Genomic DNA, 68,199 nt, shown 5'->3' with positions numbered 1-68,199 from the left:
ATGCTGAAAACAAAATTTTATCTTTTTGTTAAGGATGCCACTGCCTAAGAATTTTCTTTATATCAATTGGTCTCACGGTATTAACTTGTCTTGATTTAGGAAGAAGAAAAGGAACGTGAAGAGTGGTCTAATAAACTGGCTCTTGTCCTTCTATGCAATGGAAAACAACCATTCCTGGGGGCCTTGTTCAGGTGTTTATCTTCCAAGGTTTCTGAAATAGTAAAGGCTTGCCTGATAACAGTTGCTTGGCTTAGCAATTCACTTCCATCATTGTCTACTGCTGGATTCCAGCTCTCTAACTTCACAACTCTAATTCCTATTCTCAAAGAAATCATGATCAAAGATAACCGGATTGAGAACCAGGTCCTTGCATCTTTATCGCTTCTTAATTTGAGCACAATTTATGGTGAGTACTTTGTCCCATTTCAATATATTCCTCCATCCTTTTCTCCTTAATTTTTAATAATAAAAAATTTCAAATTTTTTTTTTCTTGGGTGTAGAATGCAGAGACCTACTGAAGACATTTGCAAAAGAGCTGTTTGTTCCTCTACAAAACCTTGGAGAGGTAACTTGGACTGCAAAACAACTTCATACTGCTATTTACAGTGATTATTAGCATTGTTTGAACTTTCTTAGGTTGATAACATGTTGAATGGTAATGTTGCCATTCTTAATTAGACCACACTCCAAATTTCAAGACTGATTTGGTGAACCATATATATATATATATATATATATATATATATATGCTTGACAAAGTCTACCTTCTTATGAGTACACAAACACTGAGTCACAGTATATAAAACCAAAAAGGCAAAAACTAGATATGATCACCACTAATACAAAGTAAGCTGGTATAGAAGTTCTTGCATTCCATAATCTTGAAGTAATAGCATAAGATCAAGGCTGCATTTTCAGACAAGAGTTGCAAACAAATAATTAAAATTCTAATTTTAGAGCATGAAATCAAAAAACTTGTTAGGCATTCAAATGAATCCAAAATCATATATCAATAGTGACAAAAAATATAAAACCATAAGATCTGATAACAATAAGAAGAAGAAGACCTGGAGGAGGTTGTGAGGGCGAGAAGGGGTAGTGTTACTTAGAGGACATGCCCTTATTTGGAGGGTGTTTAGGGACGTAGAGGGCGTTGGAAAGCATGGACGCCGGGTAGACGACGAACGTCGCCAACGCCGACAACTTAGACAGGAGGACCTCCACGCTCTTCACCGACGCCGCCATCTCTCTCTCGCTCTTTCTACCGGCTTCTATTGGCTAAACTAGATACCTATTTATTCTTAATTTTGCAAGATTTTAAAAGAGGAATATGTTGGAAAAAATAGTAAAAAATTATAAAAATTCTAAATTTCGAGGGTGGCGACTCCACCGGTTCCGGCAAGCGAGCCAGTCGATACTCTAGTTAATGGAACCCTAGTAATTTGATTTTGTGCTGTCCTTGCATCTTCTCTTTTTTATCTTATTTTGGTCATTTTTTTATCTTATTTTGATCATTTTTTCGTTGATGAATTTATGATTTATCTAGTTTTTTTTTTTTTAAAAAAAAATCGAGTTGATTTCGAAAGATTTGTTTAATGTCATTTATTTATTTATTTTTTTTTTGAAAAAGTGGAATGTCATTTTATTTTAATTTTATGTAAAATTTATTAAATTTTTTAGTGAGTCACTAAAACTGCTTTCATTTTCACTTTCAGATTATTGACTCAGATGTCGATTTAATCACTCAACTTTAATTTGATTTCAACGGTAATAAATCAAAGATTTCAACCCCCAATCGATTATACTACTGTCTAAAAATCTAAATCGCCCTCCCATCGACACATTATTTACCTATTGTAGACGTCCACGCTCATCGAAAAACATCCACATCATTCATTCGGAGCTGAAATATCTCGATTCTACTACGAGTGAAATGAAATTAAAATCGAGTCGACCAAATCTGATACAAATCAAGTCATGATCAAAAGTGAAAATGAGCCAAAGTTTAGTGACTTACTAAAAAATTTACCCTTACATTACACTCTTTGGCTTTGTATTAGGAGAGAGAATTGTATTTGTATCTTTTTAAAAATATAATATTGCGGGTTTTTTGTGTTGACGAACAAAATTACAAACATAATATATATTTTATGTTTTCAAAAAACATGCTTGACAAAATACCAGAGATCCGATGCAAGCAAGGCAGAGATGTTGAAAATAAAAAAGTATTCTTAATTTTTTTTTTCAAAATATTATTTTGAATTTCGATATAGCTGTATACTTGCAAAACTTGGTTTCTTTTTTATAACACAAACATGCAAAAATCATGTTATTTGCATAAATTAATTTTTCATAATGAGTATGCATGCATTTATGATTTTCTTGGAGTATATATATATATATATATATATATATATATGAAGTTCATAGTTGTCCCAGTGTGATGCACATGCAAACGCCCCATATGATTATCATCAACTTGCTATTGTTTTCTAATTCATACAATAAAATGCTTTTACTTTGTCATTGTAACTCTAGTGCTCAACAAAGTTACTTTAGACTATCATGACTTGAGTGATTACTCTAGTGCAAAATAGCACCAGCATCAGAACAGCACAGGTGTCTGAGTGTCTCTACTAAAAATCACACTAATCAATGGTTGCCCACGTTCATGCCTTGAGATTGATCGGTTAGACCATAGCTTTTCAAACAAGGAGTGAAACTTAGATAAAAACCCCAAAATAGTAATAAATGCACAACAAAGATATAACATCGTGTGTTTACAACTTCATGCTTGATTGTGATGCATTATCCAACAGTCAAGCAATGGAGTTATTTACATTTTATAATATTTGTGAAATAGTTAATAATGAAACTAAAAAAAAGAAAAAAAAAACTATAATTCCTTTTGGGAGTGATTGATATTTAGGGTATATGGTATATCATATATGATCATGCCATGTCAACTAAAATGGCAATGGAGGCTTACACAAATAATGATCATGTCTTTGATGACACCGCAACTTCCTGTGATAATGCTATCTCCTGCAAATACATCATAAGAAGGTGAGGTTAATCCATACATACATATATATATATATATATATATGTAACTTTAAACATAGATTGCAGTTATGAAGAATAACCCAATAACACAACCCTAGGATTCACTTATTCATTAACTGAACAGTAAGAGATAAGAAACTGAAACAACTTTACCTAAGTCAACTAAATATCTATCCATTGGTGTAAGTAAAATGTTTCTAGGAGCTCATCAAATGTCAATAGGCACAGTTTTGCTTAAGTAGTATTAAGTGTTCCCATAAACTCCATAAATCTAAGTAGAACTTCAGCATATCATCACATATGATACAGGTCTGCTTGTGATCATCATTCACACAGTCCAAATACAAAAGAGAAGCACTGGAAGATATATACTTGCCTTTAGTCTTCCATCCTGAAGGAAAACACATCTTGATGTCAGGGCATGGCCATGGTCAAACAGCCATCCAACTTCTGCTGATACCTCACCAACATTCTTTTCATTCAGTAAACACCACAACTGCTTTGGTAATGCTACAAGATCTACCTCATCTCTGATGGATTTTTGTGGCCTGTCCTCAATAAGTTCACGAAATACATCCTGGAAAACATAATAGGTAACACATGAGTTAAGGAAATCAAAGGAAAAAAAAAAAAATTGGCCGCAAGGACATAGCTGCCACAAATATTGAATAATGCACAAATAAGAGTGAAATCAAAACTTTTGGAGTAAATCTATTCATATAACTTATATCATATCACATACCAATTAATGTCATCTGTCAGTGTGTACATACATCAGGGGCCCAATTCAGAGGACCAGAATAAAGGGAACAACATGATTTATTAAAAGCATAGAGATGATGAGGTAGGTTATTTTTAGAAAACTTAATAGTATCAATGATACTTCAACTGAGCATTTCATATAAAACACATCACAATCAAGAATTGAGAAGTTACTCAATGAGTCCAATATCAAAACAGTGAACTGGAAGTGCTATATCACTAGCTATAAACAAAAGAATAACCAAAATTATGGCATTCACAGAGTACTGAATCTTCAATATGTCAACCAATTGACATCCCTGACAAAAAACAAACAGGAGACTAAAATTAGAGAAAAAATGAGTCCCAAATTAGCAAAACGCAATTCATTTAAGGATCAATGAATCCTAAGCTTGCTAACCGTATGAATACCAAAAAAAACTTGGAAAGCTAAAAAGCATTAGTGCATTAGCAAATGAACGAGAGATATCATGCAAACAAGGTAGGTTTCAAGATACAAACTTTTTCTCCAGCCTGAAACCTCAAAGCGGCCGAAGTAGTACTCTGCCACTCGCCGACGACCTCGGAGACCTCCACCTTCTTTGTAGCTGCAAACCCTGACTCCCTTATCGCACACCCTCCCAACTGCTCCCCATTCCGGAAAGGCCCATACCATTGCTCAGAGAAAACCTTAATCCCGGCCAATCTCATCTCCTTTCCTTCCAACTTCACCACCTGCACAACCCTCACTCTCTCCTCCCGATTCCGGGGATCAACCAAACAATGCTCCAGCTCCAAAACTCCAGCAGCGCGCGGCCAAACAGCGACGTAACAACCACTAGAATCGTAGCCGAACGCCAGAGCCCCATTCTCGAGGTCTCCAACGACGCGCTCCTCGACGCTGTGTCTCGTCGCGGCATCAGCCTCGCAGCCGACGGTGGGAAGCAGCCTGATGAGCTTATAGAAGAAACTCCGATCACCGGATTCCGAAGCGAGGGTAGGGCACTGGGTTTGCCAATCAAAAACCTCAACTCCCCACTCACGGTAAGCCTCAGGGACGACGTTCTCCGGGAGCTCGATCGGCCAGCCAGCGGAGGTGAAATCAGCTCCGAATCCGTCCCATTCGCCGGAAACACGGGCGGAGAACTCAGTCCAAACTGGAATCAAAGGTTGCGTGGGTTGGAGAACTGTGGTCGAAGCTGAGGACGAGGACGAGGAGGAGGCGGCGGCGGAGAGCTTGGCAAGCTTCTTGCAAGGCAGCGATGGAAGTCGGAGGGGAGAAGAGGTGACTAGGGTTTTGATCGGAGTTGAAGGTTTGGTTGGGTAGGAGAGAAGGTTGCCGGAGAGAAGCATTCTCTCCGATTTCTCTCTCTCTCTCTCTCTCTCTCTCTCTTTGCCTGTGCTCTTCTTCTTGTGTGTTTGTAACTTTGTATGTGTGATGCGTTGAAGGAGAAGAGATAAGGAGGCCCATGGGCTTATAATTTAGGCCCATAACTATCCATCTGGGCCCTAGTTGAGCTTTTATGTTTTTTGGGCTTTGTTTGGATGCCCATAGGAAATGGGACCTAAAGCCCATAGCTAATTTGTGTGTGTATATATATACATATATTACTTTTTGTGAATAAATTGTGGTTTATTCATTTTATTTATTTATTTTTAATTATAAAATACCTAAGAGGTCTTTAAATGATTTTTTCATTAAAAGAAGAGGAAACGGATGTTATATTTACAAAATAAAATTCTTGAACTATTTGTCTCATGGTACATGTCCTATTGTTTGTTGGGCTCCTGGATCATATGTAAAATGCCATTTGAAAGAGCTAGTCAAGAACTCTGTTGTGTAAATTTTATATAGTCATTCAAAACTATTGTATTTTAAATATGACATTAAGATTTTAAAATAAGTAAACCAGGATTTATATATATTTTAATTTTTTATAAAAAATTATTGACTTTTCAACATCTACTTCATGATCTAATCTAATATAATCATGTAAACTTGTTATCAATTATATGTATATATCATGTAAATTAATAAATCAATGAATATATATAATATATTTTTAATATAAATGTGAACAAAGCCATGAACTCTCAACCATTAAACAAGAGTTGAACCCTTGACTTTTTACTTAAAATGAACTGCCACTCTTTTTATTGTGGATTGTGATAAATGAAAATGAATCAACTAGTCTTATTATTCATTTTTGTTTTTATAAGAGAAAAAAAATTAATATGAATCAAAATTGTCTCTTTTTTGACAAAAGTTTCCTTCACTAACAATTATTGAAACATAAATAACACATTTCTAACAAAAATTAAAAACCATCATCATAAAATACATCAGACTCAAACAATCACAAAGACAATCATATACACAATTATTAAAACCATTTTTTTTTTTTTTGCTGATTATTAATTGAGAAAAAATAAAAGCACTCTTAAAATTAAAATAAAAAGAACATATAATTGGAAGTTGGACCCCCTAATAATTTTTCCATCTAAATTTATTGTGCAAATAACTCTGCCATAAATGAAACAAACAATCCACAAAACATAGAGATTCTTCATCATTGTCCTCTGATACCGAGGCTGCAAACCATGTGGCCTCCTTCCAAACAAACAATTCATGCGGTTCTGTTTCTTCCACAAAACTTGCATCTAAATGACCTTACAATCAAACAATTAAAAAATTAAACAGGGCCTTGTGTTTGTTTCTCAGGACAAGTAATCTTTCAAACCATTAATTGCATCCAATTCAAATCAATATTTTCATTCAATCAGTGATTCCTCATGTTCCTCTTTGTACACGCAACCATTATAATTCAAATATGTGGAGAAAATTCAACACCAAGAGCAATCAATTAAATTGAGAAATAATTTCAGTACTTTAAACAGAAAAAGAAAAGAACTAACACACTTCATCTATGTTCTAGATATATGGCTTTAAAATTCAGATACACTTAATTTTCAGAATGATTCAATTATGAAGAATGTAGAAGTTAAAGAAGATAATGCATGATATTACTTACAGTATGCTGTAGAAGACTCTTTTTTCACATTTCTGTTTTCCAAATGACAGTTGGGGAAAGGACAAAGTAAACCAATCTTCTTCACCAACTACCTTTGGCGCCAAAAGTAACAAACCCATTGGTCCTTTATTGCCAGCATTTCCTCCAGGACTGAACAATTGAAGATGACATGAAGACAATGAATGCTATGCTTTTCCAATGTCTTCCATATTATTCACCCATCCATTCATTTCCTAACACCATTTCATGGCACTTTGTGGGCCTTGAATCCTGCCTACCCTCCAAAAACCAATAACTTCTTCTCCTTTTACACCAACCATAGTTGTGGTCTTTCAAGCTCAGGCTATTCCAATGGCGGAGCGCAATCGTCGTGCTGCCTCTTTCGTGCTTCCTCGTTCTCTAAGCCCCACACCAGCTACAGTTACCATGGGGAGTAAATCAGACAGGCATTCCCGATCTCGCCGGATGTCATTGTCTCCATGGCGGTCCCGTCCGAAAACAACTGAAGACACCACTGATCACCACCATTTCCGGCGGGCTTCTTCTCCGGCTGAACCTGTTGTTACAGAGAAGAAAAGCTTATGGAGTTGGAAGGTGATGCGTGCTCTGTCGCGCATTGGAATGCGCCGAGTTTGCTGCCTTTTCTCCATAGAAGTCATCACCATCCAGAACCTCCCTGTATCTATGAATGGACTCAGGCTTGCCATTGCTGTCCGCAAGAAGGAGAGCAAGGATGGATGTGTGAGAACAATGCCAGTTCGGGTCCTACAGAGGTCCGTTGACTTTGAGGAAACCTTGTTTATCCGGTGCCACATCTACTGCACTGGTGGCATAGGCACAGGGAAGCCACTCAAGCTTGAGCCACGGCAGTTTGTCATCTCCGCGGAGGCCGTTGATGCACCTGAGCTTGATCTTGGAAAGAGTAATGTTGATTTGAGTGATTTGGTGAAGGAGTCCATTGAAAGGAGCTTGGAAGGTGATCCAGTCCGGCAGTGGGATGCTGTTCTGAAGTTGTCAGGGAAAGCAAAGGGAGCAGATTTAGTGCTGAAGTTGGGGTTTCAGATCATGGAGGATGGAGGGATTACCATTTACAGCAAGCCTGAGGAGACTAAACTTGTCGATAAAGGGAGTATTTCTTCTTCTTCTTCCTACTCATGGAGGCAATCCAAGTCATCTTTTAGCATAGCAAGCATACAAAGCATGAGACTGGAATCATCTCACACACCTTCCAGTGAGGTTCTAGAAATCGATATTGATGACTTCTACAGCACTCCATTTACTCAGAAATCTGAAACAGAGTTGAAGGTAGATGATTTGGACTGCCCTGAGTTTGAAGTGGTTGAGAAGGGAATCGAAATTCAGACAGCCGAACCGAAGAAGGCATTGACATTTTGCAAGAACGAGGCTGTTGAGATAATGATGACCAGAGAAGCAACTGAATCTGCATTGGATGTTCAGGAAGAGTTAGTGACAAAAGAGTTCCTTCAAAGGTTCAATTTAGACAGTAGTGAACAAAAAACAGAGAAAGCCAGTGATCTTGCTACTCCATTGAAATCAGATGCTGCAACAAATCAAGTTAAAGAAAGTGAATCAATGGTTTTTCTTTCAGAACTTGGACAGGGTTTGGGAAGTGTGATTCAAACACGAGATGGAGGCTACTTGGCTTCTTTAAATCCCTTTGGTGTGGAAGTATCAAGAAAAGAGGTACCTAAACTAGCCATTCAAATCTCAAGACCATTTATACTCTATGACCATGGACTCAAAAGTGGACTTGAGCTGTTCCGGAGAATGGCAGCCATGGGTTCGGAGAAGCTAATATCAGAATTACTCTCATTGGCCGCTTTGGATGAGCTGATGGGCAAAACTGCAGAGCAAATTGCATTTGAGGGCATTGCGTCGGCTATAATGAACGGGAGGAGCAAGGAGGGAGCAAGTTCTAGTGCAGCAAGATCAATTGCAATCACTAAAGAAATGGCAAAGGCGATGAATGAGGGAAAACGAGAAAGAATTTTGACAGGGGTTTGGAGTGTGGACACGAAACCCATCAAAATTGAGGATCTACTGACATTTTCATTGCAGAAGATTGAGACCATGGCAGTGGAAGCTCTAAAAATCCAGGCAGAGATGGCTGATGAAGAAGCTCCATTTGATGTTTCTCCACTAACAAGTGAAGAAAGTACACGGAATCCCCTAAGCCTTTTTGCTCCACTTGAGGAAGCAGAAAAGACCGGCAAGATAGTTACTAATGTTATGTTACTAGTAGTGGCTCAGCTGAGGGATCCAGTGAGGCAATATGAGGCAGTTGGGGCTCCTGTCACTGCAGTGGTGCAGGCAACACAAGTAGAAAGTAGAGAGGAAAATGAGGATGTGGGGTTTAAGGTCACCGGTTTGCATATTGGAGGGTTGACAATGTTATCAAGTGGACTGAAGGGTACTTGGGACAGTGAGAAACAGAGATTGACTGCTACACAATGGCTAAGCACTTACGGATTAGGAAAGGCAGGGAAGAAGCAGAACAAGCCAGCACAATTGAAAGGTGGACAAGATCTGCTATGGAGTGTATCATCACGAGTGATGGCAGATTTATGGCTCAAGCACATCCGGAACCCGGATGTGAAGATCGCCTACAAGTAGTTGGTCAGGTGATGCAATCTGCCATATGTGGCTGATCTGTGCATAAATAAGGGTGTTTCAAGCATTTCTTAGTGCATTCCTTGTCTTTTTGGCATTCAAATGAATTAATAAAGAGTTTGTTGTCTAATCATGTCCATGAAACTCCAAAAAGGAATAAAAAGTTTTTTAATGAACATACAAGCAACAACAAGCAACAATTAAAGGGATAAAACTGGTTTAGTTTATTGACAATTCTACAGTTCGTCATTAATCAGCAAAAGTTGTCACATGTAAACAAAATGTCTTAGTTGAGTAATATTATCAGAGAAATGATGCACGAGAACAGGTTTATCATTCGGGGGTAGATCATTACTTAACAACTTAGACCCACAGGAAGATAAAAAACAAAGGGTAATAAATCAAATTGAATCTATGAATGGTCATGCATCGCAACCAGTAGAATCGAGAAAAATACTATAAGTACACCAAACCCTTTTCAAAGTATTATTTTAGCAAAATACAGGTGTGACTTTTAATACCAGCCAATTAAAATAGAACCATAGATATACAAGAGCTAACAAATGGCTCTCTTTCATTGCAAGAGATTTATTTTAGGAAGGAAACAAGATGGGATAGATACTTCTTGTTAATGCGACAGGTATCTTTGTACTTCAGTTACAATGTGTAGCAAAATGAATGGAGTTTCACATTTTCCACAATTTTCTAAAGGAAAGTGATGGAATGGTGTCAACTTCATTTGATATTAGTAAAAGTAAAGAATTCATTGTGTAGCATCAGATTCTTACATACCCTTGTGCTGGGAATCAGCTCAATTTGATGTGGAAATCATATCAACGATCTCTTTTGCAGCTCCAATAATGTGTTCTTTGGATGGACGAACAGTGATTCATAGAGGAGTGTCTGCACTTGCCAGGCAAAGTAACCACAGATAGTCAACAAAAATAACTTACAAGAGATCTTATTTTACCAGTAATCTCCACAAGAGCAACACCCTTGTTTAAAATGATGAAACCGGTTGGCGTCCCTAACCACAAAATCCTTAGCAGTGACTTGTGATATTAGTTTTATTGCTACATGACAGTTGCTGCATATGCGAAGATTCTTCATAACATACACAGGCATCCATTCAGGCAAGTTCATCAGTCCAAAAGCTACTGCTAACATTTCACTATGGTGGCCTTTCTGAGATCCTAAAGTATCATTCCTTTTATATCCCACAACTTCAATCTTCTTGATGAGCTCATCCAGCAGTTGCTGAATTTCATTAATTTGTGGGTGTTTTGCATCATCAGCGGTGAATACATGAATCCTATCCTTAACCTCAATCCAGCTACAACCAGGGTTTTTTCTTATCCTTCTTTCTTTCATGAATCTCCTCACTTCTGCAGTATCCTCTAACTTACCTGAATCTGAGTATAATTTTGCTAGCTGTACATAGCTTCCAGAATCTTTCAAATCCAACTCCAATAGATGCTTGATAGAAATTTCTGCTAGTGTTGTATTGCCATGAATTTTGCAAGCTCCAAGTAAAGCCCCCCAAACCTCGGCACTGGGTTTAATAGGCATGTTGTCTATCATCTCCTTGGCCTGTTCTAAATAACCTGCACGCGCAAGAAGATCAACCATGCAAGCATAATGCTCCAATCCTGGAGATATCTTGTGGATTCTGGTCATGGAATCAAAATAGTGTTTGCCTTCTGCCACCAGACCTGCATGACTACAACCTGACAGAACAGCAACATAGCTTATAAAATCAGGATGAATGGCATTATACAACATACTCTCAAAGATTGCAATTGCTTCCTTTCCAAGACCATTCTGAGCGTATGCAGTAATCATGGCATTCCAAGAAACCAAATCTTTGTCGAGAATTGCATCAAAGACATGTCTTGCTTCAGAGATCCTTCCACATTTTGAGTGCATTGTGATGATCCCATTTGCCACTGAAATGTCAGAATTCAACCCTACCTTTATGGTATGAGCAATGACTTGGTTCCCGAGCCTCCAAATTGCAGAATTTGCACAAGCACTGAGCAGTGTTGCAAATGTCACCCAGTCAGGTCTTACAGTGCTTTCTCTTAACATCACAATGTACAATTTTAGGCCTTTCTCAAAGTGATCATGCTGTATATATGCAGCAAGCATTGCATTCCAAGTGACCACATTCCTTGTAACCATCGAATCAAAAAATTCACGCGCCTTGCTAACATCACCCATGTGAGCATATGCAGTAACCATGCTGGTCCATGATATTATGTCTTTAATGGGCATCAACTGAAAGACAGACTCAGCACAATTAACACTTCCACACTTTGCATACATGCTAAGAAGAGCATTGGACACAGGAATGGACCAACCATATCCAATCCTGATGGAAAGAGAATGTATTTGCATTCCAAGATACATATCTTTCTTAGAACAACAAGCAGCAAGGGCAGTTACAATACTGAACTGATCTAAAGGCACATGCATTTTCCTCATTTTATTAAATAACCTAAAGGTTTCCTCCACATATCCTGATTGAGCATAGCCTCCAATAAGAGCGGTCCAAGAAGCAGCATTACAGTCAGTTAAGGATTCAAATACTCTCTTTGCAGTTTCCAGGTGGCCAAATTTTGCATACATATCCACCAAAGCACTGCCAACAAAGACATCAGTGCTCAGTTGAGTCCTAATAATCCGAGCATGCAGATGCCTTCCCCATCCCACATCAGGAATACTTGTGCATGCACTAAGTACACTAGCATAAGTTGTAGAATCAGGGGGACAACCTTTGGCTTGCATCTCAATAATCATCAAAAGTGTTTCTTTTGGACGCCCATGTTTTGCCAACACCGATATCATAGTGTTCCATGAGACAACATCTCGTTCGGGCATTTCATTGAATAACTCAAGAGCACGAACTACACCATAGGATTTTGAGCAACCCAAGATCATGCTATTCCAACAGAAAACATTTGGGTTTGCCAACCGCTCAAACACTCGATCAGCTTCATCCGTTGCCCCGCATTTAATATACATGTCAAGAAGAGACGCCTCAATTTGCTGCTCTTTACCAAAATCAAATTTTTGAACAAAAGAATGCAACTGAAGTCCCAATTCTCTGCACTGAAGAACGCCACAAGCCTTCATCACAGACGCCAAAGTAAACGAATTTGGCTCACTATTAAGATCTCTAAGCATAGCAACAAAGACGTCAATACTTTCTCTATACTTCCCGCTCCAGAAGTAACCCGAGATGAGCGTGTTCCAAGAGGTAGAGTCTCTCTGAGGCATTTCATCGAACACTTCTCGTGCTTCACGAATACGTCCGAGTTTCGACAACCCAGTGATCATCATATTCCAAGATATCACATTTGGAGTTTGAATCCGTGCGAACACACAGGAAGCTTCTTCCATGGATCCAGCATTGAAGTACATATTGAGAAGGTTGTTCTGGAGAAAGCGGTTGGATTCCAAACCCAATACAAAGAGACGAGCATGGATTTTCCGGGACTGGAACACTGAATGAAGATTTCCAGGGGCTCTCATGGTGTTCCATAGGTGCTGGATGAGGTCCTCGTTGGAGAAATCGTGGAGAGAGAGGAAAGATGCTGCTCTTGATGGGGGTTTCCGAAGGCGCGGAGCCGGGATGACGAGAAGACGGCGACGCCATGCTCGCTTGATCATCCCACTCGAGAAGCTTGGTCTCTGTGTTGCTTTTTTTTTTTTACATAAATGCCCTTGCAACAGCGTTGAATCAATGAGATTGTATCATAAATTTATAATTTAATAAAATTAGATATATAATAAAATTGGAATTACAGATAAATTTTTTTCCCCTTTTATTTATAAAAAATGATGGTATCTAATTGAAATCCAAGGGCCACAGTTGAATTAGCTCAACTTGTCTGATTTAAGAATCATGTAAATCTTTGATTCTCGCATATCATATGATGTCAGTTATCCACATAAAAAATTAATTATAATAATAAAAAAATAAATGAACGTATAATAGTTTTTGATAGATCAGAACTATGGATTTATCTGGTTCTCAAATCAAATAAATTAAACTCCGATTGAACTCTCATAGTTGTATGGCTCTTTATTTTTTTTTTAGTGACAAGATTCTCACATCACGATTTTTGCTTTCTTTTGATATCACCTCCTTTAATGATAGCTTTTGGGAATTTTATGGTCTTATATCCACTTTTGTTACCAAACGTGATGGGATAAAAATGAAATTTTCTTAGTCAAGTCATCTTACAGTTTTTTAAACGATAGTCAAATGAGGTGTTTTATAAGCAAATCCTTATGGAAAGGAGTCTGCCTTCTCACACTTGAAGTCCACCTCCTTCAATAATAGTTTTTGAAAACTTCATGGTCATATGTGGAATATTTTATATGCTAATTTTTATGAAAAAGAGTTTGTTTTTTCAAACTTAAAGGCTTCCTTCCCTTGGCTAGCCATGGATAACAAAATTCTCACGATAAAAAATCAAAGTAGTCAGATCCGAATATAAAAAACCCGGTGTTAACTTGGTAAGTCAAGCGGTTCAACCGGAAACCAGTTGACCCGGCCAGGTCAACTGAGTCATAATATTAGAAATTTTTTTACAATATTTAATATTTTATTATTATTTTTTCATTAAAAACCACAAAATCATATATATATATATATATATTGTAAACATAACAACATAACAACAAAAACTAACATTTTAAAATAAAATCCATTAATATGTTATGGTAAATACTTTCTAGAAATTTATTTTATTCAATAAAATAAAATAATAAATGAGTGTAATTTTATTATAAAATATAAAAAATAAAATATTCTAATTAAATAAAAATTATAATAAAATTTAAAACCAAATAAAAACTCAATTGAAATCGGGTAAGTTATATAATTTATTGATAAAATGTATCATTAATATAAAAGGATAAGAATTAGTGAATTAAATTTCTTATCTATTCTAACAAATAAATAAATAAATAACACCGGGAGAAGTTCGATAATTATATATTAATATATTAAATTTGTAATTATTTTAAAAACATAAAAATAAATGACATAATTAGAAAACACTAGTCTATATAAGGTGATTTATCAATATAAATATCAAATTTGAGTAGTTTTTTATATTATAATTATGGTTTTAATATTATATTTGCTCATTATTAATTATTATAATATATTTTTTATGTTTTTTATTGACCCCGGTTCGACTCAGTTGAACCCATTGACCCCTGACCCCTAGGTTTAGTCGGGTCAATGCTAGGGCCAAGTCTGACAACGTTGTAGAAAACTTGTCAAAACATGGTTGCGATAGAATATCTACAACATGTGTTTTATGCCACGCAACTGCAGAATCTGTGGACCATTTGCTTCTGAAATGAACGTCCACTTTGAGAATCTAGGCACATTTTTCGGCGTTATTCAACATCACGAATACCTCGACTACCCTCAAGGAGGTTTGGACTTCCAGGGGATCTAGAAAGATTTTTAGAATTCATGGTTTGGGAAACCTCATTGTTTGAGCAATTTGCTGGACCATTTGGATTGAATTAAACAATTGCATTTTCTCTTGCATAGCACTTCCATTTCTTACATCTACATGTAAGATTCATTACATGTTTATTACGTGGATAAATGCAGTGCCAGCAAGGTCAAACTCAAGGAAGATATCCCAACGATTAAACCTTGTCTAATTAGGGATTTCTGCCACATAAGGTTCTAGATTATCACTAGATAAGTCAAACGATTATGTTATTTAACGTTCATACCTACCTCATTTGGTTTGTTGTTTTTTTCGTCCTTTTTTATTCCAACACCTGGGCAACTTGCTTTTCTTCTTTGGTTCTAGTTTGTAGTTCGTTGTTTGTTTTATTCTGTTTTAGTTCTATTTTGTCGTTCATTGTAGTATTTTTTGAAGTAAATTTTGTATCTTTTCCATTTTAATCAAATTTTAGTTTATCATTTTTCATAAAAAAAAAAGCTCAAATTCATAAAAAAAAACTTTTTCTCTATGTCGGGGTGATATTATATTTTTATATTTACTCTATTGTTTCTATAATTCATGACAAATTATCCTCCATATTTAACCATTATTTTAAGTTTGGATTTATAAATTTATATTTAACATATATGGAATGTGCTATATTAGAATTCATGGTATGGGAAACCTCATTGTTTAGGCAATTTGTTGGACCATCTGGATTGAATGAAACAATCACATCTCTTGTTGCATAGCATTGCATTTCTTCCATCTACACACAAAGCACATGTTTTTTGCGTGGATAAATGAAGTGGCAACAAGGTCAAACTCGAGGAAGCTATCCCAACGATTAAACCTCGTCTTACCAAGGGTTTCTGCCACATAAGGAAGCTATTCCAATGATTAAATCTCGTCAAACTAGGGGTTTCTGCCACATAAGGTTCTAGATTATCACTAGGCGAGTCAAGAGATTTTGTTCTCTGACATTCATACTTACCTCATTTGTTTTGTTAGTTTTATTTGTCTTCTTTTATTCCAACACTCGGGTTACTTGCTTTTTCTTCTTTGGTTTGAGTTTGTAGTTCGTTGTTTGTTTCGTTCTGGTTTAGTTTTATTTTGTTGTTCGTCGTAGTATTTTCTCATGTCAGTTATGTTTTTAAGTTTTTAATCAATCGTGGTTTATCCATTTTCATAAAGAAAAAAAAACTCAAATTCATAAAAAAAAAAAAAACTTTTTCTCGGTGATACTATATTTTTTATATTTACTCTATTGTTTCTATAATTCAGGATAAATTATCATCCATATTTAACCATTATTTTAAGTTTGGATTTATAAATTTATATTTAACATATATGGAATGTGCTATATTAGAATTCATGGTATATGAAACCTCATTGTTTGAGCAATTTGTTGGAGCATCTGAATAGAATGAAACAATCACAATTTCTTTGGCATAGCACTTCCATTTCTTCTATCTACATGCAAGATTCATTACATGCTTATTGTGTGGATAAATGCAAAATGGCAGCAAGGTCAAACTCGAGAAAGCTATCCCAGCGATTAAACCTCATCTAACTAGGGGTTTCTGTCACATAAGGTTCGAGATTATCACTAGGCAAGTCAAGCAAATCTGTTATCTGACGTTCATACTTACCTCATTTGTTTTGTTTTGTTTTGTTTTAAATCCAACTCCGCAGGGCTTGCTTGCTTTCTTTAGTTCTAGTTTGTCGTTCGTTGTTTGTTTTATTCCGTTTTAGTTTTATGTTGTTGTTCGTTGTAATATTTTCTGAAGTCAATTTTATATCTTTTCCATTTTAATCAAATTGTGGTTTATCCATTTTCATAAAAAAAAAAAAGTTAGAATTCATTTTAAAAAAACTTTTTCCTATTTCAGGTGTTATTATATTTTTGTATTTACTCTATTATTTTTATAATTTAGAACAAACTGTCTTCCATATTTAACACACACACACACACACACACACACACACACACTGACACACACACATATATATATATATATATATGAGGAATTGCTCATTTCCTCCTGCATCTTTATCACTTGAACAAAACACCCCTTGACTTTTAGACATCTCTATAACATCCCTCATTTTTGAATTAGTAATTTTTAAATCTAATAGATGGACAGCGGTGTGAAGTTTTTTATGAAGTTACCTTTATGCCCCTTTTTTTGTACAATAAAATTTTTAGTTTTCCAAAGCCCATAACTGTTAAATAGTTTTTAGTTTTGTCAAAAGGATATAAAGCTATGTTGAAAAGTGACAGGGACTAATAAATGAATTTCTCTAAAATTGTTTGTTTTCCAAAGCATATAATTATCAAACCATCAAATCATTTTGTTTTTCAAGATAAAAATCCTTGAAAAGAGCTCCTTCTTTTCTAGTTTTTGATAGATGTCTTTCGAGAAAAACAATTTTATTGGAGTTCTCATTTCCCGAACCGAAGAAAATTTTGGAGTGATAACCGTGTTTGTGTATTCTGTCACTGTGTTTGCACTTGGGTTTTGTCAAACTAAGAGAATCAATCTTTAAGAGAAAAGTATGAAACCAAAGGTCAAAAGTAAGAAGCAAGAGGCCTAATCAAAGAAAAGTAAAACAAATGCAACAATAGTTGTGAAACATTACGATCATGACCTCAAGCTTGAGAAGTATGAAGATTTAATAATACCCAAAGCCGGCACCACTTTTTTGCTAAAAAATTATGTAATGTTGGAAAATTTTGCCAATATGTAAAGATAACGACTATGTAATTGTTTGCCACATTTTGAGAGCATTACTTAAGTGACCAGAATTTGCTTGATCAATTGTGCACATATCACCTTGCATTATTGTGAGAATAGCTTTAAAAAAAACTAATGATAGGAAGGAAGTAAGCATCGTTATTATTTATTGCAAAATAGAGTATTATATAATATCGTTATCCCTTTATTATAGCACATAAATCATTAACAATACTTTATTAGTGGCCAATATTTTTCATTTATGTTTAGTTTATCACTTTTTACCTTAGTATTAGGTTTTATTGTTCACATTTTGCTATAAATATGTAATATTGTACAATATTGTTCAAAATCTTATGTAACAAATTATTATATATAGGTATGTTTATTATGACTTCTATCTATTTAATTTGTAAAGAAACTGTTTATTATTGTACTATACATGTTTAGTTTCTTACACAATATAGTTACTGCCATGTTTATCTGTTTAATGCTAGGAAAGAATATTTACATTCCATATTATGCATTTTGTGCTAATGTTTGCTATTTTTCACCAATTTTTTGAACTAAATCCAACAAACCAGTTTGAGATTGATCTCATTAGTTTAGCACAAAAGAATACATGATGGGCTATTATAGAGCCATCAAGATTCATGAAAATAAAATGAACCTGAAAAAGAAAAAGGAACCCACTAAGAATAATCCCAAGTGTCACAAACAATCTCTGATACTAATGAATTTTATCTCTTAGAAGAAGCAACTTGTAGGTTTTGCACAGTTGGATAGTATGCAACAGATGACCTTGCCTATCTTTTTTAACTCTTATATTGACAAGTAATTAGTGTATTACTTAATTTCAGATTAATTCATTTAATATGAGTGCTTTTTATTTTATGTAATTTGATTTCATTTATTATAGTGTGTAAACATTATAGTATGTAAACATTTAGGTAATTTTTAAAAACATCACTGCTTAATGTAACGACAGAGACATAAAAAGATGAAGTTTGAAAATGAGGGACTGAATAGTATATAATTTTGTTTGAAAGAGTTAAAGATAAGTTTGAAAAGTGACAAGCAGTAATAAATAGTTTTTTCCTATATATATATATATAAATATATAGAAGGCGCTATAATATTTGTGTGCATATATAATCTGGATTCCAAGATGTCAATCGATTGGCATGTCATTGTTGCTAGTATGTCAATGTCAAATTTATAAGTCAATTTTATGCATGACTGTTTTTATTTTTAAAATTACCTAAAATCAGCTTCAATTGTTTAGCAAAAGAAGAGCTTAAATTGATTTAATTAATGATTTGACAAAATAAATCTCTTTAACAAAAAAAAAAAGTCATTTTTATCTAAGAGTTATTTTTTATTTTTTTATTTTTACAAAAATAGCAAACTCCATCTCATTAAAAAAAATTAATGAACTGACAAGTATAATAATGAACCAGTTACAATGAGTTATCAAAAACTTAAATTAACTTAGTAAAATATTATATTAGAGGATGAAAATTTTTAAAAACTAAATTAAACAAATAAATTTTTTTTATAGTGCTTCCTAGAGTAACGTAGAGGTATACAATGCCTCCTTTATAATTTATTTAAACTGTATTACAAACAGTATATGTTACAATAAACAATATTATTGCAGTACTAACTATAATATTTTTATTCAGGGATTTGACACTGCATTTTGTCTATCACCAGATAGATAACAATGCCACCAGATCACATATGGTTTTTATTTTTTATTTATTTTTTAATAAATTTTTATCCAAGATGTTGGAAATTAAAATGTTTTCTATATTTTAAACTAATCAAATTTTGATGTGAAAGATGCATTCCCAAATTCAACACTTTTGTGATATTGTTTTATGAGAGATTGAGATTCCCAATGAGCAAAGCAGAGAATATATGATGAGAGTGCCATGCGTGCAAGCTTTCATTGCTGGGATTCCTCTTCCCAATGGCGCAAACGACCCATAAAAATGCTTCCTTTTTAGCTCATCAGCACTGATCCTTAATAAGCTGAAAAAAAATATATGATTTTTCGCTTGTTTTTGCTGCTTCTCTGCCTTTGCTGACGAGCGTTGAACATGCGCATGAGAGAGAGAGATGGAAAGAGGGAAGTACAGGTGTCGGATGGTGAGGAAAAGATGACGACTTGGGTTGTTACTGTGCTTGCTTTACCATTTTGGGTTGCCTGGCGTTTTCTCTTGTGAACTTTGTTTGTATGTGAAGATGCCCATCTTGGGAAGCGGCGTCATTTAAGGCGGTTTATGGTTTTAGCTACCAGTTTCAAACTGTGATCTCTTTGGTTTCTTGAAGGGTAAGCAGTGTGATTCTTCTGAGTTTCTTTCCGGCTTGAGTTGTTGATCATGACTTTTGATTCTTGTTTGATATTATTCTTAAACTAAAAAAGCTTGCGGCTTTAGTGGATTCCTGCTTTGCCCGGCAAGTGTTTGATTAGTGTCTCTGAAGATTGTATACTTGGCCACCATAGGGTTTGTTTGATTGAAAAATAAGTAACTTTTTCCCCCACTGTCTCTCTACCTCTCTTTCCTCTTTATATCTAATCGGTACTTTGCCCGGCAAGTGTTTTATGTGAATTGAGTTTTTATTTTTATATTTGTACTTGGTCTCTTTGTTTGTTTTATAATTTTCATAGATGAAAGGGAAACAATTGTCTTGCAGGTCTTTTTTGTTTCTTGATTTGGTGCTCTAGGCCTTTGTTGGAGAGATGAGTGGAGTGGTGCAAGTTGCTGCAGTTGCTTCTATTTGCAGCTTGCTGCAGGGATGGGACAACGCAGCGATTGCTGGTAACTTGATACTATGTTTCATGTTTGTGCTGTGTTTTGGTTAAGAACATCTTGGTTTCCTTCTTGGTGTTACATGGTTGTGATTATCTTCTTCACTGTTGGTTCTTATATTTAATCATTGTATATCAAGTCAAGTTACTCCTCAAAGTTTAACAATAGACATGGTTCTTGCATCAGGAGCTGCTATATACATCAAAAGGGATTATGAATTGGAGAAGAATCCCAACATAGAGGGACTTACTGTCGCTATGTCATTCATCGGAGCCATAATCATTACGACTTTAGGTGGAGCAATTTCAGATTGGATTGGCAGACGGCCTTTGATAATACTCTCATCAGTTCTGTACTTCATTGGTGGCCTTCTAATCTTTTGGGCACCTAATATCCATGTCCTACTTGTGGCAAGGCTTATAGATGGGTTTGGAGTTGGTCTAGCTGTTATGCTTGTTCCTGTGTATATCTCAGAGATTTCCCCATCAGATGAAAGGGGATTTTTAAATACTCTCCCACAATTCTGTGGTTGTGGAGGGATGTTCTTGTCATACAGTGTGATTTTTGCAATGTCTTTGATGGCAGAACCTGAGTGGAGATTCATACTTGGAGCTCTTGCCATCCCCTCTGTCATTTCTTTAGCATTAACGATATTTTATCTTCCCGAGTCCCCACGTTGGCTTGTGAGCAAGGGGAGAATGATGGAGGCTAAGTTGGTTTTGCAGAGATTACGTGGAAAGGAAGATGTCTCAGGTTTGTTATTCATTGTAATATGATTTTCTCTTTTGCTTTTCCTCAGAATGAATAGCTCTTGTTGCGTTATGATTTATCATCAGAAAGCTAAGCCTGGAGTATAATGGAGCAATGGAGATATTCTAGATTTTGATTTAGAAATTGGGGAGCATGGAAGCATGTATAAATAACAATGTCAGTATTCTGATTTCTTAATGTGACATTATCATTGAAAATTCTAGAGCCTTGCTAAGCATATCATCGTGTGGAATATGCAATTATCATGCTGATCCATGAAATTGTTCTTTCAAGGAATTTTCTTTCGTTTTACTTTGATTTCTTTCATTTGATCAGCACAGTGGCAATTGTCTTGGTTCTCGACTACATTGATGCTTTAGCTCTACAACTCATATTAATTCTTTACCTAGCTTCACAAGGCATCTAGCTGTGTGACGTCCTTGTTATTATGAACTATATTGATTATGCACTCAATTTCTTGAATGAGCAGGTGAAATGGCTCTTCTTGTTGAAGGTTTAGGCACCAAAGGGGAGACATCCATTGAGGAATATATTATTGGATCTGCTAATGAGCTCACTGATGATCAGGGAGGTCCAACTGATGAAAAAGAAAGGAGCATATTATTTGGTTTTGAAGATGGACGCTGTTGGGTTGCACGACCCATAGCTGGACAAACTGTCATCGTTAGCCCCCTGGTCCAAGCTTACTGCCATGGAAATATAGATGATGAGATATATCTTATTAAGGACAATGTAGTCACTCTCTTTGGCTGTGTTCACAGGAATATACCTGAGATGGGAAGCTTACGAAGCTCAATGTTCCCCAATTTTCGTAGCATGTTTACTATCTCAGAGCAGAACCTTGGAACCGAGCAGTTTTATGAAGAGATTGGTCAAGTGGAAGGCGAGGAATACACAACTGAAGCTGTACCTTCAAATTCAGAAGAAGCCTTGCAGAGTCCATTGCTATCTCGCCAAACAAGTGGGGAAGGTGATGACATTGTCCCACTACGTGCTAACAACGACACTCTGATTAATATTCCAAGGAGTTTTCAAGGATGTGAGGTGATAATTGGCGGCACGGGAGTTGGTGGAGGATGGCAGCTTGCATGGAAATGGTCGGAAAGAGAAGGTGCCAATGGAAAGACTGAAGTAGCATTCAAGAGAATTTATTTGCACCAAGAGGCTATCCTTGGGTCAGGGACTGGTTCTAATGTCGGCGCTGTGGGAGCTGACCTCCCAGAAGTACCTGAGTACATCAAGGCTTCTGCTTTGGTGAGCCTGCCAGCTCTTTGTCCTAAGGAACTCATTGATCATGATCCATCGGGGCCAATTATGTTCCACCCCTTGAAAAAAGCTACTAAAGGGCCGAGGTGGAGTGATATTTTTGAAGCTGGAGTTCGCCATGCACTGTTTCTGGGGATCAGTATTCAACTTTTACAGCAGGTTTGAATGCTTATATATGGTTAAAGAAAGAATAAAACTGATCAATTTGCATGCACCTGTTACATATTTGATTGAATATTTATCTTGTTATGAATCTCCTTTTTAATAATTATAGTATCAGTGTGACACTCAAGTTGTTATCCTTCAATTTTACTATTTGACAATTGCAGGTGTTTACCACTTCTTGTGCCAATCTTTGGCATTATAAATACATGAACACTAGCATGGATATTAATATCTGTCTTTAATGATCTTAGAATTTATTATTTCCTGGCTTGAAATTTCGTTTTGCTGCAGTTTGCCGGTATAAATGGAGTTCTGTACTATGCCCCTCAGATTCTCAATCAAGCAGGAGCTGAAGTTCTTCTTCAAAACATGGGCATTGGTTCTGATTCTGCAGTTTTCCTTCTCAGTGCTCTGGTTACCATGTTGATGCTTCCCTGTATAGCTATTACCATGAGGCTTGTCGATATCATCGGGAGGAGGTCTTCTCTCTTTTTTTCATTCACATTGTTCAAAAACTCTTTCATGCTTCAAATTCCTTTGATCATTTAACTATTATTCTTTCAGGTCAATGCTACTTGCTACCATTCCAGTATTGATTGTATCATCACTAATACTAATTGCGGCAAACCTTGTACCAATGAGCACCATGGTCCATGCAGCACTCTCCACCATTAGCATCATCATCTATGTCTGTTGCTTTTTCTTGGGCTTTGGTCCAATCCCCAGCATTTTATGCTCAGAGATCTTCCCGACATGCATCCGTGGTGTCTGCATCAGTGTCTGCCTTCTTGCTTTTTTCATTGGGGCCATTACTATGACATACTCAGTTCCTGTTTTGCTCAATTCCATCGGTCTCGCTCGGCTGTTCGGAGTATATGGTGTTGCATGCATCATGGGATTGATGTTTGTCTACTTTAAGGTGCCTGAAACTAAGGGTATACCCCTGGAGATTATCACTGAACTCTTTGCTGTTGGTGCTAAGAAAGTTGCCAGAAATTCAAATAAATAACAGGACCGAGAAGTGCAGAGTGATCAATCTGAAGCTTAAATGTTTGTATAGTTCTTCAGAATGTTAATGGGCAGGGGTTGTAATTGAAGAGTGACTTTGTCATGATAGAATTGTTGTAGATTTTGATGAGGATGTTTTTAGATTCAGTGTATGTGTTAACAGGAGTCTTGTAAAGATTTTTGCAGTTTTTTGTCCTTGCCAAGTTTTACTGATTTGTGTGTGTGTGTGTGTGTGTTTTTTTGGTTTTTTTTCTTAGATGTGTGGGCAACAAAAGTAGTTTGGTAAAAAAATATATATAAAAATATAAACCAGGATAAGTGATATTATGGACAAGTAATTTTCGTAGCTGGTTTTTAAGGTTAGTTGTTACTCGGCCGTTTCTAAAATGGGGTGTCATTGTAGTTTACTCGTATTTTACCTCATATAAAAACACGATTGTGATATTTAAAAATCTTAAATTGAAAACTCGTTAATAACAATAATAGTAATATGTCACTAGTTGTAGGTGCAGGTTTACAATCTAAACCCTTCATCTGTTTGAAAGCACATGGATTTAACGATTAATTCTTAGTATGTGCGTACACCCTTAATATTAATAACATTTGTCGCTTTCATAAATATATATATATTTTTTGAGAGTTTAACTGTTTTATGTTTTTTTTGCAAGCTATCAAATGCTATAAATAATTTCATTAAAATATAATTAATAAATTAAAAAGAAAATAGATTTTTGAGAGGGAGCCAATCAATCTTTATTCTATTACTAAGGCATAAGAAATAAATAAATAGCTCTTCATATCGGATTTTTAAGGATCCGCATCCGCATCCGCATCCGCATCCAATAATTTATTGGAGGATCCGGATTCGGGTTTCGGGCCTTAATCCATTCCCAATCCACCAACTGGGCCATACGTCGAGGAGGGAGCGACCTTGGATCTCGATCGAAGATGGGGCGAGATGCCGCCGCCGAGGTCGCCGCCGCCGCCGTGCCACTGGAGAGCCGGCCAGGGATCATCCTCATCGGCCCCCCTAACGCCGGCAAGCGCACTCTTCTCTCCAGTAAGTCCCATCTCCTCTCTCTCTCTGTCTCTGTCTCTGAACTTGTATTGATTTTGACTATGGATTCATTGAACCTTTGTTGAATGTCCATATGAGTGTGGTAATGTTGCTTTTGATGTGCTCCTTATGATCTCTTTGAATTTTGCAATCTCTGAATCACCGGCCCCTCCAACGCCGGCAAGCGCACTCTTTGAATTTTGGCAATCAAATGATACTGTAGAGAAGTTTCAGTTTGTTGCCATAATGATACTTGTAAACCTTAAGCTAATTTGATTTCATTGTGCTGGTTTGGTATATGCTATTGCTGCTTAGTGGTTATATGTTTTCCTACACTACATATTCATAATCTGTTTGCTTTCTTTGTTTATATGCTTTGATCTATTTATGATGGTTTTTCTTATGATTAACTTATCTAAATTCCCTTAGGTCTCTCCAATTTATGCCTTTCTTTTGTATTTTGCGTTTAGTGTGTACTAAAAATAATTTCATTTAAGCATAGCATGAATAAAATTGAGTAATTTTCCACTGTTTTGGGTGTGATTCTTAGTGTTGGAACTGTACCCTTCTTACAGAGAATTAAATTGTATTGCTAGGAATACTATCACATGTTTTTTCTAAGTCAGTTATGTCACTTATGTCCACCAACAGATATGTTACTCTTATCTCTCTTTCTATGTGCAAATGGTTGATATTTCCACTCACATTGGTTTTTGATGTTTTGTTTGGAGGACTTCACTTATTGCTTCCGACCATGCTTCCGGTTTGCATTTTGTGATAATTCTTTGTTGATAAGATTTTTGTGGATTCTGCTGTATTGCTTCTGCTAATTGTTATTTATCAGTGGCTTCCTCTTGATTGCAGGATTGCTTTCGGTAGATATCCCAGAAACATGTGATTTATCAACAGGAGTACTCTGTCATGGGTATGTAATTTTTTGTTTAGATATTGGCCGGTTCATTTATCACTTAAGCAGTTGTGGTGGCTAATTAAGTTTGTGCCTGTGTTAATGATATTGTGGGGTTTCATTGACTGACTAGGTGGACTATTGATACAAAGTATTACTCAGCTGATCTTGCTATATGGACTGCCCATCTTCAGGAAGGGTTCTCCCTTGGAGTACTACCTGCTGTTGCACAGCTGTCTGCATTAGTGATGGTTTTTGATATGAGTGATGTTAGAGCCCAATCTGATACTCCTTTTTCTTCTTGTTATATATAATGATTTCTGTTTGGCTAGAATCTTATCAGTATCGTTGTCGCTAGCATCAGTTGTTACATGGGAGTATTGAGTTTGCTGCACATGAACTTACAATGCTATTATCATCTGCAGGAGTCTTCATTCATTGCCCTTCAAAATTGTGTTGCTGGCATTGATATTCAGAAGTTTGAGATATTACTGTGTGTAGGGAACAAGGCAGACCTTGTACCTGGTCATTATGCTCATGCAGAATATAGGAGATTTCTGCAGAGGCATGGAGAGTCTAGTAGTGACCCTCATTCTGAGTTCTTAAACTATGGAATTGATGAAACTGAGGGCTGTAGTTTATTGGGAGGAGAAGATCCAGTGTTGGAAATACGGAAGTCAAGTTTGGAATGGTGTTGCCAAAATAATGTTGAGTTCATTGAATCTTGTGCATCTAATGCTGCTTTTGATAAATGTAAGTTTCCTTTCTTTCTTCTTGTAAGGTATTTCACAATGTCTATTATTCATACTTGTTCTTATTTGATTGTGTGTTGACGATTATGGGGGAAGTGTTCTGTTGTTATTATTCCTTGTACCATTTGTCAACTGATGACTCTTTTTTATTAAAGGAAATTGTTAGATAAAATCGTTAGTCTAGCATTCTCTCATAAGGCTTTGTTTCTGGACAGGTTTATCAGTTGATGGTGATATGCAAGGTGTAGAGCGATTATATGGAGCTCTTTCTGCCCATATGTGGCCTGGAATGGTACTGAAGTCTGGAAATCGAATATACATACCATCCATGGTTAACAAGGAAGGTAAATTTAATGGTAATTCCTCTCTTTTTGCTAATTTGCATCTTTTAAGGAATAACACCATCACTGGTGCTTCTGGGTTGAATGCTAAATGATTAAGTCTTTCGTTGACTAACATAGGTTTTTTAACATATTTATTCATTTCATGTTCCAATTCTTTTGGAATGGCATCTTACCATATCTCTGTGGATTGCTACTTATCATTGTCAGAGATGACAGATGATGAATCAGATTACGAGATCGACTATGAGCGCTTATCAGGTTCTGATGAACCAGTAGATGACACGGGTGGTCCATCAAACTCAATCCAGGAGCCCTCAGTGAGTATAACAGAAGAGAAAGTAATTGATGTTGGAGCACATATCAGAAATACTAAAGAAATAAACGAGGGGAAGATTGACTGCCTTGGAGATGAAGTTGAGACATCGTCCGTTAAAGAACCAGGTAATGGTTCACATGTTCTTCCAGGTAATACCACCATAGAGAAAAGTGTGGAAGAAGAATCTTTCAGCCAACGTACATTGGAGAGGGATGCAGATCAGGAGCATATCATCGAGACATCGGCAGGACAGGTGAAATCAGAAGTTGAGAATTATGAGATATCACAGAAGGCTGAAATTAACGCAGCCAACCCCTCTGCGTCAGATGAGGATGATAGCCACTATGGGCTTGATGATCTAGAAAAACTTATGGGTGAGATCAGTAATATTCGTGATAACTCAAGACTGATGCCAGATTTCCAAAGGAGGGAAATGGCTGCAAATCTGGCTTTAAAATTGGCTACTATGTTTGGTGATGGCAGTGATGAAGATAGCTATTGAAAAATCAGAAACAAGGCAGTGGTGAAGCTTGTGTATTTTTCTTCACTTATTTTTACTTTGTTTTTTTTTTTTGTTTCAGAGCAATTTACTGATGTTGTTAACCTCCATACTTGCAGCTAAGTCCCCAACTGAGATGCCAAACTGCAGCAGGTTTTGGATTGTAGAATACGCTGCCCCCCAGATACACGCATAGCAGGTATATCTGATTGTTCTCTGAGAAGTTTTAGGTTTGAATTATTTGTAATATTAATATTATTTATGCGTTTGTATTTGGATGTGTATATTAAGTACATGTTCTCCAATACTTGAATTTATATGCATGCAATAAGTTAGATCATGCTTTTTTGTTATCAGATCCTGTTCGTGCAAGTGAATCAAAATCCAATGCTTAAAACTTGTTGGGAATGTATGCACTGATAAAACTGTCATAGAATTGCAATTTATAGTTTCAGGACTTCGTGTACTTGCTGATTCTTCCAAGTGGGCATAAGAATCACTTTAAAGCAGTCAAGAACTAGGCAACACCGTCCAAAGTGGCAGGTTTGCATTTGTTTAATTTGATGCTTATATGATGGTCTAAGGTGATAATCAGTCAAAAAGTTGGCAAATTGGCTGGACTGTATTGGATGTCAAAAGACTATAAAACTAGTGTAATTCACAAGAGAAGAAAAAAAGTAAAATAAAATAAGGGTAGGAATAAAATTATTGTATGGATATTGTTCTCTGTATTGGGTTGAGTAAATGGATTAAGAATCCTAAGCCTTTTTTGACAACCATTATGTTTTTATTTTGAGGTGGGTTATTCATGAGCCAACAATTTTTTTGGTAAATAGACAAGATATATGTTTTTTTGCTGTTGATCACTATTTGTTATATCACGCGTGAGGTGGGATTTGAACATGACATTCCCTATGGGTTCCAATAATTTCTTTTTAAATAGATAAATTATACCATTCACCACATCATGTCTGGAGTAGGATTTGAAGACACGACTTCCCACATTCCTGGTTTACTATGCTTTGCGGTTGGGTTCCACCAATATTGGCCCCAACATTTACTTTTTATTATTAATGTTTTTTTTTTAATTAACCGTCTTATCTTCGTCATAATTAATTGTTTCCTATCATCCCTTGGTGTTGGTGGTGGTTTATATAGATAGATTCCCTGACAAATTGAGTTTCTTGAGAAATGGTTTTTCTTCCTTATAAAATACATCAAGACATCAATCATGTCATTTTGGGACTTTGCTTGCCAGTGGTCTGTGTAGATGTTGAAAGGTAATTTCTCATATCTTGTTGAAGTGGCATTATATTCAGCAATTGATAGTACAAATCGTAGATCTAATGGCCATTGTTGAAATTAAGTTGTCTTATCAACATCAAAGATTAATTTGATGATAAGATTACTTTCTGCCACTAGGTTCTTGATGGTCCGCACACAGCTCCTTCCTCTAAAATTAAATATATTAATTAACTCATAAGCCAATAATTTTAAAAAAAAACCCCGAGAAGTTTAGGCTACCAAAACCAATGATAATTTAATAAATTAATTTAAAGACTAATAAATGTGACAAATTTACAATATATATTTTTTATAAAAATATAATTTAAAAGATTCCTTCCAACAACCTTGTTCACAAGGAAGGCGGTGGCTTAAAAAAACAAAGCATGTGTAAACCTCGGCGAAGTGAAGCATAGATGAGATTCATGCATTCAAACGTAATCACTACTTGCATTTACAAAAATAAGTTATTATCTGTGATTCAACTCCGAGATATATTATCATTTGTAATGTAATTTTGACGGAACAGTCAACTCCGTCAAGATAAGATTCAATACATTCACAAATAATTATTATTTACATTGGTTAAAATATCAAAATAGTCCATCTATTTTGTGTTTTCCGTCTTTTTAGTCTCTCTAATATAAAATCCGTTTTTTTAGTCTTTATATTTTATATTTTTGTTTTTTTAATATCTCTAATTGACAGATCTGTTTTTTTTGTCCATATAGTTGATGAACTAGAAGTAAAAAAAATAAATATATATAAATACGAAGATCAAAAAAGATAAATTTTATATTAGAAGAACTAAAATAATAAAAAATAAAAATACCATTTTGATATTTACACCTATATACAATTATAATAATAAATCATGATCCAAAATTCGAACACTCTCACGTAAAGAATTTCATCGAAATTCGGATAACAATAGCCACGTGGTCATCAGGACCCTTGATTGCCTTTTTAATTTCTATCAGCCATCCCTATTTACATACACGTCTCTTAAAAAAAAATTTAAAAAGAAAAGGACAAAGGTGGTGCGTGCTAGGGTTAGGGTTAGGGTTAGGGTTAGGGTATGAACCTATTGGCGTTAGTGTCCTGGTGAGCCTTGGCCCCGCACTCGACCGACGCCGCCGCCGAAGCATCAGAGCAGGCACCGCAACGCTGGCACCGTGACGGCGAAGCTACGGAGGAGAGGACCAACACTTGCCGGCAGGAGGGGCAAGACGAGTGAGAGCCAAGCCACTTATCGACACACCGGACGTGGAACCCATGCCCGCACTGCGGCAAGATCCGGATCTCTTCACCCTCCGCGAACTCTGCCAAACAGATCGGGCACTCAGCGAGCTTCGCTTGAGCTGCAGCGGCGGGATCGAAGGAGAGCTTAGGGAGAGCGCGAAGGGTCTTCTTCTTGAGACCCTTGTTTGACGCCGACGTGGCGGCGGCTGAGGGATCGGAGGAGCGGCGTATCCAGGCACATCGAGCAACGAGAGCGAGCCCGACGACGCAGATGAGAGCACAAAGCAACGCCGCAAGGATCACCACCACATCCGAGTCCACCGTCACCATTTCCGGCGGACTCATCGCCGTCGCCGCCGACGAGTTTTTTCCGGCGGCTTCTTGAAGATCTCTCATTAGGGATCGCATTGGATGGAAGTGCAAAGGTAGAAGGGGGAGGTTGAAGGAGCGAAACTGGTCTATTTATATAGGTCTTTAAAAATGGAAAATATGAAAAGGACCTGGGATTTGAGGTAAATTACGAGAATGCCATGAAATTATTTGGATGGACAGAATTACCCTTGAGCATGGGGGCGGTGGGGCCCTGGGGATGTATGGCATTTTATACGGTGGAGGAAAGTGCTGTGCTGTCGTGGGTCCCGCTGGAGTTTGTGTGGGCCCGTGACACGTGTGTATTTTAACACGTGGCACTATTAGTGTCTGTCCGTTTGTTCTTGCTTACGTGTCCTAGCTAACCAATAATGGTAGAGTTCTGCAGCCCACTCTACTACTAGCTTCTGCCGACCTATCTAAATTAAAATATAAAAAGTAAGTTACAGTAATATATTCGTGATAAATAATTTTTTCATTTAATACATATATCTATTTTTATTTTTTACACAAAAACCATACTAATTTTTGATATTTTACTCTTAAAATTTTTGAGTAACTTTCACTGTATTTTTACTGTGTTTTTTTACATGAATGGCAATTTTAATAATTTAATATTTAATTTATATTAATTGTATTATGACAAAATTTTAACTACTAGCTGTAAGAAGGATTTAAGATGTATCATATAATGAAATGATATCCATTAATTTTTGATAGAGTAACATAAAAGAAAAAATTTATGTAGCCTAGCCCAGATAATTGGGATTTATGGTTTATTATTAGTGTTATATTATTTTTATATTTCAACAATTGATTTATTTGATGGAAATTAAGGAGTAAGTATTTTTTTTTTTTTTGGTGGTGTTTTATTGTTTTTCACTTATTAATATACTGTGGTTTATCAATTTTTTTTTAAAATAAAAATAAAAATAAAAAATGTTTGAGTTCTCATTGATAAATAAATACCTAATTAAAAGGCTGACAACCTAGCAGTATTTTGTCTTATTATGAAAAATGAGGGTAAAATAATCAAAAGGTCTTATGTTTAAGACCCATTGGAAATAATAATGGTAACAGGTCTCTGATTGTGGGTGCGGGCTTGCAATCTAAATTTTTTATCCCTGGTTAAGGTATGCAGCTTGGATGATTAATTACCAATTTGTGCGCACGCCCATATAACACAAATATATATATATATATATATATATATATAATACAAATAACTACTTGAAGATCAAATAAACAATTTAAGATATTTTGAGATATTTGAAAACGAAAATATTTAAGTAATTGTAAAGCAATGTGAATATGTTAAAAATTATTATATATACATGTATGGAAACAAAACTGTAAATAATAAATAATAAATATGCTAATCCCTCAATAATTGTAAAGGAAATCTGAAAAGATGTTTGAAGAGAATATTGTTGCTTCTCAAGTAAAGAACAAAGCTATGTTTTCTTTTCAAATCCTTTTCTCCTTTGGAACTTGGTTTCAAAAGACAATACCTTTCTTCACATTGACAAATGTGAGTTGTCTCATGCCAACCCTCACTGAACATTCTCTGTCCAATTCAAGCTTTAAGAATCTTTTGCCACTTTGCAAAAGATCAAGAGAACATTTTGTTTGCATTTATCAAACATTACAATATTTACAGAATCATTTTACAAATGACAACAAGCTTGAAACTTAATTTTGAAGAGCAGGACTTGCAAATGAGAAATCATCTTAGTCACTGTTTTAATCTTCTTCATCCTTGATGTGTATTTCTGAATCAGAATTTGTGCTTGAGTGATGAAGTAAAAATGATGTTGAACATGAAGTAACCATTTCAGTATCAGTATCTGATATGTGATGATCATAATAGTGTTTCAACTGTGAAGGTTTTACTGATTGGCCTGAATGTCCAGTGGTTTTATACCGATGAAATGGATGAGAAGAAGGATTAAGGCTTGTAACGTTTGCGTGTTTTTTCCTTGCTTTTTGCTGCCATTTCATGAGTGTTTTCGCTGTCTGTGCATCGAAGATTTTCTTCTTCATTTGACAACCCATCTGTAAATAAAGATTCTGCAGAATTATTTACTGTCTATGTTGTTGGTGATGAAATAGTACTGAATTGATGATCATATGACATGAAAGTTTCTGAAATAATTAGCCGGAGATACAAGTGCATGTAGTCGTAATGTAACATAGCTGCACAGGAATTGGACTCCAATTCTGTAAGAATTCAACCGACGGGGAGAATTGTATATCAGTAATATTATAAACATAAGAATTATTTCATATAAATCATACCCGAAGTAGAGTCTCGCGATCACAAGCTTAAAGTTTTCATTGAAACATGAATGCAGTCCGAATTCGTACTGTCCACAGAGCAAGTGAAATGATGCATCTATGTTGATTTTGAAAGATGTATCCAGATTATTTGGAAGAATAAGGCTTACCCATATCCATAAGAAGTAGATTATTTGGAATCCATTCTGCAAAAAGAAATTTTGTGAATGCTCAGAACAATTATAATTTTATGGTTTTCAATTTGCAAATTCACAAGATACCTGAAACAATGTGAAATGCAGCAGAAACAGAATAAGATGAGGACGACCAAACCAGAAATGATTGCCACTGAGATGCATCAGAGGTATTCCACGGACAACTGAATGGCTATCTTGGATTTCGATAGCCATCTTTGTTACGATACTCTGCAGTTTTGTTTCGACTGCTAATATTATCTGCATAATTGAATACACAATTAGAAAATTGGCGGACTTCACGACGGTTCTATCTTGTAGCATTTTGCTGAAATTGTCTCACAATTAAGGGAACAACAGACACCTAAAAATATGTCTGCCATATTGAAAAGAAAAAGAGGCTGTCATTGACTGATAATGCAGCAAATCAACGTCTTTTTTTCTTTCTTTGGATGCAGTAAACTCTATATGACTTACTATAAACATCGAGTAGCAAGAAGATCACAGCAGAAACATATAAGCTAGGACTGGTAAGTCATCAGAAAATAAAATTAGTATCATTAGAAAAAAATTTCATTCGATTTGTATCGAGAACTGATTATTAGTAGTGATGATACTGATTATTACCTGATTTCCACAATTACCTTGAAGTCATCCTCCAATGACTTTTTTATTTATCCTTGGAAGTTGAACTTCCAGCAGCTAAATGAACCTATAGACATCAATTGTAAACTTCTGAAAGTACATGATTCTGATACCTTGTTTAGAAAATTATAAACTTACCATGATGAAACCATGTCACATTGCCAAGTAATCTGCTTTCTGAACAGACCAAAAGAATTGCCAAAAAAAGCTTACCTGAAAATGTCAATCTATAAATCACATGAGACGTAATGTGCAAAAGATCTGACTATGAAAATTCCACAGATTCAATCAAGAAAATGTCTTACAATGTAGAACAAGATAGAGATTCTATTCTGGAAGCTCAAATGCTGCTTCACGAAAGACGTATCTTGAGCAAATCTGAATCTCAAAGGATCTACAAGGTTTCACGAAGAATTATTCGAAAGAAATCAACACAAAGACAATTACAAGCTACTGTTTGGTTGATGAATACCACTTGAAAATTCATAGTTGGTTGATGTTGTTTCCTTTTCCCACTCTTTCAATTTCTGAATCTAGAAGAAAAGTTTCAATCACAATTCTTATGGTTCATCAATAAAATCTCATGTTCTTCCTCACCTTTGCTCTTCCAAGGGACATCGTTGTAGTACAATGAAACACATGAAAGAATGCCAAGAAAAATATGAACATGTGTATCTGATGAAGTGCTTCAGATGAAAAAAGAACCACCTTCCCCTATATTAACATTATGCATTATCGAAGAATCGATATGATAACATAAGATTTATAAAAAACCCAGGAAATTGGAAGATAACTCACAGAAGAACAAACAGCAGATAAAATTCTATGGTGTTTATTTTGGACTGCAGCCAATGTCTGATTTCTAAGCAGACATGACAGCATCACATTTGCTGCTTTCTCTGGTATGCAGATTTTAGATATGTAGTTCATTCCAAAAGATAGCAAGAGTGAAATGAAACCAAGAATTATCAACTCTACAAACAAAAATCAAAAATAATTTTTTTTTAAAGAAAAAAACTAATTCACATCTCAATTGGTTGTTTGTTTATTTGAAGTGATACCTGATTTAATCCTCTCAAGTGCTTCAAACAGAGGCTTCTTGTTGTTATCTGTGAACCACTGCAATGAAAAAAGCTGAAAACTGTTAGTTTCTTCAAAGTATAAACAATGAGATTAAAAAAAGAATGGAAAGAAAGGAATACATATTTGGTACCTGTCAAATGAGATGAAGTCCATTTTTCAAGAAAAATAGAGATAAGAATGAAAACAGCACAGACTAAAGCAACTGCCAAAGTGGGAGTTTGATCCACCTTTCTTTCATTTTCAGCACCTCCAGCCATTGACATCATCACCACAAAGCTTTTCTGTTTTTGTTTTCTTTGAGTTTGGATTGAGAGAGAGATGATAAACAGTTATGATAATTCTAAATAAGCAAGAGATTTTTATTTTTTTATTTTAATAGTTGAAACTGAGGCAATGGCAGTTCTTTGAGGACTTAATGTTGCATTGATTGTAGTGTGTGACTACAGGTTTTGGGTTTTTTTCTTTGTTTTTCAACAAATGTTTGTGAATGCTTAGTAGGAATGTTTGATATCTTGTCATTTTACCTTTTTTTTATTATTGACAAACTTCTCCATATTTGGAAGGTGATTAATTTAAAATTTTTTTTTACAAAGACGACAAACACAGTCAAAAAATAGACAGGTATACAATTGTATTGAAATGACACTTCGCTACATAAAATATAAATAAATAATGAATACAAACTCAAACATAACTCTTACAAACAAATAACAAATATATACACAAGTATTTTTCTTTTTTTCTTAAAAAAAAAAAGACCATAACCATAATCAAAGAAAAGACATTACAAAAATACAAAGATTAAGGAGAAAAGAAGGTAAACTCAGCATTAGAAACATGAACATCATTTTCACTCTTTCTTAAAGGTTGTCTATTTGGTTCAAAATCAGAGGCAAATGAAGGTGCTTCCATTTCAAATATCTCACAATCTGAAGGATAAAAACCTGGGGAATTTGGGAGACTTTCAACATCTTGAGCTGGAGCTGGAGATGATGGTGTTGATGAGCTTGATTTATTATATGTATTATTATTGTTATATTTGTGAAGTAGATGAATGGGAGATGATCCTCTACTTGGTGTGTTTTCACCACTTAAATATCCAGAATGAGAAGTGTCAATGCCTGCAATATTATTCCTCTGCTTCTTTCTCTCTTTTGCAGCTTGTCTCCATTTTATCAATGCTTTTGCTGTTTGTTCTTCAAATATGGTCTTCTTCATGTGTGATCCCATCTGTGGTTTTATTCCATTTTAAACAACTTTCTTTTAGTTCATGCTATATATATATATATATATATATATATGGGTAAATATCAAATGCCTACATTTTTAGAGTTACTATTCTCTGAAGATGTTTAATAATAGCGGTTACACTATCATCTAATGACCAGTATTTATACTAAGAATTGTGTAGAATTATTGTCATTTATTGTGTATGATTACTATTTAATATTATTTGATACTGTATACAAAATGACAGTAATCCTTAGATGCAAATTCAATATCACTATGGCACGTCCTAGAGAACGTGCCCTCATATATATACTATATTTCCAAATGAAGTGATGCTAATTGGCTCCCACATTAACATCTACATTATTCTTTTTCTTGTAAACTTTAAACTGTAAATTTTACATAAAACTTAGTTGAAATTAAATTTAACTAAAATATCAAGACTTTCTTAACTTGAATGTATATTATTAGGATAACCAATAATTTTTCAGACGGGTTAAATTGATAAATATGGATTTTGTATACAAGTTTAGATCTCTAATTGTATTAATTTAAGCTTTTAGATTGAATCTAGTATTGAATAATATATTTGGTTTGCATGTACCATGTATAAATATTTTTTAAATATAAGTAATTTAGATAAAAACGATGTTAATTTCTATAAATTATGTTAATTTGTATTCCTAGCCATAGATTCTTTATTCTCAAATATTTTCTCTAGAAAATAAAATAAAATGATCATATATTACTAAGTCAAATGTACATGTTAATTGTATTTTTACATGAGTTTATACACACAATTAGATTGTGTGCCTTGTGACTTGTATGTATGGAAAATAGAACCATGATTTAAGATATATTTAAATAATGATCTAATTATGCATAATTATAGATTTATTATATATATATATAGATATATATATTAAAAAAGAACTTACTTGTGTGACCAATGCATAAAGAGGAAAGGTGATGTAGCTACAAAGAAACTGAAGAGCCACACCCAACACAACCTTCACCACTGTCAATGTTAAATTATCATGGAAACATGTTTTTATCCCAAAAGTATACTGCATCACAAAATTAATTTTTTGTTTAGTTATTAAGAAAAAAATTAACATTGAGATCAAAATTAATAATCACAGAGATTAGTCACTATTTAACATACCGCAATCCACAAGAAGTGAGCCAATTGGAATGCATTCTGCATAAACAATTAACTAAACATGGTTAATTGATTAATTAATTAATATAAACTTTTAAATTGATAATTACTTTTACCTCAAAAAGAGTTAAGTGAATAAGAAAGAGGATCCATTGCGGGCGATTAAACCAAAAGTATTTGTTACTTGGTTCCACAATTGGTACTCCTCTAATTACTGTTGTTCTGTTTTGGATTTGTTGAGCCATTTCCATTATCACAATTTCTAGCTTCATTCCCACCACCAAAAGAACCTATCAAACATTATTCAAGCATTTTAATTTTTCTTTATATATATATATATATATATTTGGGGATTACTATGATTTTTGAAATACAAGGTTTTTACAATTAGCGGTAAAAATGCGACCCAGACGAGTGTGTAATAACCTACAATAAAAAGCAGAGAAAATTATCATTAAAAATAATTCAATGATGTTTTTTTTTTTTTACAAATATTGAACACCAAAAATCTATTTTATCAATTTAATTTTAAGAAGTAGAAGTATAGTTAGTGATTACCATAAACATCCAAAAGAAGGATGATGATTGCAATGAACCACAAAGGAAGGCTGTTGCATATAACTTTGTTAATAATAATAATAATAATAATAATAATAATAATAATATTTGGAACATACCTTACACCAACAACAATCTTGAAGTCATCTTCTAGAGATCTCTTGATATATTTATGGAAATTGAATTTGCTATTTGGGGCAAGATGTGCCTATATTTTAGATTCATTAATTGATGAAATTTAAAAAATAAAAATAAATTTAATTTTATATGAATTATGAGATGAATAATTAAATAAATTAATAGGAAAATAATTACATTGATGAAGCCATGTCTCATTGTCAAGTAGTCAACCTTACTCACTGATCCAAAGAACTGCCTAAAAAATGCAACCTGTTTTTCCAACACAAAATTATTGAGTTATTTGTAAAACTTTAAAAAATAAATCAATCAATTAAATAAATTTGATTTTTATCTAAAATTTAAAATAAAGTTTTATTAAATCTTACTATCCATCTGACTCCTGGTGTGCTTGAGAGACCTATATGTCTCTTTACAAATGAAGTTTGATGAGTAAATCTAAACCTTGAAGGATCTGCAATATTTCATCAAACTTTAAAAATTAAAAAATTAACAAAAAAAAAAGAAAGTAAAATATTGATTTTTTTTTTTACTTACCATTTGAAAATTGGTATTCAAGTGATGAAGTCTCTGATTCCCAAGATTTCCATTTTCTCATCTATAAATGATTGATGAAACCTTTAAAAATTAAATATTTGATTTTTTATATGAAAATTAGAATGAGTGATAGCTTTATTTGAAAATTAATTTGCTTTAATGAGAATAATATTGAATTAAGATAATTACTTACTTTAGCTTGGGCTAAAGCCATTGTGAGAACACTGTATAATATATGAAAAACAGTAAGAACAAAGATGAATATATGCAACTGATGTATTCCAGATTGTGATATTAATGCCACTTTATCCTGTAAAAATGTAAATAAACATCTATAAATAATTCGATAATTTAATATTAGTTAATTATTTATAAAAAAAATTTAAAAACTACTTTACATGGAATCTCGAGCAATAGTTAGTTGTTGATGATGCAGCTAACATTCGGTGAAAATAATGTTGATCTTGAACCCATAATAATTTTCTTCGTCTATCATGATTATCATCATCTTTGCTAACACTCATTATCTCCTCTTTGCATGGAAGGAAAGTGTTTGCAACTTTCACAGGGATGCATATTTTGGAGATGGGTACTTGTCCGATGGTAAGAAGTAGAGATATAAACCCTAACAACATTAACTCTGCATACAATACAATGGTAGTAGTAAAAGATTAAAATAAAATGTAATACATAAAACCTAATTTACATAAATAAAAATAATTAATAAATATAAATTTATTCTATTTATTTTAAAAAAAGGTTTATTAACATCAAAAGTAAGATACCTGCTTTAATCTTTTCCAAAGCTTCATTCATGGCTTTCTTCTGTCGTTTTTGAAACCACTGCATATATATATTTTTAAATTAATGCCAGTTAATATATATATATATATATATACTATATATAATACATATTTGTAAAATGTATCATGAATTATTTAATTTTTAATTTAACTAATGAGTTATACAAACTATTTTTTTTTTATTTTTTTTGAAGTGAGGAGCTCTACTTTCTGTAGTATAAACTAATTTATTTTCACAATGTAATTCAAACTAATCTGATTTATTTTCACAATATAATTCAAACTAATCAGTTTGATTTTAGGCCATATATATATATATGTATAATTTTTGAGTAGTATAATTTTTCTTCTTTGTATTGATTCTAAAAAAACTGTAACTCTAAATAAAACTATGTAAATTTTCTAATCTTCTTAATTTGCTTTATGTTTTCTATCTCCTTTCGGTCTTTATGCATCCAATACTAGTACATGTATATATTTATAAAATAATATTTAAAATATATAAATTACGTAACCTTTCCAAGGCTATGAATGCCGTGTTCCATGGCCACCGAAATGAGCACCATCACCGCGCACACCACCGCCACCGCCCATGTCGGAGTTTCCTTCAATGACCTCTCTCCGGGAGCATTCTCTGCCATTAATTAAAGACCTAATTAATTAACCTCTCTTAATTTCTCTTCATCTCTTAACTATATCATACCTTTAATATTTATATTGATATCAAAACAATTAACCCCTTGACTCCTCATTAGGCTTCTAATAACTTTGACTAATTATTTCTATTTATTTTTTATATTTTTATATTTGCTATCAAACGGAGCCGGCCATAAATTCCAATGGCATTAGTGGTTTAATATTCTCGATTTATATTAATTTATATAAAGTGTTTGCAATGAATTGTTAGAGTATTATTCTTGTTCTTTTCATCCATGTGCTTATGTTTGTCCATTTCTTGTTATATGTTGCTCCATTTGGATTATGCTTGGGATTTTTTTTAAATGTTGTGTTATAATATCATCACACGCGGTTTGAAAAGTTAAGACTGGTTTTTAAAATAATAACATTTTTAAAAATTAGTGGAGGTTTAAAACTTTGAGACTTGAGTAATTGTAATAAATCATTAATCAACTTAATAATTTTTTTTTTCAACACTTCATAAATATTTCTGTCATATATATATATATAATATTTGATAATTAATAACTAATAATCGATTGAAGTTGTTCTAAATACAACTCCACCTTTCATGTGAATATATCAAAGTATTTAAGATAAATGCAATGAAAATGGCTTAAAATTTGTTATTTTTATATTTACAAGAACTAAGCATAAATAAAGCGCTAATAAAAATGTCTTAATTTGTTTAGACTGGTTCAAAAATTTTGAAAGCGTGTCAACTTTAGTAATGATTAGGAAATGTTTATTAATGAGGAAAGTAAGTTAAAATGCCATGACATAATTAATTTTCTCATGCTTGAGGAAATCAACTTGCTAAATGTTCGATTAATTACAAAGTAATCATCTTAATATTTTAATTTAGTTTTATTAGTTTAATTTCATTTCACTCAATTTATTAAAAGCATATATTAAATAAGATTCTATTATGTTTATAACCATATGAATTTAGAGACAAATATTATATAAATACTAATAAGATCAATGGAGCCCTGGATTAAGATAAAATGAATAAACAACTCAGTGATTAATTTAAATTAAATTAAATTATAAAGAATACATTCTCAATTTCCGCGTGAATTAAACAAGTCCCTTTAGAAATTAATGACATATAACAAATAATACATCAAAAGATTCACTGAGACATCAACCTAAGTAAAGAACTAAAGATTAGCTTATTTTTCTTTGAATCTCATTTAAATTTAATTTTTGATTAATTATCCACTTTAACAATTGAAAAAAGGATTGATAAAATTCTATTGAGCCTTGTGATCATTATTAAAGAATGACTCCGGTTGTTAAAAAATAAAGATTCATTGATATTCATAGTGTAATAATTAAATGCTATTTCATATTCAGCCATACTCAATTCAATGAAATCATTTGATCTCTCCTACCTAATTTTGTAAAAATTCTTTTTTAAAAAAAAAAATTGTCAAAAGACTCAAAACCCATAGCAACTGTGCAGATATGTTTTTATTTTGTTGGATGAAGTCATGAAGGACATTAGTATCAAGCTTTCTTTTTCTCAAACATGTAAATACTCTCAAGTTGAAGTCCTAAAGATGAAGTCCAAGTCTTACCTTTCTTTGGGTATCATTATCTTTGCTTTGGTGTCAGTGTCATCTTTTCATCAAAGGGACATACTTGGTCAAACTTAAACTTATAATCAAATTGTCTTTGTTTTGTCATTCACTTATTCCCACTTTGACATGTTCTCTTTTACCCATTCAGACAACCATCTTGGATTCAAAGCACAACCATCCCTTTCAAACTAAATAAAAATTTACTTGTATGTATGTATGCATGCATGTATAAAATACTACATGGAAAATGAACTCTTTACTTGTGATTCCAAATGTTTAAGATTCATAATTTGCATGACTTGGCAGTGGTGGAAGCTCCTTAGTAACACTAGTTAGTACTGGTTTAAGGTTGTTTAGTTTAACTACTATCCTAATTCACCCACATAAGATCTGCACTTAGCCTTCCACTAAAAATATCTTACTTTTAGACAGGGATATGGAGTATGGACCAACCTTTGGGCTTTGAGTGGGTGGGGGATGGTGCCTCCACATGCACTTTCTTCTAATACAATCAATGATTAGAGGACTTTGCATCTAGTAAGTATATTTGGTCGGACCTTTTCCTTAGTTGCATGTGTCCGGCCATCTCATCTTGGTGCAAAATATCTTTGACTCGTACTGGTACCTTCCCTCTGATTGAGGTGGAAATTAATGGCTCTAGTGTCATATTCATATCTCTCCATGGACAGACATATTCTCAAGACATGGGTCTTGGAAATTAATGGCTCTAGTGTCATATTCATATCTCTTCATGGACAGACATATTCTCAAGACATGGGTCTTGGAAATTAATGGCTCTAGTGTCATATTCATATCTCTTCATGGACAGACATATTCTCAAGACATGGGTCTTGGAAAGTAGCGATCTTTCACAATCAAATCTTTTTTCAATTTTCTCAACGATGGTGTTCCAAATGGCCACTTAATAAGGTCACATAAAAAGTCTTTTATCTCTGGAAAATCAATCTCTTCACTTGGAATTTTTTTTTAAAAAATAAAGTATTCACTCTTGATAAAATTGTAAATATATATATATATAATACTCAAATTGATTTTTCTACTTTTTCTTTCTTTTTTTTTTGGTCTTTTTATTCAAAAATACTCCCAACTAGGGTGACAATTTTTGACACGACATGTTTATACGACACGACACGACACGGTCTTAGGAGGGTTTGGGTTTGGGTTAAACGGGTTAGTGTCATAAATGGGTCGACCTGTTTATGTCGTTTATGACACGCCTAAATTAAGCGGGTTTATGTCATAAACAGGTTGACATGTATATGACACTGTTAACCCGTTTCATAAATATGTATCTCTATATTTCTATGTTTTTATGTTGTTTGGCTATTTTTTTTTTTATCACATATGAATTAATGGATTTAATGATGTTTAAGTATTTTATGTTTAATGTTAGTTTGGATTTTTTAAAAAAAATGTTTTGATGAAATATTCGTGTGGCGTGTTAAACATGACGTGTCATGTTTTAAATATATAAACATGTCGTATTGGCCTATTTAAGACTTAAACGTGTTAAACGTGTCGTGTCGACACGGGTTTTAAACGTGTCGTGTTCGTGTTCTAAAAAATTATCCGTTTAATAATCGTATTGTGTTCATGTCAGGGTTAAATGTGTCAGATTCACAGGTCAACTCGACACGAACACGACCCGCTAACCCGTTTTGCCACCTCTACTCTCAACTAGTTCTTCTATTTTTGAAAATAGACCAACTTAATTCATCTACTCTTAGTTTCTTTCTAACTAGTATTTTTACTTTTGAAAATATACAGAGACTAGTTGGGTTTTGATAATTAAGATATTAAAAAAAAAAAAACTGTAATAGTGTCCACAAATACAAACGTACTTTATCATGCCGTTAAGAAATTTTTTTCTTGGAGTGTTCTTGGGAGTCCATGCCTCTTCTTTTGGAGTGTTCTTGTGTATTCTTCATTTGGAATCATTTTTTTCTAATTCTTCAATCTCCTCTAGCCACCTAACGCTTTTGAGGACATATGACTTTTGTGGAGAGAATGTCTATCTTGCCTTTTTCAAGCGGATGGTAGAGCTTCTTATCAAAGCTACTTACTAACAAATTTGGCATGAGCAAAAAGATTGAATTTTCCAATTGTTCTACTTATCTTCAATCATAGCATTGATAATATATACTGAATTCTTGGATTTCTACAACACCCAAGCCAACATGCTAGATTAGAGGATTTTGTTTTGTTCTAACTATTAATTAAGAGGAGTTTTGACTTTATGATGCCTTGCATCTCAGACTTTATTGAACCCTCACTAAACCTCGCCGCTAGTTAGAACAAGTAAATCATATCTGAGGTTGTGATGGTGGTTTAAGTTTTGGTGCTTCGTCCAGCTACTTAATCAGTTTTCTACTTATTATTGTTATTTTAATAGTCATCTTTGTTTTATCACAGATAAACTACAAGACTCTAACCCATTTTCGATATTTAGGTGTTATTATTTGTTATATCCTTTTGTTCAATTCTTTATATGTTTATTAACTAATGAATGTGATTAACCTATTTTTTCAAAAAAATAAAAAAATAAAAATATAACTCTATATTTATTTACATAGGTAATATATATATATATATATATATATATAATTCTGTTATGGATTTTACACTTTAATCATTTATAAATAACATTTAGTTAAATGATTTGCGTGGGTGATCATAAAAGAGAAATTTTATAAGGATACATGTGTCCGTTCAAGATCATACAAAGGTGTATTAATTTGACTATAATATAGAAATTGAAGAAACAATATAAAGAGCACGTGCATATTCTCATACTGTACATATAAGGATAGTCCAATGGTATGACATCAAAGTGTAAGGGGGAGGTCATGGTTCAAATCTCTCCCCCAACAGTACTATTCTCCATACTGTTCATACACTGTTCACCCGGAATTCTTATACTATTCTCATACTGTATATCCGGATTTCAGTACTGTTTAGTACTGTTTATATTCATAAAAAAGAGCGCTTGTCGTCAATTATTAAAAACACGTGCATAAATTATGCATAAATTAGTGCCTTTAAATCTCATTTAAATAAAGTGCTAATAATTTAATGATCAAGTGATTATATTCAAGCTAATTAGCTAAAATCATTCCTCAAAAAATAAAAAACTAAAAAAAAAATAACATTTATCTTTCTTTTGAAAAATTCAGCCCACTTCCGTGATAAGTTGTGAGATTATAATATCAATGCATGCATGATTTATGATTCAATTAATAATAATATTTTGTTGGTCTATCTTCATTTACGTGTAATATATGAAAACCAAAGACCAAATTACTAATTAAATAAAATTCCTTTTTTATTCCTATCTCGTTGGGAGGAATATGCATTGTAAGACTTTTCTTTTATAAAAAATAAAATAAAATAAACTTATTCAATGTGAGAAAACATTTCCTCTTTCCAAGGCGGCATCATTTGTTTTATTCATGTATTTATTTTATATAAAGTTATCATTATCTTTTTTAATTATAATTATTTTGAAATTTTTATTTGATACATATAACAAATAAATTGCTTTTTACTCCACAAATATTTCCTCTTTCCAAGGTGGCATCATTTGTTTTATTCAAATATTTATTTTATATAATAATTAGTCAAGTTATCATTATCTTTTTAAATTGTAATTATTTTGAAATTTTTATTTGATACATATAACAAATAAATTGCTTTTTACTCCACAAATATTTCCTCTTTCCAAGGTGGCATCATTTGTTTTATTCAAATATTTATTTTATATAATAATTAGTAAAGTTATCATTATCTTTTTAAATTGTAATTATTTTGAAATTTTTATTTGATACATATAACAAATAAATTGCTTTTTACTCCACAAATATTTCCTCTTTCCAAGGTGGCATCATTTGTTTTATTCAAATATTTATTTTATATAATAATTAGTAAAGTTATCATTATCTTTTTAAATTGTAATTATTTTGAAATTTTTATTTGATACATATAACAAATAAATTGCTTTTTACTCCACAAATAAAAATATTACAGAGATAGAAATATATATCACATCTGATTTTTTATAAAGATATAATATCTAAAAAAAGCCTAACTTCTTCTTCTCCTCCTTCTTTTTCATCCTCCACAGCCACATGTTCTGTGTCCAGAGACTTCTCAAGATTTATCTTCAGGTCATTCTCTTAAAGTAAGTTTTCTATCTTCTCTTTATTTATTTTTTATTTTTAAAAATTCTCTTATATATATATATATATATATATATATATATATATATATATATATTTGTTTGCTCTTCTTCTTCATCTTTAATTTTTCATCTTTCATTTTTTCATTTATAGTAAGTCATAATGAATTTATATATATATTTTTTATGTTTGGATGATTTCTATTCCAAGTTATGATTCTGCTTTTTGATTTCTAGACAATAAAAATGGTTGGTATGAAAGCAATGTTAGACAAACAAACATACACTTCTCTTCTTTTTCTTATTGATAAAATATGCAAACTTTTGCTACAATAAAAACAAATATATATATATTTTTTTTCGACAAAGAAGATCTGGTCTTCAAATGTTTTCTCTCCACTAGTTTGATTATATATATATATATATATATATATATTTCTTCTCATAATTCCCAGCACCCAATCAGAAAATTAGCTTAATAAGACAAACAATCAAGCTAGCACAAAGGAATTCTATAATTGACCATGTGCTATTACTTAATTTCTCCAAGATACATCAATGATTCAAGGTATCATAAATTAATAGAGAGTTGTTAATTTTATACAATAACTAGTTAACTTGAACAAAATCATCAAGCAATCCAAGTCAAACATGAGCACATGTAATTCAAATTCAAGCCTACATTTAAATGTTATATATATAGTATATATTTTAAAAATTATGCAAAGTATATGAACAGCTAATGAAACAGCTTGTCTTCCTTTTTTGAAGAAACTGAATGAATTTTCTTTAAACAAATAAATATTGTTGTTGCTGTTGTGGTATAAATTGAAAGGAAATTAGAGAAGGTGTTGAGCTGAAAAAGGAAGAAGAAGATGGGATTCTTATCTTTGTTAATGGTGGCCAGCATGCCTGTTGTTCAGGTTCTTCTCATTGGCCTTCTTGGTGCTTTTCTTGCAACCAAGAACATCAATGTCCTCACTCCCACTGCTCTCAAAGATATCAACAAGGTCCTCTTTCATTTCTCTCTTTTTAATTTTAATTTTTTTACTGCTTATTATGAGTTTTAAGTACCAATACTGAACTTCTTCGTCTTTGATTAAGGTTGTGTATATGGTGTTTACTCCATCTCTTGTCTTCTTTAGCTTTGCAAAATCAATCACTCTTCAAGGCATCATCAGTTGGTACATATATAGATATATATATATATGTTTGCTTGTAAATTTTATTTATTTATTTTCTGAATCAGAGATTGAATATGATGAATGTTTTATGATAAAATCTTATCAGGTGGTTCATGCCTGTGAATATTGGAATTATCTTCCTCCTCGGCAGCGTTCTCGGTTGGGTTATTGTGAAGGTTTTAAGGCCAGGACGCCACCTTGAGGGCCTTATCATTGCTAACTGTTCTGCAGGTTTTATATCTTGGATTAGGATTAGGGTTATGGTTTTTCATATTAATTATATATGCATATTGGAATGATAAGTTAGTATGGATTTTCAGGTAATTTAGGGAATCTAATGTTGATACTCATACCTGCAATCTGTGCTGAAGATGAAAATCCATTTGGGAAAATAGATGTTTGCAGAGAAAATGGAATTACTTATGTATCTCTATCAATGGCAGTATGTTCATCTTGATTTCTTTTTTGTTTTTTTTTGTTTTATATAATTTTATTTTATTGATCTGAATATATTAATGCATGCATGTTATGATGTAGCTTGGTGGCATTTTTATATGGACACATACTTACAGTTTGATGCAAAAGGATGGTATTTTGAGAGAAAAGATGATGTTAAACTATGCTGATCATGAAGCTTATCAGATTCAAACTGTATGCTTTTCTAATCTATTCCTTCTTTTTGTGTGTGTGTGTGTGTAATTTTTAATGTTTTGCTTGCATTGATTATTTCAATTAGAAGGTACCGCTGTTACCCGAGGAAAATGTCAGTGAAAACAAGCAGCATTTTATGGAAAAACTGAAACCAACTCTTCATCGAATCGTCGAGGAATTGATGACACCTCCCATTGTTGCTGTGGTAATTCTTTGATTGACCAAAATTTGTATGTTTTAGTTTTATTTGAATTGTAAAACAGTTTTAATTATTGTCCTCAGATTGTTGGTTTCATTGTTGGAGTAATACCTTGGATAAAATCATTAATATTTGGATTAAATGCACCATTAAGAGTCCTGCAAGATTCATTGAAATTACTAGGGTGAGTGAATTCTTCAATCAGTACTATAACTGCATTTTTAAATCTCAATATTCACTCATTAATGTTTGATTGCAGGGATGGTTTGCTGCCTTGCATTATACTCATACTTGGTGGTAACTTAACCAGAGGTATTATTATTATTATTATTATTACTACTGCTAAACATTGCAGAAACTCAGCAGTAATTCAGAGAGTCTGATCACATGAACAGGTCTTCACAAATCAGAAATTAAGACACCGGTAATTGTGGCGATCATATGTATGAGGTACATTGTTCTACCAATTGCAGGGATTGGTGTTGTTAGAGCAGTAAAAGGACTAGGATTACTGCCAAGTGATACTCTGTTTGCTTATGTGTTACTGGTGCAATACACTCTGCCACCAGGCATGAGTATAGGTAATTTAAATACTTAATTTTATCTGTAATTTTTTTTTTATATAGTTTCATAGAAATTTTAATGAAAAAAGTTTCACTTATTGCAGGAACAATGGCTCAGTTATTCAATGCTGGACAAGAAGAGTGTTCTGTTATTTTCTTGTGGACTTATTTGGTTGCTGCTCTTGCTGTTACTGGTTGGTCCTCTGTTTTCATGTGGATTTTAACATGAGAGAAAGCATACAAGAATGTGTGGAATCATGTAATTGTTTGTCTCTTGAGGAAAGAGGCCAAGTGTATGAGATGAAATTGTATGTTGCTTTGTGTATTTTCATGGTAAATTAATTTCATTTTTTCCATAATTCAGCTACATCAGATAAGGTATATAAATAATAAATTTCGGTTGGGGTGGCTAAACACAGCTTAGAGTTTTTTTAGTTAATACCCAGTTGTAAGAAATCAAGAAGTATGATGTAACATCAAAGAACTCCTTCCTAGGAAGCTCCTAGTTCTAATTGATTTGGGGACATTTAGGGGTTTTGTTTTTCCACTTTTTCTGTTGTGTGTTTCTTTGTGTTAGTATTTTTTGTCAGTTATTATTTTTTTGTATTTGTTGTTCTACAGTTCTCGCGTCCAATGGACTATTTTATTTTTAATTTTGTTTTGTTCCTTGTGCTATTGTTGTATTTTTGAAAAAGTGGATAAACCACGTTCATAAAAAAGAAGATTGTTGTATTTTCTTTCTCTTTAATGAATTGCGTTTTATTTTTTTTAAGTAAATAAATAATAAATCTTTGCCTAAAGAAATATAAGTAATAAATAATGGAGATTGACCGCAGTCGCAGAGATTTTTTTTGGTCTGGCCCTGACCTCTGTGCGGGATGTCGGTTAGTATGTTGGAAGAACTTATGTCGTCCCCGGGATCAGGAGGGCTGGGGTATTTTAGATTTTAGTGCTTTCAACCAAGCTCTGTTGGGAAAAGTGGTGGTGGGAGTTCTCGATGGATCCTGATTGGTGCGGAGCGCCTGTGGTCCAATTCAACTACAAGATCTCTACTTGGAACTTATTCCCTAGGCTATCGGGAGAGTTTAGTTCTTCTGGAAATGGGTGCTCAATTGCCTTCCGGCAATGTGGGGCTGTATCACCCACTGCATTGACTCTAGTATTGAGACTCTCTTCTGGCAGGATCAGTGGCTCAACGATTGGGCCCCTATATTTCTGTGGCCTAAGGCTTTTAGGGAGTCCCGGCACCAACTCCTTTGCTTGGGGTTGCTCCTTTCGTGGAAAATGCAGATACTGGTCCCTTTAGGGATCGTTTCTCTTCCAGTTGGGTGGATTGCAGAGATAGGAAATGGTGGTCTCTCACGGCGAGTGGGACCTTCTCGGTGAAAACCTTTTATAATTTCCTCATTGACGGGGGCATGCGCTGCCCGATTGATAGTTGGTTTTGGCGTTCAAACTGTCCGCGGAAAATTAACCTCTTCAATTGGTTGGTCTGGAAGAACAAGACGCTTTCCCTTGAAAACCTAGAGTTGCAAAGATGTAACAAGCTCTCGACTGCAACTTGTGTGATGTGTCACGCGGGGATTGAAATTGTTGACCACTTATTTCTGCTGTGTCCTTTTGCGGGTTAATTTTTGGATAGGTCACCGAACTTTGCTCATTTTTCAATTTGGTCACCATTGTCACACCCACCCCTTCTACTGAGGTAAATGTGGCACCCATCAGTTAAAATTCCCTTTTAACTGGAAACTGACACCCTGTTTTAAACAAAATCAGACCTACAAATCACAATTTACAACTTTACACCAACTACAGGTTCAAATACATAAATATCATGAATACAATAACTCAAATTTGCGTGTACAACCGCTACAAGATCACAACAACAATAAATAAAAAAAGAAAGGAAGAAGGACCCACTGCAATCCTCGGACTCAACCCCGACTAGCTCTATACTCGATCGAGCGATCTAGGGTCCCCGCCTCCCTGCAGACTACAGAGACATTCGGGTTGGTCGGTAGTGGCTTAATAATTTCAAATACTTAAATACGATGATATATCAAGTATATAAATACCAATCTGCTCAAATAATTTTTCCAACTTTTCCAAAATACCAGAATTCTAGCAAAATACAATCTTTAAAGAACTTTTGAAACATAATTTCAACATAGATCAACATCAATTGATTTTCTCAGAAAACACAAATTTTGTAGGAGACTGCCCTCATCACAATTCAAAAATAACATAAATTTCAAATTCAAAATAAAACAATACCCAACACTCACCCAAACGATAACATGGTCTAGAAAACTCTCTAAACCTTCGCCGTGGCTGCAGCTAGGGTTCGAGCCGTCAAGGAACTCATGTCCTGAACGTTGACCCATCGGTTCACCGGTCGGTGACCCCGACTACCCGATGAATATCCGATCGTGGCTCTCCGCCTCCCACCCGAAGCGGCCCTCGTAGAAATCAATACTCAGGGTCCACCACGCCACCTCTAAAGGTCGGCCCTGTGGGGACCCACTCATCGCGATGAGTCGGGCCTTAGCTCGTCACCATCAAAACCATCAAGTAAATACAGAGAATAATACCATCCAGTATAAATCATAACACGGGATCCTCTTCCGGGACAAGTATTCACATCACGGAAATAAACATTATTTTTCCACAAAGCCCAATGCCAAAAGTATAACAATGCATAATACCAGTAAAGATCCATAATACCATTCCTATACCGAGAATGAAAACCAGCTTCCACAAATATTGTCGGTAAAAAAACATTTTTTAATACGCCAGCATGATTTCACAAATCATTCCAAATCAAAAGCAAAGATATGTACCCATCCAAAAAAATAAATACATGAATTGAATAATTAAATCAGCATGATACATGTATTTCCACTATTCACAAATACGTATAATTATACAAAACTGATGTATCAATACGGTTATCATGGCACATCGTAGGAAAATAAATATAAGTATATTTCGACCTTATACGCAATTAAACATGATAAAAATGAAATACTTAAACATTTATTTCCAAAATACTAGCCATTAAACAATTATTTCAAAATAATAATAATAATTTATTTATTTAAAATAATAGCCACTACTAACTCACCCTAGTGTCCTTGGGTTCCTTGCTAGACCCCGAACTCCCTCCCCGGGATCGAACAACACCTAATAGAATAATATAATAAAAAAATAAATAACATATTTAAACTCAAAAGAAAATACAAAAATAATAATCAACTCTCTATTGGGCCCACTCACTCCAATCGGTTAAAACCCGACCTCGCATAGTCCAATTGGCTTTCAGTTGTATTTAAACCAACTCAGTTTAGACTAAACACGGCTAAACCAATCGAACCAATCTTAATTCCCTCGAACCAAGCTTTAATTGCACTGAACCAAACTCAATTTCACTCGAACCAGCTTGAACCAATTCAATTCTTATTCAAAATCCATTGAACCAACTTGGTTCAGTCCAAAACCCTTAACCTAAAATCAACTGAACCAAACCCAACCCATTTCAACTTGATTTGATCAAGCCCAACTCAACCAAATCAACTCAACTCAACCAAATCAACTTGGCTAACTCAACCAATTCAATCTAACCATCATCATTAACACATTAATCATCATCATCATCAATTTAATTAATCAAACCAAACCCTAATCTCGGTGCTACAGTGATTGCTACAGTAATTCCGGCAATCTCATCTCCATTTTCAAGGAATTTCATCACAAATACAAGGTTTTTCCAAACAACTTCAAGTATTCAACATCAATCAACAATAAACCATGCTTTTACCATTCAAAACCAAACTAAACTCATAAAAACAAACTAAAATTTAGCATGGTTGCTCAAGCTTTTTAATTAAAATTTATACATCATTTAAACCAAAATAAACCTTACCAAGGACTCCGGCGAACTCTCTCCGGCGATCTCCAAGTTCTCCACCTCAAATATCCTATTTTCCTCTCATTTCTTCATTTTTTCTCTAGTACTCGTAGCACAAAGATGGAGAGAAGATGTAACCATCAAAATCTAGAGTTTTTCTCCAACTTAAGTTTTCAGCCGAAATTCACTTTTAGTCCCTCAAAATATAATTTCTTACAAAACAGTCCCTGAAAAACTCCCAAATGATCCTTGAATTATGAAATAGTATTCTAAAAAGGTCCTTTTAAATTACCCAACGGCCCCCAGGTTATAACACAACATTTTAAAAATATCCCTTCCATCTTACCTTTCAGTCCTCGGTTTCCATAAATATTTTATATCAATCCTTTTTCTATTACTCTTTAACCCAAAATCTTTTAAAAACTTTTACATTTAAGTCCTTGTTCTTTCCACTTGGGTTTCTCACCAAAATTACTCTGTACAAAAATCTTACTTCAACTGTAGTAATACCTTAAATATATTTTTCCAGTAATTATCCAAAGGTTCAGGGTATTACAACCATACTTCAATTTGTATCCAATCAGTCACCCAACTTTAATTTCATTTCATCAGGCAATCACCGAGAAAATTCCGACCCCTAATTGCTGACGTGGCCACCGAAGAATCCCAGTCATCCTTACATGCTCATGTCATATATCTCAAGTGGCATAGTGACTCAGCAAACTTGTGCTTTGTCAGCAAACTAATGCCATGTCCGCCCAGGCAGTGTTTCTCTGCCTCCTCACCGACCTAGATAGCCTTGTGCTCCCTCGGAATCGTCTCTTCGGCCACATTCCTCCCACCATTCCTACTCTTTGTTTCATCAATACTCTTGATCTCTCCTGCAATTTCCTCACCGGCTGATTCCGAGTCAAGTCTATTGTGTATCTCAACATCTTCTCCAACCGACTCAACGGAACCCTAGCGTCATCCATCGCATCCCTTCCTCGCCTTGTCTAGATCTTGAATCTCTCCTCTAATCTCCTCTCAGGCAGGATTTCGATGGAGTATGGTGAGATACCAGCCGCAATCAGCCTCGACTTCCACCACAATAACCTCTCAGGTGAGATCCCTCAGTTCTCAACCAACAACCTCTCAGGTAACAAGTGGCGAGTGTAGCTGTTGCTGTGGCTACTGCAATTGTTACATGCGAGAGATCAGAGGATAGCGCTCAAAGATGTGCTCAGCCATGGCTTCCACAAACTAGCTCTTAACATCACACTATATAGAGATTTCGAAGCAGGCCGGAGCTGAGTGTGAGAGAGTGGACTCTACTATTAGATCAATAGTCGATGGGAGAACCCCTGGGGATCTCATGACACTTATTGCGGCTGCAGCAACAGGTGGATAATGAAACGGTAGTGGATTGATAGATTGATAGATTAATAGAACTTTCTTATGATCTTTAAAAGAAAAAAAAATTGTAGGATGAAAATGATGGTTAATGTCTAGTTTTGATGACAACATTGAAAGGAGTAGCAACATTGAATATGAGAATGCAAAGAGAATCAAGGAACAATGCAGCAGTCATCCCTTCTGAGAAGAAGCTAGTGTGGAAGCCCAGGTATCTGGTGCAAAGTAAGATTACAACTTTGTATATTAATTGGTACTCTGATTTTATACATGGTGCTTAGAATTATTTTTTCCTTCCAGGTTCCCTGTACTTGATGAAAGCATCAATCTACATTAAAAAAAAAATCACAGGTAGAAAAATTAATTAAAATGCAAATTTTTTCTCAAAATACTATTAATGGTGGGGGATTAAAGAAGGCAAATACTTTTGTTTCAGGTCATTATGAAGCTCAAAAGCAAAACATCTTGGAGGTGCCATGTCAAAGAGGAAAAAGAGTAAGTTCTGAATTGAATAGAGAATAATAAAAAAAAAAAAGAAGGCTTAAACCGAAGCTTTGAATTGGCTGTGTAATTTTGAGTTGATGTTGGCAATATATGATTAGCAATTGTTTATGGGACTTACGATGAGGTCTCAGCATGGTGTAGCAGACCACCGCAACAACAATCGGGTGATACAGAGAGGCATTGGTTTAGTTTGAGAACAGCTGAAAGCCTTGTTGAGTTTCAGGAAAAGAGAAAGCCGCGATGGTAGCGGCTGCTATTATGCATGGTTGTGGTGGTGCTCCAGTGCCAACTCCGGCATAGGAGAGGAGAGGAGGCGGAGAAAGCCAGGTACGTCGTAGTAGATGAAAGGTTCATGATGGAGCTGGAGAAGCTTCTTCGAGCCTCGGCGTATGTTGTGGGGAAGAGCTGTGGATGAATTGTCTACAAGATGGCCGTGCGACGTGGAGGAATTTGGTGGGATCTCCAGTGATGAGTGGCGGCAACAAAGGGCCTTTGAGGAGGAGACCATGGTGCTTGGAAGGGTAAGAACCATGGAGTAGGCTGAGTTGAACAGTGGCAATTCAGCCTAAGCTTTTGGAGAAGAAGATGCCAACATGGCATCATTTGCTGACAAGGCATAAGTTTGTTGAGTCACTATGCCACTTGAGATAAATGACATGGCCATGTAATGATGACTGGGATTCTCCGATGGCCACATCAGCAATTAGGGGTCGGAATTTTCTGGGTAACTGCCTGATGAAAAGTTGGATGACTGATTGGATACAAATTGAAGTATGGTGACCAAATTGAAAAATGAGCAAAGTTCGGTGGTCTATCCAAAACTTAACCCGTCCTTTTGCTAAGCATGTATGGAGTAATTTGTTCGGTTATTCCACTTGCCTAAACCTCCTAATTACATGTGTCATGTTTGGGGATCTTGGTGAGCTAGTTTAAGACCTGCCTTCAGGGCAGTGGAGGATTGGATTGTGAAGGTTCATGTCTGGAATATTTGGATTGCTAGAAATGAGTACATTTTTAATGCTACTATTTTTTATCTGTGACTGATGTGTTATTGAAATGTGTTCGTATGATGCTTTATTGGTTTTCAGCAGTTGTAGAGGGTTCTAGAGAGAAGCTCGGCGATTCCATGCATACCATCAAGCGTAGCTTGGAGTTTATGGGTTAGAGGTTGGAGGTAATCTCTATGGATTCGACTGCTGAGGAGGAGAGTTTTCAGCTCCAGGGATAGTGGGTGTTTAACCTATGTTGGGTCCTTTTGGCGGCCCTTTTCTTGTCGTCTGATTCTGTTATTTGTTGTTTTTTACTAGCGGTGTTCCACTTCTTGTAATCGGTGTGTTGTTTAATTGTTTTTTTTATACCGTGAGACTTTTTATTTAATTGAAATAGTTTATTCATCTTTAAAAAAAAAATAATGAAGATGCATAGATAGGGGTGGCAATAATCTGTCCGGACCCGCCGGCCCGGTTTTGTCCGGCCCGGAATAAAAAGGGTTTGGACATAAGGTTTGCAAATGCGGGCCGGGTCCGGACATGGCTTGGTTGTCCGGATTTAAATCCGGGCCGGGTCCCGGACATAGAAATTGGACAACCGGGCCCTTTTAACCCCTAAAACTTTAAAAGCTCCACAACCTTAGGCACATTTGTTTTTAAGTCCCATTCTTCTAAAAAAACTTTAAACATCTATTGTTTTTTTCTATTAAGACTTAGATTTTTTTCTATAATTTGAGTTGAGTTTTTGGATTATTAATGTTTTTTTACATTTAATGTGAATTAAATTATTTTTTTGTATAATTTAATATTTGAGCGAACTTAAAAAAATAACTTATAGAATTCGGAAAAAAAATTTGGACATCCGGACAACCCGGTTTTTAAAATAAACCGGGTTTGGACATACCAAGTTTGTCCGGATTTAAAACCGGGCCGGGTCCGGACACAAGTTTTTCTATTTATATTAGTAGTTGTCCGAACCCGGTTTTGTCCGGACCCGAATTTTTGCCACCCCTATGCATAGATAGAGATTGAGAAAAGATTAAAATTAAACTTAAATTTGAAAATGAAATTTAGATAAGACTGTTTTGGCTAGATGAAACGGATTTGATCATTTTTTTTAATGAAAGTAATTAGTAAAAGAATAAATATGTACAACACAAAATGGTTTGAAAATTTTTTAAATACACCAACGGTCTTTGGGTCAATTGGTATTGGGTCTCTTGCGTAGGGCGTTCATTTCAGGGAGGATTCGGGCTCTCACCTTATATCCTACGTAAAGTGAGGGCACGTGGGTCGGTATTAAGTCTTGTTCTCCACACATACACGTCTTTGGGGTTCCGTGCTTTATTGTCTTTCTCAAAAACTTTCTAAATACAATTTTCTTTTCATTTAATCATCCCATATTATATATTCTCCGAGAAAAAAATATCTTCATACAAATTTTTTATAAAAAACTTTATACATTATAAATTATAAAGTTTAAACTCAGACCTCTCAATTTCAAGACATAATAGGTACCGTTATGCTGCACATCCGACTTTATCATCATAGAAGTTGATAAAATTCCAAATATTTAAAATATATCTGATAATTTTTATTTTATTTTTTTTTTTTTTTGAATAATAGACAACAAACGTCTTTTTTTATGAATAGAAACAGTACTAAACAGTATTGGAACCCGGATGTACAGTATATGTACAGTATAAAAATAATATAGGAATCTCGAGTAAACAGTGTATGAACAATACAAGGGAACAGTATTGTTGGGGGGAGAGATTTGAACCCATGACCTCTCCTTACACTTTGATGTCATACCATTGGGCTATCCAATGGTTGACTATATCTGATAATTCTGAAAACCTTATATTTAGTCATAAAGCTGCTTCTCCAAATAATTAAATTAAATTCTTGGGTCAAATATTTTCAAAGGATTGACGCTACCTCAAGATCAGCATTAATCTTGATGCACTGATCTCGAGGTTATCTCAGCCATTTAAACTCGGCCGTCAAAAAAATTCGCATCCTTAGCTGCGAAGAATAACGTCTTCGTCTCCACGTGAGGAAGAGAAGAATTCTGGTCTCCATTGCCATTGAATCTAGGGTTTCGCCTCTCCGATGCGGTGGAGATGAGGCCTTGGTCTCCATCTCTACTATTGTTCCTCATCGTCGTTGCCGGGTTTCTCATCTCCGGCGCCCTTACACCATCATCATGGACGGCGGGCAGTCATGCTTTCCCGTTGACCTCGGACGAGGTCCTCGCTGCTGAGGATCTCTGGCCACCTTCTCAGAAAACGCCAGGTCTTCCTTCCGGGCTAGCTCTTCCTCCCCCGGTGGTGTCCATCAAGCTATTCCCCGCCGAGGATCCTGCTCGTACGGCTGAAACCCTAGCACCCGCGTCCAGATCTATCCTCTCTTTCGATTCTGTGTAAGTTCCTCGAGATTCCGCATCCGAAGTTTTGACTAATTTCTGTGGATTTATCGCATAAAGATTGTTTTTTTTTCTTGGCTTTTCTTGAAGTGGTGAATTTGGGAAAATTCTCGTGGTTCGGGAAAATGGGACTTTGCGTTTGAGGGACACCAAAACTTCGGATTATGAATGGGAGATCTCGACAGGCAGTAGGCTCAAGGAGCAGTGGACTGGTAATGGCACCGAACACTTCTATTCTATTGGAGAGGATTGGGCCTTGTACGAGCATCACAAGGAATTTGGCAAGAGGGTATGAGTCTTGGTTTGCAGTGCATATTCCTATTGCTTTTGTTGGGTTTGTCTTTATTTCTTTGTTTTTTTTTTTCTTGTTCTGGAATTCATTTGCTTGCATTAGAAACTGGACATGACCTTAGAGGAGTCTATATACAAACTCGCAAAGGTAGATGGTCGCACTGCTGTTCTTGGATCGATATCGACAACTATCATATATGTTGATGAGAGCAGTGGAAAGATTTTGTTCAGATCTACATTGCCCTCTGTAGATGATGCGGAGTTTGCTGTTGATGAGAAGGCAATTCAAGAGTTTCAAAATCACGCAAGAACTGGTAGTATTATGACCATAGTGAGGAAAGATTATAGTCTTAAGTCTCTGTCTTTTGGTGAAACATTGTGGAGTTTAAGGGCTGCACAGTTTACAGCATATAGAGGTAACAAAGAGAACCAGTTGCTTCCGAGTGCAAATAATGCCCCTGCAGTATTCCCTCTGTCAGGGGAGAACGTCCCTGTCTACTTCATGCCTGAGGATTATGTGCACCCTCTTCCATCTGATCCTCATGATCCAATTGCTCTGGATAGTTCAAATGAAACACAAACACTGTTCAAATTTCCGCTGTTCTTGCATGGGACTGGAAATGTTTCTTTTGGGGAAGGAGAAGGTGCACCTTCTACCATCTCAAGCACTGTCCTCTCTGCCAGCAGTGGTCCATCGTGGAGCTTTGTTGCTTCCACTCCACAACTTGATAACACATCTCATATACTAACATTTTCGCCACCTGACATGCAAACTCATATACAACCATATAGAGATGATGACACTTCTCTAGTGAGACCAAGTCATAGTGCTGAAGTTCTTCAAGCTACATACGGAATTTTTGCATTGCTTGTCATCCTAATAGTTATTTTGGCATGTGCACTGTATGTGAAGCTGAGAGATGAGGTTAAATCAGACAAGCAGTTGATTGGTTCAAAAGGGATTGAAAACACTGTTCCCTATTCCAAGAAGAGAAGAAATCGGAAGGCTGCAAATGCTAAAAATGGTGTCATTGCTAATCGTATTAACAGTCCCAATTCATCTGAAAATGAGAATTTTGATGCTACTAAGCATAAAAATAATGAAAGATACCCATTCCTTCATTTGGTCAGAGATAACGATGCTAATGATGGGAGGTGGATTGGGAGACTTCTTGTGCTAAACTCAGAAATTGCTGTGGGGAGCAATGGCACTGTTGTGTTTGAAGGGGTTTATGATGGCCGGCCAGTTGCTGTAAAACGCCTTTTAAGGGCCCATCATGACATTGCTTTCAAGGAGATTCAGAATCTTATTGCTTCAGACCAGCATCCCAATATTGTTCGATGGTACGGGGTGGAGCAAGATATAGATTTTGTTTATATATCACTTGAGCGATGTTTGTCCAGTTTAGGTGATCTGATCCAACTATGTGCTAATTCTTCTTCAGATACTGATATTTCTAAAACTCCAGATTCAACTTATATAAGTGAGCTCAAACTCCGGCTTGATTTTCCAAATAATATCGACAATCTTGAGCTGTGGAGGGAAGATGGGTTTCCTTCTTCCCGACTGTTAAAACTGATGAGGTTAGTATCTGTATCGACACTTGGCCTGTGGTGTCCCGCTTACTTTTCATATCCAAAGATCTTGGTTTTATACCCTTGAATATAGGCTAATTTTAGTCTTCAGCCTTCATAATTTTATGCTATTATAATTTATAAATGGGAGGATTTGTTTTATCACATTTTACTATGAAGGTCTCTGATTCATGACCATTTGAGATTCGAATCCATTGACATAGCTTTATACATTATTCTAAGTTTTTGTTGTTATAAAAAAACCTGAGCTACTTGTGGCCCAATGGCTGGACATTGTTGAATTTCATTGTTCTTTCCATGCCACAGAAATGTATTGGTGCTAAATTTTATCTCAAGGTTTTTCTTTATGGGAGCTTGTTGATAGAGCTTTATTAAGAGAATAAATAATGAATGGCCTATTTATTTACAAATGTGACTAGGAAGTTTATACTCCTGATGATAAGCACTTTGCTCTATCTATGAAATTATGGAACTTTTGGATTGACCAAGAAGACCCATGAACTGTTACTCTAGCTTATGCATGGAAATATGTGTGATTTCTTAGGTAATTTACTTCTATCTTTTAAGCACGCTAGTTTTTCCAAACATTCAACTTAAAGACAGAAACTTTGCATTTCCTAATTTTGTTGGCAATGTTTCAAAAAATTGTAGTGAATTGGTACCTTGCGGTCTTAAGAATGCTGATTAGAAACCAGTTAGATGGATTTAATACTGCATGAAATCCAACAAAAGCACGTAGGGAAGAGTGAAAGGATATCTTTGCTCAGAAGTTCTGCTGCCACTTGATTTTTGACCAGAGAGAGTTATCTTTTGTTCTCGAAGTAATTCTATGGTAATAAATGATACTTGGTTTATGATTGGTTAGATGTACCGTCAAATAGTCTGGCTTGTCTAAGGAGCAACTTGGAGGAGTAATTTCACATAACGGCCAACCAATCTCAAGGACAAAGATGTTACTTACCATGCCTAAAGTGATATTCACCCGTGCATGAACAGTTAAATTATGTCTTCTTTTCTTTATAAGGGGCATTGTTATACCTTCCTTGCTGATCCCTATGCCTTAGTTCGTCGTTGATTAAAGTCTTCTGTTGTTGCATTGATTTCCAATACTTGTGGGTTTTTTTGTTTTCCAATTATTTTAGTTTTCTTATATATTAATTAACTTTGTTTCCATCCCAACAGAGATGTGGTTTCTGGTCTTGTGCATTTACATGAAATTGGCATCATACATCGGGATCTAAAGCCTCAAAACATACTAATAAGTAGTGACAAGTTCCTTACAGCAAAACTTTCAGACATGGGCATCAGCAAGCGTCTTCCTGAAAATATGTCTTCATTAGGTCATCATGCAACTGGTGAGGGTATAATTTGATCTGTTTTTCTTATTTAGACTATGCATCTAAATTACGTGATTTAAAACAACCGGTTCTCAATCTTGATGATTTACTACAGGTTATGGTAGCTCTGGGTGGCAAGCTCCTGAACAGCTTCTTCACGGGCGTCAAACACGTGCAGTGGATTTGTTCAGTCTGGGGTGCATCCTTTTCTTTTGCATTACCAAGGGCAAACATCCATTTGGCAACCATTTTGAACGTGACGCAAACATCATCAATAATCGGTTTGACTTGTTCTTGGTGGATCATATACCTGAAGCTGTTCATCTTCTTTCTCAGTTATTGGATGCTGAACCAGATAAGAGGCAAGGGGACATTTTTATTCAATTTTGTCATCTCATATTCTCACTTAACTCCCTTTCCTCCCCATCTTTGACTTATAGAAGTGATTTTAGATGATGGTAGCATAACTTTTAAATATGCTGACAGGCCAAGTGCAATTGGAGTACTACATCATCCTTTCTTCTGGAGCTCTGAAATGCGGCTTTCATTTCTCCGAGATGTTAGTGACAGGGTGGAACAAGAAGATAAGGGAAGTCCATCTGAACTTCTTGAAGCTTTAGAAAATGTTTCTCCAGTGGCATTTGGTGGGAAGTGGAATGACAAGCTGGACAGTGCATTCATTAGTGACATGGGTCGGTATAGGAAATATAATTTTGAGTTCACGCGTGATCTACTAAGGGTCATAAGGAACAAGTTAAGCCATTACAGGGAACTTGCAAATGAACTCCAGGTATGTTCTCTCACTAAAACCAAGCAGTTACTGTTTTATTTCTTTTGACAGGCACAAGTAGTTGTAGGAATATGTTGAATGTTTTGGCATTTCACTACTATGAATGTTGTGAGCATTTTTACTTTTTTTTTTGTCACATCAAATCTAGGTTGACCTTAAGTAGAGTATTTTGGATGTTGGTCACAGATGAATCTTAGTTTCCAGTTTGTAGACAACTAATACATGCCTGGGAATATTTTGGTTGAAGAAAGTATGCATACTGTTATCTGTGGAAAAAGTGTTGAACTGGTGGGATTACTTTTAATTTAGATGTAATGCATGTCTTGTGTAGGATCATTTCTAATTTCAAAGAAATGAATTGCTTGCTACCTTAGATGTAATGCACGTCTTGTGTGGGATTACTTCTAACATTAAATGAAAGACACATTACCTGTCTTGCTATTCAGCTAATCCGTGTAATTGCAACCTCAAGTTTGCTTAAATTGTTGTCTGAAATCATTACTTTGCCTTTTATTTTATGAGATTCTTCATATCACTCCCATGCTTTATTTTCTGAGTCTTCATATCCCTCTCAGGAAATTCTCGGACCAGTACCTGAAGGTTTTGATAATTATTTCTCAAAGCGATTCCCAAACCTGCTAATTGAAGTCTACAAAGTCATATCCAGATACTGCAGACAAGAGGTTTGCTTCCAGAAATACTTTGAGAGCATTCTGTTCTAAGCTTGAACAATCATAATAAACGTCACCACTTTTAGGCAACACGACGTTGATTAATGTACAGAATCTGTATCATCTAACATTGTACTATATATATATATATATCTGTAATAATCCCTCTGTGTATCTGATTTTAAAGGAAGTTTCAGTGTCATCTGTTTAACATAAACAAGTCCATCAGCTGTCTCTCAAAATGGCCCGTATCTATTTAGCTAAGCTAGATAGATACAGAGTCCTAATTTGAATGCAACCTGCATGCATAATTTTATTATCCGTGTCAGAAATAAAGAAACTAGCACCACCCTTAGCAGAAATTTCAAACAGCCAAAGAACAATATAAACCAAGAGGATGCAGAGGTTCTAGAGTTAAAAGTGAGAAGTTTCTTCAACAACCATGGAAAGTATTTGGTTCTATGAACCACTTAACATGTAAAAATACTTAACTAAGATCATAGACATGTCCTATGTTCCACAGTAATGTAAAAAAAAAAATCCACAACATATACATAGAGAAATTTTCTTTTTAATTTTTTGTTTCTTGGGAAATTCTATCTATTCATAGACAATTAATTATCATCATCGACACCATTGCTTTCTCCATTCTGCATCATCATCATCCTGTTGGATGTATTCTTCACATTTTCCTCTTTCTCATTATAAAAAGAAAGAAAATCCTGAAAGCTGCGCCCAGTTATAGTGTTTCTGGATGCAATGGAATCAGTTGGATTGTAATGCCTGATGAACTGGCGCATTATGATGGAGAAGTGAATGAGAAGAGCTAGAAAGCATGCCATTCCACACAACATGAACAAACCCAAGAAACTGTTAAGTTGCAGTTGATTTGAATCTATTTCTTTGTTCTCACTGCTACAACCTTTTCTTGTTAACCACTTGTCATGAATCCTCTGAAGATCACCATTCTCTGACAGTGTAAGGATTGCTATTGATAGGTCCACTGCCAAAGGTGAATCTTTTGGAAATGCCTGCAGAGTTATATAAAATAATATATAAGTAATCAAATGCAAACCGAATATATTTATATATTCAAATTAACTGATTGTAAGTGTCAAATTTCGCTTGTTTATTACTCTGCACAAAATAGAGGAAGAGAAAGGAAGGTGATACTCACAAATCCCCATCCACTTTTGGTGAAATCAGAGCCAATGGCAGAGAATTGGCAATGACTTGAGAGAAAGAGCTCAAGATATGGATGTTCATCAACAACAGCAGCAACACCACCATGATTAGGACCAAGCTCAAGAGCTCTTGTATACTCTATTGCATCTGATAAAACTTTTATCCTGGACTTTTTTATTCCAAGCTCTTGAACAAGATAGTTCTCAGTAAAAGAACCAACTTGAATGCCAATTGGATCATTGCTTGCTATTAATCCATGAATTCCAGTTATTGGAGAGAAGAGCTGTCTTACTGTCAGGATTGAAGTCAAGCTTGCTGTGTAACTTGATTGAATTATTAGCACCACAAAAAGCCATATCAGAAGAACCATACGTCCAAGAGTTCCCACTGTGTTCTCCCCTGTCCAAACAAACATTTTTTAACCTTAGTTTTATTTATTTTTTTTAATTTTTATCTGCTGTTAAAAGTGAAATGAGTGACAGCTCTTCTTCACTTACTGTGAGCAAAGAACAAAGTTGAGAAGCTAAACCTGCAGCAGAAAATGGATAAATAGTGTGAGGTTTGTCAAAATAGCATAGCATACTAAAAAAACATATATAGTAACAAAAAGATCTTAACATAGACATGCAAAAACTAATTTAAGTTTTTAGATTGGATCGAACTCATTCAACAAGCAAGACATACCAGATCAAAGTGGCAAATTGTTGCTTCGGTGGACCGCGGAAATCATCATTAACTCTATGCTCAAGAAGCCAAACCACTGTTCCAACAAAAATAAGGAATGCACCTGTGGTACACCACATTTCAACTGTAAATGGCTGCAGAAATGCCCAAACATATGATCTAAATCTTTGTGTATGTGCAACTATAATAAGCCCAGAATCAATATAAGGTTGTGTAAAATCCACAATTTCTGTCCTGCTTTTTACAATTGTAATATCTCCCACTGCAGCATCAAACTCCTGCAAAAACAACAACAGTCACCAATTCTAATTCAGTTCTGCAGAAATCTCTTACTACACATGCATACATAAATATATATATATATATATATATATGTATACACAAGTATATATACACTTACTTTTGTTGAGACTCTAAAAACAAGATCAGTATAGTTTGGATTGCGAATTCCATCACCAAATAGTACGAATTTATATGGAACAGCATATGGGAGTAAAGCAATTGCAGCAGAAAAAACATCTATGCAGTATCCTCTCACTGTATTAGTAGTTGGATCCCAAGAAACAAAGGATTTGTAGCTAACTCTGTTAGGAACTCCAATCCTTAATTCCTTGCCATGGTTAGGGAAAACCCAACCGCGAGGGGGCGTAGATGATTCCCGGGAAAAATCACAGTATGAAGCTTGTGATTCTCACTGGACTTACTAGTCATGTTTGTGTAGATTTTTTCAGGAGGTCTTGTTGATAATCCTGAAGCATTTGACCAGAACCCAACAGTTCTTAAACCAGTGCCTATAACATTAAGAATATCATAAGCAGGATTAATTAGATTTCCATCAGAATCAAACTGAATTTTCCCTGTCACACCATCCATTTCTGTTGTTTTGATCTTATTCAGCAGAGTTTGTCCATCATCAAATTTTGTCATTGCATCAAGGCTGAAGTATTGCTGTGTTGAATCTTTAGAAAATGAAACAGTTCCATTGTCTCTGAAGAAAGAATCAAGAGCTCTGGCAATCAACCAAACAGTATCATAAGCTTGTAAACCATAAGAATTAATTCGAAAAACTTCATTGCTTTTTCGCTTTCTTAGTTCGGGAAATTTCGATACTAAATTGTGCTTCTTTACCGACTTGGGTGAGTGTTGGCGCAATGAGAGAGCTCCTTGTAATGTGCTCATGATTTCCATTTCAACTGGTGCAGAAGAATCTAAAAAAGATGAGAGCCAATCTGTTGCTATCCACACATAACCATTAGATATCATCTGAAGATAATGAGCTACTGAGAAGACTGTGAGACCAAAATCAATGTTTGCATGCACGATGATAATTCGAGACTCCATCAATGCAATCTTAACAAGCATATTGCTGATATCGGCTTGAGTAGCTCCCGGTGACAATACGGCTTTGTACGATATCTGACAGCGTATTTTCTCAAGCTCATCACCTAAAGAAGCTATACCATTCCTTCCATAATCATCATCAGTATAAACAACTATAATATTTCTCCATTGGTAATAATCAATGAGCTGAGCAATGGCAATCATTTGGAAAAGGTCACTATGTGTGGTTCTAACAAGAAATGGGAATTGAATGGAAGTTAGTGTGGGGTCTGTTGCAGAGAAGGATAGAAAAGGGACATGAAACTCATTAGAAAAATGGGAAATCACATGAGCAGTGTCTGAAGACTGTGGTCCAATTACTGCAACAGCATCAGTTGTCATGAACTGAATAGCTGTTAAAATATGCAGAAAAATTAATAAAATCATGTATGAGAATTAAGGACATATAAAGAGGAAGAAGAAGAAGAAGATTTATGAAGATAAGATTGCACATACTTTGAACAATCCCTGTGAATCCATTGCATTTGGAGTCATGCATTTGGAGAAGAAGTTTGGTGCCATTGAGAAGAGTGGAATTAGAGTTGATTTCATCCACTGCAGCATCAATGGCTACTTTGGCAACTCTTCCAATGGTGGAGTTGACTGAGAAAACAGCACCAAGCTTCACAACTGGTGGTCTTGTACTGAATCCACTTGAAATGAAACAAAGAGAAAGAAGTAAAAGAACAAACTTATTAGCCATCTTCACCAATGCTTCTTATTGCATGTCTCTGAATAAGAATGAAGAAGAAGAAGAAGAAGAAGAAGAGCATTGAAACCATATATGAGAATTATGAAGTTTGAAGAACAAAAAAGGGAAGATAGTGAATAAGTACAAACCATGGTTTTCAACTGCATGTCATGATAGAAGAGAATTTGTGAGTGGATGGTGTTGAGAAAAGCTTGGTTCAAAGACCTTTCAAGCATGCAAATGTAGGACATGGGAGGTGGTAAATGGGCATAACTAATTTGTTAAAAAGAATACAAAAAAAAATTTATGATGACAATGAAATGAAAATAAAATATACACTTAACGTTGAAATTAATTAAAACAAGAGAAATAGACACGTGAAACTGTGAAAGAATGAATGAACCAGAGTCACATGCATAAGTGCAATTGAACCAATATCCTTAAAATTAAAATTTATTTTAAAAAAAAATTATGAACCATGGAAGCAAAAGTAAAATATCTTGTATTATTTATGTTTTTGGATTAGCTCATGTATTCCATAATAATTTGTAATCTTTGGATTAGACATAGTGTTACTATTTAAATATCTTTGGATTACTTATGTTTTTGTTTTCGTTTAGTATTTTTTTTTATTCTTTAGTTAATATTCTTTACTAGAGCCTCACATGCATTGCTTTCATCTCAATGAGATGAAGATAGTTGTGAAAAAAAGCTCTGATCCTCAACATTAAATGTATGTCCTATAATTAATTCATCACAAATCAAATCCTATTGTTTATTTTTGCTGATGATCACAAAAAACAAAAAAAAAATATCATTAATATCAATGGCCTTTTAGTCTATTTGCAACGAGTTCTTTACTTAAGGCATTCGTGTCTTACTGGGGAGATGTTGAGGAAACGGGTTTGAACTTCAACTCAAGCAAAGTATATGTACAAATGTGTTAAAAAATTAACTCCATGTTTATGCCTGCCCTAATGTTATTTATCCATATTTTATAAAAAAAATAAAAATTAAAAAAAAAATATTACCTTATTATTGCTTTCCTTTCAAAATAAAATGGGAGCTTCACCGAGGGATTTAACTCAAATGTATTTTAGTGTATTTGCATGATTTTTGAACATACAGATGATATATATGGTTTTTTTTTTGGGTATATCATTGAACTTTGGTTAAATATCATTTTGATCAGTTAATTTTGATTTATTTTGAAATGCTCACTAAAATTACTAATTATTTCAGAGGCAGTTCACTAGATGGATTAGCATCTTCATTATAGCAGACGTGGAGGTTGAAAAAAGCCTAATTAGCACACTGTCAAAGAGTGATTTATGGCCTCTACTTCAGCTAGTGAAGATGCTAATATATTGGGTGACATACTGTTAAAATTATTAGTATTTTTAGTAAATATTTTAAAATAAATTAAAATTAAGTGATTAAAATAATATTCATTCTCTAATTAAAAAAAAATAAAAAATAAAAAAAAATAATAACCTGATATATATTATGGATGTAAATGGGGCGGGGAATCCCCGTTCCCGGCGGGGACCCGCCTCGGCGGGGCGGGGATTCCCCGAAATAACCCCCCTGCGGGGCGGAGAACGGGGGAAAATCCCTCCCCGCCTCGCAGGGCGGGGCAGGGGAGGGGAAGACATTCCCCGCCCAACGGGGATTCCCCAATTTTTAATTATATATATATTGAAAATAACTCATATGATTAGTTATTTATTTTTTTAAAATAATTCAATATGAATATAAGATTATAAGAACCAAATATTTGGGTTTCAAAAAAAAAATATTTTTAGTATTTATTAATAATGTTTTAGACTTTTAGACTTTAAGTAATACTAGTATTACTCCCGTGTGATGTACGAATATAATTATATGAAAATTTTTAAAAAATTTAATAATTTTTTGTATTTTCTATAGAAATTAAGGTAAAATTAAGATTAAATAAAATAAGTTATTTATCAACTTCAAAAATATAATATTTTTATAAAATTAATTTTATTATATATTATGAGATAAAATAATAAAAATTAGTTTAAAACAATATAATTTAGTGTTATGTTATAAATATTTTAATATTATTAAAATAATATTGGTAAAATTTCTATGAGAAATTGACAAGTGTCGAATAGGTTTTCTATTTTAATATATATATATATATATAATATTAT

General features: G+C 34.6%; 12 protein-coding genes across 23 annotated transcripts in view; 6 read left to right on the top strand and 6 right to left on the bottom strand.

The window, feature by feature from the left end:
* The window catches only part of LOC120275761 (putative E3 ubiquitin-protein ligase LIN), an 8,244-nt gene extending 4,822 nt beyond the window's left edge, over window positions 1–3,422 (top strand). Inside the window, exons 7-8 of one of the 2 annotated variants that reach the window (XR_005541148.1) lie at window positions 100–566; window positions 3,377–3,422. Coding sequence is in view for 1 of the 2 variants with exons in the window: in XM_039282451.1 (XP_039138385.1) it covers window positions 100–406; window positions 502–617 (423 nt within the window). In the remaining variant the exon portion in view is untranslated. Of the gene's footprint in view, window positions 1–99; window positions 624–3,376 lie in introns of those variants that run through there. The other variant, XM_039282451.1, reaches the window with a different exon arrangement.
* On the bottom strand, window positions 2,725–5,228 carry LOC120275762. Its single transcript, XM_039282453.1, has 3 exons — window positions 4,331–5,228; window positions 3,444–3,644; window positions 2,725–3,046 (listed from the first exon to the last, which is right to left on the bottom strand). Exons 1-3 carry the CDS (start codon window positions 5,159–5,161, stop codon window positions 3,002–3,004), a joined length of 1,077 nt encoding a protein of 358 aa, XP_039138387.1. The 5' UTR covers window positions 5,162–5,228; the 3' UTR covers window positions 2,725–3,001.
* A 1,490-nt stretch (window positions 5,229–6,718) lies between these two features.
* Window positions 6,719–9,601, top strand: LOC120275508 (protein PLASTID MOVEMENT IMPAIRED 1-like). Its single transcript, XM_039282116.1, has one exon. It carries the CDS (start codon window positions 7,192–7,194, stop codon window positions 9,472–9,474), a length of 2,283 nt encoding a protein of 760 aa, XP_039138050.1. The 5' UTR covers window positions 6,719–7,191; the 3' UTR covers window positions 9,475–9,601.
* LOC120275507 (pentatricopeptide repeat-containing protein At2g13600-like) lies at window positions 8,186–13,174 on the bottom strand. The gene is made up of 2 exons (XM_039282115.1): window positions 10,264–13,174; window positions 8,186–8,281 (listed from the first exon to the last, which is right to left on the bottom strand). Exon 1 carries the CDS (start codon window positions 13,141–13,143, stop codon window positions 10,438–10,440), a length of 2,706 nt encoding a protein of 901 aa, XP_039138049.1. The 5' UTR covers window positions 13,144–13,174; the 3' UTR covers window positions 8,186–8,281; window positions 10,264–10,437.
* A 6,455-nt stretch (window positions 13,175–19,629) lies between these two features.
* LOC120275812 (monosaccharide-sensing protein 2-like) lies at window positions 19,630–23,943 on the top strand. Of its 4 annotated transcripts, none has more exons than XM_039282522.1 (6): window positions 19,630–20,030; window positions 20,427–20,520; window positions 20,698–21,264; window positions 21,752–22,707; window positions 23,005–23,192; window positions 23,278–23,943. In XM_039282522.1, exons 2-6 carry the CDS (start codon window positions 20,442–20,444, stop codon window positions 23,720–23,722), a joined length of 2,235 nt encoding a protein of 744 aa, XP_039138456.1. In that variant the 5' UTR covers window positions 19,630–20,030; window positions 20,427–20,441; the 3' UTR covers window positions 23,723–23,943. The 4 variants fall into 4 exon arrangements, with proteins under 4 accessions (XP_039138456.1, XP_039138454.1, XP_039138455.1 ...); XM_039282520.1 differs by having other exon boundaries at window positions 20,396–20,520; XM_039282521.1 differs by lacking the exon at window positions 19,630–20,030 and adding an exon at window positions 20,112–20,292 and having other exon boundaries at window positions 20,396–20,520.
* Window positions 23,944–24,615: 672 nt separating this feature from the next.
* On the top strand, window positions 24,616–28,355 carry LOC120276395. Of its 6 annotated transcripts, none has more exons than XR_005541235.1 (8): window positions 24,616–24,781; window positions 25,643–25,703; window positions 25,819–25,954; window positions 26,111–26,438; window positions 26,653–26,793; window positions 26,989–27,620; window positions 27,716–27,795; window positions 28,046–28,355. XR_005541235.1 is itself a non-coding variant. In XM_039283124.1 (7 exons), exons 1-6 carry the CDS (start codon window positions 24,670–24,672, stop codon window positions 27,597–27,599), a joined length of 1,377 nt encoding a protein of 458 aa, XP_039139058.1. In that variant the 5' UTR covers window positions 24,616–24,669; the 3' UTR covers window positions 27,600–27,631; window positions 27,716–27,952. The 6 variants fall into 6 exon arrangements, 3 of the variants coding, with proteins under 3 accessions (XP_039139058.1, XP_039139057.1, XP_039139056.1); XR_005541234.1 differs by having other exon boundaries at window positions 26,989–27,631; window positions 28,052–28,354; XR_005541233.1 differs by having other exon boundaries at window positions 26,989–27,631; window positions 28,046–28,354.
* Window positions 28,356–29,799: 1,444 nt separating this feature from the next.
* On the bottom strand, window positions 29,800–30,664 carry LOC120275844 (RING-H2 finger protein ATL8-like). Its single transcript, XM_039282557.1, has one exon. The coding sequence runs from the start codon at window positions 30,528–30,530 to the stop codon at window positions 29,952–29,954; it is 579 nt and encodes a 192-aa protein (XP_039138491.1). The 5' UTR covers window positions 30,531–30,664; the 3' UTR covers window positions 29,800–29,951.
* Window positions 30,665–32,209: 1,545 nt separating this feature from the next.
* Window positions 32,210–35,003, bottom strand: LOC120276246 (MLO-like protein 8). Its single transcript, XM_039282969.1, has 12 exons — window positions 34,810–35,003; window positions 34,669–34,726; window positions 34,406–34,581; window positions 34,205–34,321; window positions 34,080–34,140; window positions 33,913–34,001; window positions 33,821–33,834; window positions 33,050–33,290; window positions 32,939–32,974; window positions 32,790–32,857; window positions 32,651–32,711; window positions 32,210–32,546 (listed from the first exon to the last, which is right to left on the bottom strand). The coding sequence occupies exons 1-12, from the start codon at window positions 34,954–34,956 to the stop codon at window positions 32,235–32,237; spliced, it is 1,380 nt and encodes a 459-aa protein (XP_039138903.1). The 5' UTR covers window positions 34,957–35,003; the 3' UTR covers window positions 32,210–32,234.
* A 451-nt stretch (window positions 35,004–35,454) lies between these two features.
* LOC120275953 (MLO protein homolog 1-like) lies at window positions 35,455–39,776 on the bottom strand. The gene is made up of 14 exons (XM_039282692.1): window positions 39,634–39,776; window positions 39,101–39,158; window positions 38,714–38,955; window positions 38,509–38,625; window positions 38,316–38,376; window positions 38,147–38,232; window positions 37,956–38,030; window positions 37,760–37,848; window positions 37,641–37,690; window positions 37,468–37,508; window positions 37,199–37,372; window positions 37,086–37,121; window positions 36,859–36,987; window positions 35,455–35,920 (listed from the first exon to the last, which is right to left on the bottom strand). The coding sequence occupies exons 1-14, from the start codon at window positions 39,757–39,759 to the stop codon at window positions 35,492–35,494; spliced, it is 1,713 nt and encodes a 570-aa protein (XP_039138626.1). The 5' UTR covers window positions 39,760–39,776; the 3' UTR covers window positions 35,455–35,491.
* Window positions 39,777–45,509: 5,733 nt separating this feature from the next.
* Window positions 45,510–48,533, top strand: LOC120275368 (protein PIN-LIKES 7-like). Of its 3 annotated transcripts, XM_039281914.1 has the most exons (11): window positions 45,510–45,580; window positions 46,413–46,587; window positions 46,682–46,761; window positions 46,868–46,992; window positions 47,082–47,203; window positions 47,299–47,412; window positions 47,498–47,617; window positions 47,695–47,795; window positions 47,871–47,923; window positions 48,007–48,192; window positions 48,279–48,533. In XM_039281914.1, the coding sequence occupies exons 2-11, from the start codon at window positions 46,453–46,455 to the stop codon at window positions 48,401–48,403; spliced, it is 1,161 nt and encodes a 386-aa protein (XP_039137848.1). In that variant the 5' UTR covers window positions 45,510–45,580; window positions 46,413–46,452; the 3' UTR covers window positions 48,404–48,533. The 3 variants fall into 3 exon arrangements, with proteins under 3 accessions (XP_039137848.1, XP_039137849.1, XP_039137847.1); XM_039281915.1 differs by lacking the exon at window positions 45,510–45,580 and having other exon boundaries at window positions 46,295–46,587; window positions 47,501–47,617; XM_039281913.1 differs by lacking the exon at window positions 45,510–45,580 and having other exon boundaries at window positions 46,296–46,587.
* An 8,451-nt stretch (window positions 48,534–56,984) lies between these two features.
* On the top strand, window positions 56,985–62,270 carry LOC120275497 (serine/threonine-protein kinase/endoribonuclease IRE1-like). Its single transcript, XM_039282101.1, has 7 exons — window positions 56,985–57,391; window positions 57,485–57,683; window positions 57,789–59,269; window positions 60,464–60,636; window positions 60,734–60,980; window positions 61,105–61,408; window positions 61,984–62,270. Exons 1-7 carry the CDS (start codon window positions 57,093–57,095, stop codon window positions 62,128–62,130), a joined length of 2,850 nt encoding a protein of 949 aa, XP_039138035.1. The 5' UTR covers window positions 56,985–57,092; the 3' UTR covers window positions 62,131–62,270.
* A 122-nt stretch (window positions 62,271–62,392) lies between these two features.
* On the bottom strand, window positions 62,393–66,153 carry LOC120275498 (glutamate receptor 3.1-like). Its single transcript, XM_039282102.1, is given in 7 exon segments — window positions 62,393–63,110; window positions 63,257–63,663; window positions 63,762–63,793; window positions 63,949–64,226; window positions 64,349–64,593; window positions 64,596–65,681; window positions 65,785–66,153. Coding segments are annotated over 7 exon segments (2,712 nt in total). The 5' UTR covers window positions 66,032–66,153; the 3' UTR covers window positions 62,393–62,693.
* Window positions 66,154–68,199: the final 2,046 nt, after the last annotated feature.

The sequence above is a fragment of the Dioscorea cayenensis genome, chromosome 14 (assembly GCF_009730915.1).
Source record: "Dioscorea cayenensis subsp. rotundata cultivar TDr96_F1 chromosome 14, TDr96_F1_v2_PseudoChromosome.rev07_lg8_w22 25.fasta, whole genome shotgun sequence".
In the NCBI taxonomy this organism is placed as follows: domain Eukaryota; kingdom Viridiplantae; phylum Streptophyta; class Magnoliopsida; order Dioscoreales; family Dioscoreaceae; genus Dioscorea; species Dioscorea cayenensis.
This window is presented reverse-complemented; position numbering and strand designations above follow the sequence as displayed.

Coding starts and splice junctions, on each gene's coding strand:
- LOC120275508 (XM_039282116.1), top strand. CDS start 7,192: ATGGCGGAGCGCAATCGTCGTGCTGCCTCTTTCGTGCTTCCTCGTTCT.
- LOC120275953 (XM_039282692.1), bottom strand. CDS start 39,759: ATGGCAGAGAATGCTCCCGGAGAGAGGTCATTGAAGGAAACTCCGACA. Junction 37,691..37,759: donor AAGATTGTTGTTGGTGTAAG/GTATGTTCCAAA, acceptor TATATGCAACAG/CCTTCCTTTGTGGTTCATTG. Junction 35,921..36,858: donor TTTATGCATTGGTCACACAA/GTAAGTTCTTTT, acceptor ATAAAACCACAG/ATGGGATCACACATGAAGAA.
- LOC120275368 (XM_039281914.1), top strand. CDS start 46,453: ATGGGATTCTTATCTTTGTTAATGGTGGCCAGCATGCCTGTTGTTCAG. Junction 46,762..46,867: donor CTTCAAGGCATCATCAGTTG/GTACATATATAG, acceptor AAATCTTATCAG/GTGGTTCATGCCTGTGAATA. Junction 47,413..47,497: donor AAGCTTATCAGATTCAAACT/GTATGCTTTTCT, acceptor TATTTCAATTAG/AAGGTACCGCTGTTACCCGA.
- LOC120275762 (XM_039282453.1), bottom strand. CDS start 5,161: ATGCTTCTCTCCGGCAACCTTCTCTCCTACCCAACCAAACCTTCAACT. Junction 3,645..4,330: donor GGTTTCAGGCTGGAGAAAAA/GTTTGTATCTTG, acceptor TATGTTTTCCAG/GATGTATTTCGTGAACTTAT. Junction 3,047..3,443: donor TTCAGGATGGAAGACTAAAG/GCAAGTATATAT, acceptor ATGTATTTGCAG/GAGATAGCATTATCACAGGA.
- LOC120275844 (XM_039282557.1), bottom strand. CDS start 30,530: ATGCGATCCCTAATGAGAGATCTTCAAGAAGCCGCCGGAAAAAACTCG.
- LOC120275497 (XM_039282101.1), top strand. CDS start 57,093: ATGAGGCCTTGGTCTCCATCTCTACTATTGTTCCTCATCGTCGTTGCC. Junction 57,684..57,788: donor ACAAGGAATTTGGCAAGAGG/GTATGAGTCTTG, acceptor TGCTTGCATTAG/AAACTGGACATGACCTTAGA. Junction 61,409..61,983: donor AACTTGCAAATGAACTCCAG/GTATGTTCTCTC, acceptor TATCCCTCTCAG/GAAATTCTCGGACCAGTACC.
- LOC120275812 (XM_039282522.1), top strand. CDS start 20,442: ATGAGTGGAGTGGTGCAAGTTGCTGCAGTTGCTTCTATTTGCAGCTTG. Junction 21,265..21,751: donor TGGAAAGGAAGATGTCTCAG/GTTTGTTATTCA, acceptor TTGAATGAGCAG/GTGAAATGGCTCTTCTTGTT. Junction 23,193..23,277: donor GTCGATATCATCGGGAGGAG/GTCTTCTCTCTT, acceptor TTATTCTTTCAG/GTCAATGCTACTTGCTACCA.
- LOC120276395 (XM_039283123.1), top strand. CDS start 24,670: ATGGGGCGAGATGCCGCCGCCGAGGTCGCCGCCGCCGCCGTGCCACTG. Junction 26,439..26,652: donor TAATGCTGCTTTTGATAAAT/GTAAGTTTCCTT, acceptor GTTTCTGGACAG/GTTTATCAGTTGATGGTGAT. Junction 26,794..26,988: donor CAAGGAAGGTAAATTTAATG/GTAATTCCTCTC, acceptor TATCATTGTCAG/AGATGACAGATGATGAATCA.
- LOC120275507 (XM_039282115.1), bottom strand. CDS start 13,143: ATGATCAAGCGAGCATGGCGTCGCCGTCTTCTCGTCATCCCGGCTCCG.
- LOC120276246 (XM_039282969.1), bottom strand. CDS start 34,956: ATGATGTCAATGGCTGGAGGTGCTGAAAATGAAAGAAAGGTGGATCAA. Junction 34,002..34,079: donor CAACTATGAATTTTCAAGTG/GTATTCATCAAC, acceptor GAAACCTTGTAG/ATCCTTTGAGATTCAGATTT. Junction 32,547..32,650: donor TACATGCACTTGTATCTCCG/GCTAATTATTTC, acceptor CTTTATTTACAG/ATGGGTTGTCAAATGAAGAA.